This window comes from Odocoileus virginianus, unplaced genomic scaffold (assembly GCF_023699985.2).
Source record: "Odocoileus virginianus isolate 20LAN1187 ecotype Illinois unplaced genomic scaffold, Ovbor_1.2 Unplaced_Contig_14, whole genome shotgun sequence".
Lineage (NCBI taxonomy): Eukaryota > Metazoa > Chordata > Mammalia > Artiodactyla > Cervidae > Odocoileus > Odocoileus virginianus.
In genome coordinates this window covers 808958-881046 of record NW_027224331.1, presented here as the reverse complement: position 1 = coordinate 881046, position 72089 = coordinate 808958, and the positions used below count along the sequence as shown (strand labels likewise).

General features: G+C 41.8%; 1 long non-coding RNA gene across 1 annotated transcript; it reads left to right on the top strand.

The window, feature by feature from the left end:
* Positions 1-36696: 36696 nt before the first annotated feature.
* On the top strand, positions 36697-68066 carry LOC110137904 (uncharacterized). The gene is made up of 4 exons (XR_011486455.1): positions 36697-37115; positions 56847-56898; positions 67352-67565; positions 67665-68066. It is a non-coding gene; the product is annotated as an uncharacterized lncRNA (long non-coding RNA).
* Positions 68067-72089: the final 4023 nt, after the last annotated feature.

The window sequence follows — 72089 nt, the reverse complement described above, 5'->3', positions numbered from 1 at the left end:
CAATTTACCCCACTTGACAGACACCAGGTGTCCAGCCCAGGGGCGCATCTATCTCCTACCTCGTTTCTACTGTCCTTACTGCTGGTGACCTGTGGAAGACTTGCAGCCTCTTATTCATAGGAAAATTGGTTTCTTTTACTCTCTTTCTCCCAACTGTGGTCTATATTCCTTGAAATCCATAATATTTTCTATCATTTACCCTCTTGTTTTATATTTTTCCCATTATTTTCTTTCGCTGCTGTTACATATCTTGAGATGCCATTATTTTTTTATCCTCAGGAAATGTCTGGCTTCCTGACAATGATACCAGGAAGATAGTTCAATGGGAAACAACCCATGGCTTCTCCAAAATTTTCTGGGTTCTTGAAAATGTTGGTGAGGAAATGGAGAAATTAGAACATTTATGCACTATTGGTGGGAAATAAAATGTAAAATGGTATCAGTTCAGCTCAGTTCAGTTCAGTCGCTCAGTCTTGTCCGACTCTTTGTGACTCCATGAATCGCAGCATGCCAGGCCTCCCTGTCCATCACCAACTCCTGGAGTTTACTCAAACTCATGTCCATTGAGTCGGTGATGCCATCCAGCCATCTCATCCTCTGTCATCCCCTTCTCCTCCTGCCCCCAATCCCTCCCAGCATCAGGGTCTTTTCCAATGAGTCAACTCTTCCATGAGGTGGCCAAAATATTGGAGTTTCAGCTTGAGCATCAGTCCTTCCAATGAGCACCCAGGACTGATCTGCCTAAGGATGGACTGGTTGGATCTCCTTGCAGTCCAGCCACTGTGAAAAACAAGGCCTTGAACAGATATCTGTACAACCATGTCCACCGAAGAATTATTCAAAACACCCAAAAGGTGGAAACAACCTGTGTCCATCCACAGACGAATGGATAAACCAATGTAATGTACACATACAATGAAACACTGCATGTGTGTTCAGTCACTTAGTCCTGTCCAACTCTTTATGACTCCATGGGCTGCAGCATGCCAGGTTTCCCAGTCCTTCACCATCTTCTGGAGCTTACTCAGACTATGTCCATCGAGTCCGTGACGCCATCCAACCATCTCATCCTCTGTTGACCCTTCTCCTCCTGCCTTCAATCTTTCCCAGAATCAGGGTCTTTTCCAATGAGTCAGCTCTTTGAATCAGGTGGCCAAAGTATTGGAGCTTCAGCTTCAGCATCAGTCCTTCCAATGAGTATTCAGGACTGATTTCCTTTAGGATTGACTGGTTTGATCTCCTTGCAGTCCAAGGGACTCTCAAGAGTCTTCTCCAACACCACAGTTCAAAAGCATCAATTCTTCAACATTCAACCTTCTTTATAGTCCAACTCTCACATTCGTACATGACTACTAGACAAACCATAGCTTTGACTAGACCGACCTTTGTCAGCAAAGTACTGTCTCAGCTTTTTAATATTCTGTCTAGGTTGGTCATAACTTTTCTTCCAAGGAGCAAGAGTCTTTTAATTTCATGGCTGCAGTCACCATCTGCAGTGATTTTGGAGCCCAAGAAAATAAAGTCTGTCACTGTTTCCATTGTTTCCCCATCTATTTGCCATGAAGTGATGGGACCAGATGCCATGATCTTAGTTTTTTGAATGTTGAGTTTTAAGGCAACTTTTTCACTCTCCTCTTTCACCTTCATCAAGAGGCTCTTCAGTTCCTCTTCACTTTCTGCCATAAATGTGGTGTCATCTGCATATCTGAGGTTATTGATATTACTCTGGCAATCTTGATTCCAGCTTGTGCTTCATCCAATCTGGCATTTCTCATGATGTACTCTGCATATAAGTTAAATAAGCAGGTTGACAATATACAGCCTTGATGTACTCCTTTCCCGATTTGGAACTGGTCTGTTGTAATCCTAATGTACGTTACCATCAATCTATTCTTTACCACAATTCTATTATACATGGGTACTTTTTTTTTGGAGAAGAATCTGGCAGCAGGTAATAAGACCTTTAGAAAATGCTTAATTCCTCTGGCTTGGTTATTTCACTTTGGGGATTTTTTTCCATTCAGTGAATAGTCACTAACCACTCACCTTCCCTGTGTCAGACATTGTTCTGGGTGTTGTGAACACAATGGTGAAGTCTGCATAATCCCTGCACTCAGAGTTTATAGTCCTATAGGGAGAAGGAGACATATTAATGATTGTAGTGGACTCTATGCTCCTTCTTTCTGACAACAAGAGTCCAAATCTTCTTTAGGAAACATCTTCAATTCCACCATGTGAATAGATTGACCACTCACCCAGCCACCCCTAATTTAATTCTATCGCTGTATTTCACCAACCACTGCAATCCCCCAGTCACAGTAATTGGTTCAGAGATGGTATATAGCTCATTTGGAGCCAATGAGAACAATAAAGATGTTTGCTGGGGCTTGTGGGAAAGGTACATTTTCTTTTACTGTATTTTGTGAAGGTGTGAGCTTGGCGGCTGCTGTTGCCTTCCATGGAGTATATCAGCAGAGGATAAAATCAACTCCTGGAGAAGGCGGAACAAAGAGATTAGAAAAACGGCCAGCTGATATACTCTGAGCCTCTGCTTTGAAGCACTGTGGTCAGCCCTGCCCTTGCCAATAAGGTCTCTTCTGTGTATAAGCCAGCCTGAGTTGCATGCTATCACCTATACAGAAGGAAAACCAACTCATCACATTAGTCATACTGATGGCCTGTCACAGTAGAGTGACGGTCTATGTGAGGAAGGGACCTATGGAAGGGAGTCTTCAGGCATATGCCTAGGGACATAGCTAAGAAAAAATAGAGTGATATATCCCAGGATGTTTATAGCAACCTTACCCCTAAGGGGAAAACTGGAAATAACTCAAATGTTCAATGATAGGTACATTATTAAGCACATCATTGCATCTACAAAAAATGCAACACACACCAGTGTGATGAAATGCCATCAAAACTGACAAATATGTGGACTATTCAGGTACACAGTAATACTCAGTCTGGTTCTGTCAAACTCTCGAAACTTAGTGAGGTGTTAACAAGAAAAGTTTAATGCTTTCCCAATCACTGTACTCCACCAAGTCTGCCTTTCCTTACCATGGCAGCATTTTTGGCCAATTCCACAGTTTCCGTTCTCTTTCAGTTATTCAGACTCCAGATTAAGATGTAACTTCAGGCTAAGTTTGTCTGCTTCCCCAGTGCTGAACAGCCCAGAAGCCTCTCTTGGGAGGGAAGGAATGGGAGCTTCTCTGTCACTGCCTTCTCTGCAATGTTTAAAAGGAAGATGATTTTGAGCTTGTTATCATCTCAACTCCCACTGATTTTCAAGGTCTAATTCCCATGGTGTTGGGGATTGGAAGAGGAGGAGGGGCGGAGATCTTACGGGCCTGACTTGAGAGTGCCCTTCTTGACAGGTGGCTGCTGGGCCATCGTCTTGGCTTTGAGCTTTTGTCTCTTCCACACTTGGGGCTCTCTGCCTGTGGGGCTGCAGGGACTCTGCTTCTCCCTTCCAATTCTCTGAGCTGGGAGAGGGTGTTGAAAGTCCTTTCCATGAGGGTCACAGCACTTTCTTTTCCTTCTGCCTTCAGCTGCTCATATAGGCTTCTTGCCTCCAGAAATTTCCAGAGAGAGAAATGTCTTTATCAAGCTCACAGGTGGTATACAACTTCCAGGGATATGGATCAAGTTCTCCCAACGATTCTCATACTTCTCTCCACACATGATGATGGGCCTACTGGCCTACTGCTCACCAAGGATGCAACCAGTGGAGAGATGGTAGTCTCTCCTTCAGACAAGTCATCTCAGATTCTACACGGGATTTTAACCCTCGTAAAACTGTGCTGGGGAGGCTCTTTAATGTGAACCTTAGACTCCTTCCAAGGCCAGGCTTCCAACTTTAATTTTTCCTCCTAACAATTGTTTCCTGATATGGGCTAGTGGAGAGGCAGGTAGATGATAGTTGGAATGAAGGTAGGGAGTAGCAGTACGACTAATTTGTCTGTCTCTTAATAAGGGGGTGTTGGCTTCAATTTTTGGCAGCTTTCTTTAGAATACTGGATACTTAGAGTCTCTTGTTTTCAGCTATAGGCCTTAGTGCCAATTCCAGGACAGAAGTCTTACTGAACATCCTATTTTATGTATCCTTGAAGTCTTATACATCGCTGCCAATTTTCTGTCTACTTGTTGTATTATTACTCAGATAAGAATGAAAGATTCACCAGCTCTGTGGATTTGTCTATTTTTCCTTACAGTTCTATCAGTTTTGCTTTATGTTTTTTGAAGCTTTGTTTTTACTCCCAATGAAGTCACACCTCTATCAATATAAAATGTCTCTCTTTATTCCTGGTAGTATTTCTTGTTCTGAGATCTACTTTTCTGATATTAATATTGGTATTAGAGCTTTGGGGGGAATAGTGTTTGAATAGTTCATCTTTTTCATTTTTTACTTCTAACCTACTTGTGTATATTAAACGTGAATATCTTATAGTCTGTATATAATCCAGTTTTGATTTTTAAATCTAGACTGGCAATACATGCATTTTGATAGTAGTGTTTAGATTCTATAATAGTTATGGACATGATTGGGGTTAAGTCTAACATGTTGCTATTTTTCTTTTTATCCCTTATTATTGAATTGAAGTCACTCAGTCAGGTCTGACTCTTTGTGACCTCAAGGACTATAGCCTACCAGGCTCCTCCATCCATGGAATTTTCCAGGCAAGAGTACTAGTTCAGTTCAGTTCAGTCACTCAGTCATGTCCAACTCTTTGTGACCCCATGAACCACAGCACGCCAGGCCTCCCTGTCCATCACCAACTCCCAGAGTTTACTCAAACTCATGTCCATTGAGTCAGTGATGCTATCCAACCATCTCATCCTCTGTCATCCCCTTCTCCTCCTGCCTTCAATCTTTCCCAGCATCAGGGTCTTTTCCAGTGAGTCAGTTCTTCCCATCAGGTGGCCAAAGTACTGGAGTTTCAGCTTCAACATCAGTCCTTCCAATGAACACCCAGGACTGATCTCCTTTAGGATGGACTGGTTGGATCTCCCTGCAGTCCAAGGGACTCTCAAGAGTCTTCTCCAACACCACAGTTCAAAAGCATCAATTCTTTGGCACTCAGCTTTCTTTACAGTCCAACTCTCACATCCATACATGACTACTGGAAAAACCATAGCCTTGACTAGACAGACCTTTGTTGGCAAAGTAATGTCTCTGCTTTTTAATATGCTGTCTAAGTTGGTTATAACTTTCCTTCCAAGGAGTAAGCATCTTTTAATGTCATGCCTGCAGTCACCATGTGCAGTGATTATGGAGCCCCAAAGAATAAAGTCAGCCACTGTTTCCACTGTTTTCCCATCTATTTGCCATGAAGTGATGGGACCAGGTGCCATGATCTTAGTTTTCTGAATGTTGAGTTTTTTTCCCATTTATTTTTATTAGTTGGAGGCTAATTATTTTACAATATTGTAGTGGTTTTTGCCATACATTGACATGAATCAGCCATGGATTTACACATTGAATGTTGAGTTTTAAGCCAACCTGTTCACTCTCCCTTATCACTTTCATCAAGAAGCTCTTTAGTTCTTCTTCACTTTCTGTCTTAAGGATGGTGTCATCTGCATATCTGAGGTTATTGATATTTCTCCCAGCAATCTTGATTCCAGCCTGTACTTCCTCCAGCCCAGCTTTTCTCATGATATACTCTGCATATAAGTTAAACAAGCAAGGTGACAATATACAGCCTTGATGTATTCCTTTTCCTATTTGAACCAGTCTGTTGTTCCATGTCCAGTTCTAACTGTTGCTTCCTGACCTGCATACAGATTTCTCAGGAGGCAGGTCAGGTGGTCTGGTATTCCCATCTCTTTCAGAATTTTCCACAGTTTATTGTGATTCACACAGTCAAAGGCTTTGACATAGTCAATGAAGCCGAAATAGATAATTTCCTGGAACTCTCTTGCTTTTTTGATGATCCAGTGGATGTTGGCAATTTGACTTCTGGTTCCTCTGCCTTTTCTAAATCCAGCTTGAACATCTGGAAGTTCACGGTTCATGTACTATTGAAGCCTGGCTTGGAGAATTTTGAGCATTACTTTGCTAGTGTGTGAGATGAGTGCAATTGTGCAGTAGTTTGAACATTCTTTAACGCTGCCTTTCTTTGGGGTTGGATGAAAACTGACCTTTTCCAGTGCTGTGGCCACTGCTGAGTTTTCCAAATTTGCTGGCTTATTGAGTTGCAGCACTTTCACAGCATCATCTTTTAGGATTTGAAATAGCTCAACTGGAATTCCATGTCCTCCACTTGCTTTGTTCATGTGATACTTACTAAGGCCCACTTGAGTTCTCATTCCAGGATGTCTGGCTCTAGGTGAGTGATCACACCATTGTGATTATCTGAGTTGTAAAGATCTTTTTTGTATAGTTTTTCTGTGTATTCTTGCCACCTCATCTTAATATCTTCTGCTTCTGTTAGGTCCATACCATTTCTGTCCTTTATTGAGTCCATCTTTCCATGAAATGCTCCCTTGGTATCTCTGGTTTTCTTGAAGAGATCTCTAGTCTTTCCCATTCTGTTATTTTCCTCTACTCTAAGAGTACTAGAGTGGGTTGCCATTTCCTTCTCCAAGGGATCTTCCCAACCTGGGGATCAAACCTGGGTCTCCTGCATTGCAGGCAGACACTTTACCATCTGAGCCACCAGGGAAGTCCTTATTATTACTTTTCCATATTTACTGCTTTCTTTGGATTAACCATAGCTTTAGGATTCTATTTCATCTCCACTGTTGGCTTATTAACTAATTCTGTTTTCTTTTTACTAAATGTGCTGCCCAAGCAAGTTCTGTGTTCTTTTCTTTTTAATTGTTGCTCTAAGGCTTAAATATGCATTTTTAACTAATCACATTTTGCTTTCATATACTACTTCAAGCATAGTGTTAAGAAACTAACAGCAGTGTACTTCCATTTACCCTTTCTTAACTTTGATGTTATTGTTTTAATGGATTTTACTTTTATATATTGTCTCTCACATAATTCACATAATTGTTATTATTTTGCTTTATAGTCAATTATTTTTTAAAGAAATTTAAAGTGACAAAAATGTGTTACATTTACCTATATATCACCATGTCTGGAATTTTTTGTGTAGATAGAAGTTTTATCTGGTTTCCTGCTTCCTAAAGAATTTCATGAAGAGTTGCATTTCTTTCTCTTTTTAGATTGAAGTATAAATTGACCCTAAGGGATGGGAGGGGGAGGGAAGTGGGGAACACATGTACACCCATGGCTGATTCATGTCAATGTGTGGCAAAAACCACTACAATATTGTAAAGTAATTAGCCTCCAATTAAAATGAATAAATTAATTAAAAAATAAGTAAAATAAATTGAAGTATAATTGACCTGCAGAATATATCAGTTCTATGTACAAAACATAGTGGTTCAAAATTTTTATAGCCACTATAAGTCTAATTGCCATCTAGTACCATACAAAGATATTACAGTGTTGCTTTCTATGTGCCCCATGCCTTACATTTCACCCCCTGACTCACTTATTTTGTAACTGGAAGTTTGTACCGCTTACTCTCCCTCACCTGTTTCACTCATCCTCCCACCCCTCTCCTCTGGCAATTGTTTGTTTGTTCTCTATGTCTATGAGTCTCTTTCTATTTCATTATGTTTGTTTTGCTTTTTAGATTCTGCGGGTAAGTGAAATCATATGGCATTTTTCTTTCTCTATCTGATGTATTTCACTAAGCAGAATACCCTCTAGGTGGAATTATGGCAAATGTCAAGATTTCATTTCTTTTATGGCTGAGTAATATCCTAGTGTGTATGTGTGTGTGTACACAGACACATACACACATCTTATTTATCCATTCATCTATCAGTGGACACTTAGGTTGCTTCCATATCTTGGCTGTTGTAAATAATGCTACAATAAACATAGAACTGCATATATATATATATATATATATATTTTTTTTTTTTTTCAATTAGTGTTTTTCTTTTCTTTGGAAAAATACTCAGAAGTGGAATTGCCAGATCATATGGTGGTTGTATGTTTAATTTTTTGGGGAACTTCTATTCAGTTTTCCACAATGGCTGCACCAATTTACATTCCCACAACAATGCATGAGGGTTCCTTTCTCTTTACATCCTTCCCAGTGGCTGTTATTTGTTGTCTTTTTAAATAACAGCCATTCTAACAAGTGTGTGATGATATCTCATTGTGGTTTTGATTTGCATTTCCTTGATGGTTAGTGATGTTGAGCACCTTTCCATGTATCTGTTGACTGTCTGTATGTCTTCTTTGAAAAATGTCTATTCAGATTCTCCATCCTTTAAGTCAGTTTTTTTTTTCTTTTTCTGGATGTTGAGTTATGTGAGTTCTTTGTCTATTTTGGACATTAGCCCCTTATCAGTTACATTATTTGCAAGTATCTTCCCCCATTTAGGACTTTCCTGGTGGCTCACACTGTAAAGCATCTGCCTACAATGCGGGAGACCCGGGTTCAATCCCTGGGTCAGGAAGATCTCCTGGAGAAGGAAACGGCAACCCACTCCAGTGTTCTTGCCTAGAAAATCCCATGGATGGAGGAGCCTGGTAGGCTACAGCCCATGGGGTCGCAAAGAGTCGGACACGGACACGACTGAGGGACTTCACTTTCACTTTTCTCCCATTTAGTAGGCAGCCTTTTCGTTTTGTTGTGTACGAAAGCTTTTTAGTTTGATGTAGTCCGATTTGTTTATTTTTGTTTTTGTTTCCATTGCCTGAAGAGGCAGATCCAAAAAACAATTGCTAAGACTGACATCAAAGAACTTACCACCTGTATTTTCTGCTATCAAGTTTATGGTTTCAGGTCTTACATTTAAGTCTTTAATCCATTCAGTGTTTATTTTTCTATACAATGTGAGAAACTAGTATGGTTCTGATTGTTTTTAAAAAAATACAATAAAAACCTTAAGAGCACAGATCTTTTGTCCCCTTAGATAAATTTATTCCTATGTATTTTATTCTTTTTGATGAGATGGTAAATGGGATTGTTTCCTTAATTTTTCTTTCTGATCTTTCATTGTTAGTATATAGAAATGCAACAAACTTCTGTGCATTGATTTTGTAACCTGCAACTTTACCAAATTCACTGGTGAGCTCTAATAGTCTTCTGGTTATCATCTTTAGAATTTTCTTGTATAGTATCATGTCACCTGCAAACAGTGACAGTTTTACTTCTTCCTTTCCAATTTGGATTCCCTTTTTTTTTCTTCTTCTCTGATTGCCATGGCTAGGACTTCCAAAACTATGTTGAATAAAGTGGCAAGATTGGACATTCTTGCCTTATTTCTGACCTTAGCAGAAATGATTTCGGCTTTTCACCATTGAGTATGATATTAGCTGTAGGTTTGTCACATATGGTCTTTATTATGTTGAGGTATGTCCCTTCTATGTCCACTTTCTGAAGAATTTTTAAAAAATCATAAATGGGTATTAAATTTTGAATTTTTTCAACTTCTATTGAGATGATCATGTAGTTTTTATTCTTCAAATTGCTAAGTGATATATCACTGGTTGACTTGCAGATATTACAAAATCCTTGCATCCCTGGGATAAATTCCACTTGATCATGGTGTATGATTCTTTAATATATTATTGGATTCAGATTGCTAACATTTTATTGAGGATTTTTGTTTCTATGTCCATCAATGATATTGATCTGTAACTTTATCTTTTTTCTTGGTATCTTTGTCTAGTTTTGTTATCAGGGTGACCTCTTAGAATGAATTTGGGAGTTTATCTTCCTCTACAGTTTTTTGGAATAGTTTCAGAAGGATAGGTATTAACTCTTCTCTAAATGTTTGATAGAACTCACCTGTGAAGCCATCTGGTCCTGGACTTTTGTTGCTGAGGTTTTTAAAATCACAGTTTCCATTTTTGTACTTGTGATTGGTCTGTTCATATTGTCTGTTTCTTCCTAGTTCAGTCTTGGGAAATTGTAACTTTTTAAGAATTTTTTTATTTCTTCCAGGTTGTCCATTTTATTGGTACATCATTGCCCTTAGTAGTCTCTTATGATCCTTTGTGTATCTTTGGTGTCCATTGTAACTTTCTCATTTCTAATTTTGTTGAGTTTAGCCCTCTCACTTTTTTCTTGATGAGTCTGGCTAAAGGTTTATCAATTTAGTTTATCTTCTCAAAGAATCAGCTTTTAGTTTCATTGATCTTTTCTATTATTTCCTTCATTTCTATTTCATTTATTTCTGCTTCATCTTTATGATTTTTTACCTTTTTGGAAAACTCAGCAGTGGCCACAGGACTGGAAAAGGTCAGTTTTCATTTCAATCCCAAAGAAAGGCAATGCCAAAGAATGCTCAAACTACTGCACAATTGCACTCATCTCACATGTTAGCAAAGTAATGCTCAAAATTCTCCAAGCCAGGCTTCAACAGTACGTGAACTGTGAACTTCCAGGTGTTCAAGCTGGTTTTAGACAAGGCAGAAGAACCAGAGGTCAAATTGCCAACATCCATTAGATCATCAAAAAAGCAAAAGAGTTCTAGAAAAACATCTACTTCTTCTTTATTGATTATGACAAAGCCTTTGACTGTGTGAATCACAATAAACTGTGGAAAATACTGAAAGAGATGGGAATACCAGACTACCTGACCTGCCTCCTGCAAAAGCTGTATGTAGGTCAGGAAGCAACAGTTAGAACTGGACATGGAACAACGACTGGTTCCAAATCAGAAAGGAGTGCATCAAGGCTGTATATTGTCACCCTGCTTATTTAACTTCCACGCAGAGTGCATCACGAGAAACTCTGGGCTGGATGAAGCACAAGCTAGAGTCAAGATTGCTGGGAGAAATATCAATAACCTCAGATATGCAGATGACACCACCCTTATGGCAGAAAGTGAAGAAGAACTAAAGAACCTCTTGATGAAATTGATAGAGGAGTGAAAAGGTTGGCTTAAAACTCAATATTCAGAAAACTAAAATCATGGCATCTGGTTCCATCACTTCATGGCAAATAGATGGGGACTCAGTGACAGACTTTATTTTCTTGGGCTCCAAAATCACTGCAGATGGTGACCGAAGCCATGAAATTAAAAGATGTTTGCTCCTTGGAAGGAAAGTTATGACCAACCTAGACAGAACATTAAAAAGCAGAGACATTACTTTGCCAACAAATGTCCATCTAGTCAAACCTATGGTTTTACTGTAGTTGTGTACAGATGTGAGAGTTGGACCATAAAGAAGGTCAAGTGTTGAAGAATTGATGCTTTTGAACTGTGGTGTTGGAGAAGACTCTTGAGAGTCCCTTGGCCTGCAAGGAGATCCAACCAGTCCTTCCTAAAGGAAATCAGTCCTGAATGTTCATTGGAAAAACTGATGCTGATGCTGAAACTCCAATACTTTAGCCACCTGATGCGAAGAACCAACTGATTTGAAAAGACCCTGATACTGGGAAAGATTGAAGGCAGGAAGAGAAGGGGATGACAGAGGATGAGATGGTTGGATGGCATCACTGACTCAATGGACATGAAAGAAAGAAAGTGAAGTGGCTCAGTGTGTCTGACTCTCTGCGACCCCATGGACTGTAGCCTACCAGTCTCTCTGTCCATGGGATTTTCCAGGCAAGAGTACTAGAGTGGATTGCCATTTCCTTCTCCAGGGGATCTTCCTGACCCAGGGACCGAACCCAGGTCTCCCGCATTGTAGACAGATGCTTTACCATCTGAGCCACCAGGGAAGTCATCAATGGACATGAGTTTGAGTAACTCCAGGAGTTGGTGATGGACAGGGAGGCCTGGCGTGCTGCAGTCTATGGGGTCACAAAGAGTTGGACATACTGAGTGACTGAACTGAACTGAATCAACTTTGGGTTTTATATGTTCTTCTTTGTTTAGTTGCTTTAGGTATAAGATTAGGCTGCTTGTAATTTTTCTTGTTTCCTGAGGTAAGATTGTATCGCTAAAAACTTCCATATTAGAAATGCTTTTGCATTTTGGTTTGTTGTGCTTTCATTTTCATTTGTCCCAAGGTGTCTTTTTAATTTCCTCTTTGATTTCTTCAGCAATCTATTGGTTGTTGAGCAGCATGTTGCTTAGCATTAACATGTTTTTGTTTTTACACTTTTTTTTCTTCATAGTTGATTTCTAATCTCTAACCGTTGATATGATTTCAATTTTCTTAAATTTACAGAGGCTTGCCTTGTGGCCCACCATTTAACTACCTGGAGAATGTTCCACTGTGACCTTGAGAAGAATGTATATTCTGCTGTTTTTGTATAGAATGCTCTATCGATATCAATTAAGTTCACCTGATCTGATGTGTCTTTTAAGGCCTGTGTTTCTTTATTAATTTTCTGTCTTTATGATCTGTCCATTGATGAGAGTGGGGTGTTAAATTCCCCCACTATTATTGTGTTACTCTTGATATGTCTTTTTATGACTGTTAGTTTTTGCCATATATACTGGGGTGCTATTGTATATATGTGTGCATATATAATCACAATTATTATATCTTCTTCTTGACTGGTCCCTTGATCATTATATAGTGTCCTTCTTTGTCTCTTGTAACAGTCTTTATTTTAAAGTCTATTTTGTCTGATATGAGTATTGCTACTCCAGCTTTCTTTTGATTTCCATTTGCATGGTGTACCTTTTTCCATCCTCTCACTTTCAGTTTGTATGTGTCTCTAGGCCTGAAGTGGGTCTCTTATAGATGGCATATGTATCAGTCTTGATTTTGAATCTGTTTAGCCAGTCTGTGTTCTTTGGTTGGAGAATTTAATCTATTTACATCTGAGGAAATTGTCGATATACATTTTCCTATTGCTATTTTCTTAATTGTTTTGTCTTTGTTTCTGTAGGTTTTTTCCTTTCCTTTCTCTTTTGTATTCTTCTCTTGTGATTTGATGACTGACTTTAGCATTGTGTTTGGATTCCTTTTTCTTTTTCATGTGTGTATCTATTACAAACTTTTGGTTTGTGGTTATCATGAGGTTTTGATATAGCAGTCTGTATATAAACAAGACTGTTTTAAGTTGCTGGTCTTTTAATTTCAAATGCATTTCCAATATCCTCCCTTTGTACTTTCCTCAAAATTGCTGGTTTTGATATCACATTTGTCTGTGAATGTTGTCCTACATTTACTGTATGTTTGCCCTTGCCAATGAGCTTTTTCATTCATAATTTTCTTGTTTCTAGCAGCTTGCTAGAATTGCCTCTGCCAGTGTCTTTGTAACTGCAGTGAACCACAGCTACCCTCCACCACAACAGGAGACTCTCCAATACTAGCAGGTAAGTCTGGCCCAGTCTCCTGGGATGTCATTGCTTTTCTCCCTGCGTTCCGGTGTGCATGAGATCCTTTGTGTGCCCTCCAAGAATGGAGTTTCTGTTTTTCTCAGTTCTGTGGAATTCCTTCAGTCAAACCCCATTTGTCTTCAATGCTAGATTCTCTGAGGGCTCCCCCTCCCATTTCCAGGCCCCCAAACTGGGAAGCCTCCCATGGGGCTCAGAACTTTCGCTCTTGTGGGAGAACTTCTGTGTTATGATTCTTCTCCAGTTCGTGGGTCACCCACCTGGCGGGCATAGGACTTGAGTTTATTACTGTCCTCCTACTGTCTTGTTGTGGCTCCTTCTTTGTCATTGGATGCAGGATATTTTGGGTCAGTCAATTCAGTCACTCAGTCATGTTTGACCCTCGGCAAACCCATGGACTACAATATTCCAGCTTCCCTGTCCATCACCAACTCCCGGAGCTTGCTCAAATCATGTCCATTGAGTTGGTGATGCCATCCAACCATCTCATTTTCTGTCATCCCCTTCTCCTCCTGACTTCAATCTTTCCCAGCATCAGGGTCTTTTCCAATGAGTCAGTTCTTCACATCAGGTGGCCAAAGTATTGGAGTTTTGGCTTCAGCATCAGTCCTTCCAATGAATATTCAGAACTGATTTCCTTTAGGATTGACTGGTTTGATCTTGCAGTCCAAGGGACTCTCAAGAGTCTTCTCCAATACCACAGTTCAAAAGCATCAATTCTTCAGTGCTCAGCCTTCTTTATGGTTCAACTCTCACATCCACACATGACTACTGGAAAAACCATAGCTTTGGAAAAATCATAGCCAGACATGTTTTGGTAAATTAATGTCTCTGCTTTTAAATATGCTGGCTAGATTTGTCATAGCTTTTCTTCCACGGAGAAAGCATATTTTACTTTCATGGCTGCAGTCATCATCTGCAGTGATTTTTGAGCCCAAGAAAATTAAAAGTTTGTCACTGTTTCCAATGTTTCCCCATCCAGTTGCCATGAAGTGATGGTATTGGATGCCATGTTCTTAATTTTTTGAATGTTGAGTTTTAAGCCAACTTTTTCACTCTCCTCTTTCATCTTCATCAAGAGGCTCTTTAGTTCCTCTTCACTTTTTGGCATAGAGTGTCTGAAGAACTATGGACAGAGGTTCATAATATTGTACAGGAGGCAGTGATCAAAACCATCCCCAAGAAAAAGAAATGCAAAAAGGCAAAGTGGTTGTCTGAGGAGGCCTTACAAATAGCTGAGAAAAGAAGAGAAGTGAAAGGCAAAGAAGAAAAGGAAAGATATATCCATCTGAATACAGAGTTCCAAAGAATAGCAAGGAGAGATAAGAAAGCCTTCCTAAGTGATCAATGCAAAGAAATAGAGGAAAATAATAGAATGGGAAAGACTAGAGATCTCTTTAAGAAAATTACAGATACCAAGGGAACATTTCACAGAAAAGATGGACTCAATATAAGGACAGAAATTGTATGGACCTAACAGAAGCAGAAGATATTAAGAAGAGGTGGCAAGAATATACAGAAGAATATACAAAAAGGATCTTCATGACCTAGATAATCATGATGGTGTGATCACTCATCTAGAGCCAGACATCCTGGAGTGTGAAGTCAAGTGGGCCTTAGAAAGCATCACTGCAAACAAAGCTAGTGGAGGTGATGGAATTCCAGCTGAGCTATTTCAAATTCTAAAAGATGATGCTGTGAAAGTGCTGCACTCAATATGCCCACAAATTTGGAAAACTCAGCAGTGGACACAGGACTGGAAAAGGTCAGTTTTCATTCCAATCCCAAAGAAAGGTGATGCCAAAGAATGTTCAAACTACTGCACAATTGCACTCATCTCACACGTTAGCAAAGTAATGCTCAAAATTCTTCCAGCTAGGCTTCAACAGTATGCAAATCAAGAACTTCCAGATGTTTAAGCTGGATTAGAAAAGGCAGAGGAAGTATAGATCAAATTGTCAGCATTCGTTGGATCATAGAAAAAGCAAGAGAATTCCAGAAGAACATCAACTTCTGCTTCATTGAATACACAAAAGATTTTGACTGTGTGGATCACAACAAACTGGAAAAATTTTTTTGGTAGGTTCCGGTATGTTGTTTTTGTTGCTGTTACTGATGGCTGCTAAGCAGTTAGTTGTGATTTTGGTGTTTTTTTAAGAAGAAGTGAGCTCACATCCTTCTTCTTTGTTATCTTCAAACTCCCTTCTCCAGTTTGATTTTTTGCATGTAGCTCTCTAGTTTTCCCAACACCCTTTATTGAAGAGGTGGTCTTTTCCTTCTTGTCTATTCTTACCTTCTTTGTCATGGACAAATTGACCATAGAAGTGTGAGTTCTCACTGTGAGCATCCATTCTTTTGAGTACATTGAACATCTTTATGATTATTACCTTGAAGTTTTTATCAGGTAGGTTGTTTAACTCCACTTCACTTAGTTCTTTAGGAGTTTATCTTGTTCCTTCATTCGGGGTATATTCCTCTGTTGCCTCATGTTACCTAATCCTGTTTTGTTTCTATGTATTTGATAGGTCAGTTACTTTCCCAGTTTTGAAAAACTGCCCTTATGTAGGAGGTGTCCTGGCAGACCCAGCAGCACATTTGCTGTGGTCATCAGAACTGTGTATTCTAGGGGCACCCCCGCCATGTGGGCAGTCCGTGTCCTTCTGTTGTGGCTGAGCCAGCTACTGTGGGCATGCTGGCAGGGTCCCCATCCCGTTGGCTGCCAGGATTTCCTGGTATGGAGGTTTCTGGCTACTGGTGGGCAGGGTAGTCTACTGGTATAGCTAACACTGTTTCCTGGAGCCTTAAGGGCTGGTGCCAGCTCACTAGTGGGCAGGACTGGGACCTTGGTTTTCCTAGAGCTGGCTCCAGCCTGCTCATGGGTAAGGTCAGGTCCTGGGCCTGCTTATGGTTGGGACTGGGTCTTGGGGCTGCTGGTTGGGGGAGTTAGGGGAGTGGTCTATGGCCAGTGCTGACCAGCTGATAAGCAGTTAAACCCCAGGTGCTAGTAGGCGAGAGGGAGGACTCCAAATTGCCCTCATCAGCACCAGTGTCTTCACTGTTTTATGAGCTGTCAGTAATTGCTGCCCCCAGTGTCCCTATCCCCAAGGGGAAACCCCAGCTGCCTCCTGCCTCTCTATGCAGCTCTTTAAGTTCAGCAAGTGGGTGTTTTCCAGGCTGCTTAAAGATCACTGCCTCTGCTTGGGTCTTGGATCATGTGAAGTTTTGTATCTACCATTTATAAATAGAGTCTTTGTTTCCTATAGCCCTTGGCTTTCCTATGTACAAGCCCCACTGGCCTTAAAGCTACATGTTCTAGAGGCTCATCTCCCTGGTGCTGGGGTACCCAAGGTGGGGCTTGGACCCCTTCCTTCTTGGGGAGAAGTCTACTATTGTGACTATACTCCTGCTTGTGGGTAGCCCATCTGGGGGTGTGGCTCTTGACCTCATCATGCCCCCTTACCCGCTTGTTGTGGATCTTTCTTTATACCTTCAGTTGTGGATTCCCCTTGATGGTGGCTCCACGATAGTTGTAGTTCTGGTTTTGGTGACAGGAGGTGAGCCAGGATCTTCCTATTCTGCCATCTGGCTACCTCTCAAAATTATATTTCTTATAGGATGTGTCTGCTGCTGGGAAATTATTTCAGCTTTTTCCCATCTGAAAGTTTTTACTTTGCTTTTAGTTTTACACTGGGTATAAAATTCTAGTGATTTTTCCCCTTCTTAGAACTCCATTGTCTTCAGGCTTCTGTAATCTCAATCAACAAGTTCATAGTAATTCGTATCTTTCTTCCTTTGTCTATAACATGCTTTTTTCTCTGGATACTTTTAAGCTTTTTCTCTTTATTACAAATTTTCACCAGTTTGATCATAATGTTCTTTTGTATAGTTTTCCTTGTTGATTATTGTGCTAGTTGGGATTTGTTACGTTTCTTGGATCTTTTCTTTTTTTCTTTAATTTTAATTAAAAAATTTTTTGGCTGCACTGTGTGGCTTATAGGATCTTGGGTCCTTGACCAGTGATTGAACCCACAGAGTCCAAACCACTGGGCCACCCATCCAGAGAATTTCTGGATCTTTGGGTTTAGAGTTTTCATCAATTTTGGAAAATTTTCAGGCATCATTTATGCAAGTATTTTTTTCTATTTTCCTTATCTTTCTAATTGTATTTATCCTAGATTATTTGATAATGTCCCAAAGACCACTGAGATTCCTTTTTTTCTTCTATGACTTTTTCTTTTGTGTTTCATTTTGAATTCAAGTTCATTGTTCTTTTATTCTGGGATATCTCATCTGTAAATTCTACACTGTAAAAATTGTAGAAATGCAATTTTTATGTTGTATTTCTCATTTGCTTCTTTTTTAACTTGTTCACTTTTCTCCCATTATATTTGTATTTTTCTTTGAATCTTTGAGCATACCACACATTTATTTTTGAGCATATCACATTTATTTGAATGTTTTTCTGATAATTCAGTTTCTCTATTATTTCTGGGTCCATGTAATTTTTGAGGAATATTTATGTCTATTTTTATTGCACATAAGCAATAAACTAGATTTTATCCTGACATTTTTGCTTTATTTACTTTATTTAAAAAATTTTTATTGAAGTGTAGTTGATTTATAATGTTATACTAGTTTCAGATGTGCAGCCAAGTGACTCAGTTGTAATACTTACATGTATGTTTATATATCTATCCCTTTTCAGATAACTTTTCTTTGTAGATTTTTACAAGATATTGAATATAATTCCCTTGCTGTGCAGTAGGTCCTTGTTGTTTACATAGCTTATATATAGAGGTGTGTATCTGTTGGTCCCACACTCCTAATTTGCCCCACTCCCCAACTCTTTCCCCTTTGGTAACCATGAGTTTGTCATGTACATCTGTGAGTCTCTTTCTGTTTGGGAGTTTTATTGCATCATTTTTTTAGATTCCACATATAATTGATATCATATGATATTTGTCTTTGTCTGACTTACTTCACTTAGTATGATAATCTCTAGGTCCATTCATGTTGCTGCAAATGGCATTATTTCATTCTTTTTTATGGCTGAGTAATATTCCATTGTATATATACCACATCTTATTCATCTATTCATCTGTCAATCGACATTTAGGTTGCTTTGATGTCTTGGTTATTGTAAATAGTGCTGCAGTGAACATTGTGGTATATATATATTTTCAAATTATAAGTTCTTCTGGGTATATGCCTAGGAATGGGAATATGACCAGGAATATGACCCAGGAATGCTGGGTCATATGGTAACTGATTTTTTAGATTTTTGAGGAAACTGTTCTCCATAGTGACTGCACTGATTTACATTTTTCTGGGTCCTTTTTAATCAACTGATTTTTCTACTAGTTATGTGACACACTTTTCCTGCTTCTTGGAAGTCTACTAATTTTTTGGATATAGGACATTGCATTTTTTTTTCATTGTTGGGTGCTAGGTATTATCTTATTCCTTTATGGTGTGTTTGAGTTTGACATGCAATTAAATTACTTGTGGATTAGTTTGACTCTTTCAAAGCTTGTTTTTAAAGCTCATATAAACTAGTCCAGAGTAGCCTTTACTTTAAGGGTAGTTTAGTCCCATTTCTAAGATGTGACTCTTTGGAGTTTATGCTAAATGTATTCAGTGGTGTTCCCTTCACTCTGGCAGGTCGATACTCATATGATTCCAAGCTGTGTGTGAGCTCTGGGAATTACTTAGCTTGAAACACCTTGTAATGCTCTTTTCTTGGAAGTTCTCTTTGCCTCCTTGTGGAGCTTTATCCTAAGCATGTGCAGATAGTTTTTTCAGTCAGAGACGGAAGGGGACATCATTCAGATTTCTGGAGCTCTTTCTCTGTGTATCTCCTCCTATCTGTACTCTCCCCTAAATTCTAGCTGCCTTGGCCTCTCTGAACTCTTATCTCTGTGGTCTAAATTTGATAAGACTGCTGGGATCTGAGTTCTCCCTCAGCCTGAATAGCATTTCAGAAATTGCCTCCAGGCAGGTGGACCAGAGGGCTACATAACTCATCACTTGTCCCTTTTTCTCAGTGATCACAGTCCTGCACTGCCTGCTGTCCATTGTCTGAAAGCAGTTTGCTCTGTTTTCTGCTTTTTTTAAATGGTAGAAGTGATGCAGGAAAGAGACTGAGGCATGAGAGGATGGTCACATTGCAAGTCACATTTGAGTCTCTGGGATGGCCTCCAAGCGTAGGATATTGGCTTCATGCAGGAAAGAATTCAAGAGTGAGCCATAGTAAAGTGAAAGGAGGTTTATTCAGGGAGCAAAAAACACTCCCTAGACAGAGTATGGGCCATCTCAGAAGGCCAGAGAGGCAAGAGTAGAACCAGGATATGGGGTTGTCAGTTTTTATAAGGGATGGGTAATTTCATAGGTTAATGAGTGGGAGGAGTATTCCAGTTATTTTGGGGGAGGGGTGGGGATTTCCAGGCTTCCCTCATAGCTCAGTTGATAAAGAATCTGCCTGCAATGCAGAAGACCCTGGTTTGATTCCTGGGTCAGGAAGATCCACTGGAGAAGGGATAGGCTACCCACTCCAGTATTCTTGGGCTTCCCTTGTGGCTCAGCTGGTAAAGAATCTGCCTGCAATGTGGGAGACCTGGGTTCCATCCCTGGGTTGGGAAGATCCCCTGGAGAAGGGAAAGGCTACCCACTCCAGTATTCTGGCCTGGAGAATTCCATGGACTATAAATATGGGCGAAGTCATTCTTTTAAAGGTTGTGCCCTGACCCCTTTGTGTCTCAGGAGGTAATTTTAGACTCTCTCACTTTTTTACTTCTTTCTTTTGACTAGAACTAAAAAAGACCATAGACATACAAGGCACTAAGTTCATGGGACTTTTACAGTGAGGTGTAAAATGAAATGAAAACAATGTGTTTAACAGTATAAGCCTATGGGTGTGAGGCAGGTGGGTCTTCTCTGCAAATAGATAGAAAGAGCCAGACCTACAAGGTCTGGGTCAGTGGTTCTTGAACTAATAACAAAGAGAAGCATTTGGGTGGTAAAAGGGCAGGTTTCCTACGAAAGATCCTGTTCACAAGGTCTAGGGTGGGACCTCATACTTTCTGTTTTTAACAGGCACTCTAAGATGATTCTGATGCAGGTGGTCTGTGGACATTTGTTGGAAAAACCTCAGCTGAGGATCCCAGTTGGAGTATCTTGGTGCTACTATAGAATTCCATCTCAGGCACATGAGTGCGCCTCCACATGGGTAAGAGACTAGCAGGGAAGCAAGAACAGGGTAACAAAGGGCCAGTAAGAAAGAGCTAGGCTTCCCAGCCAGATAGAAGGTCGAGAGATGGGAGAGTGTGAGCAGGAGCTAAGAAGGCATGCAGATCCAGAATTGCTTTCCCTCCACAGGCTGCATAGACTGTGTATGGAAGGTGCTCCTCAGGATAAAGAGGCTGAAGCCATCCCACACAGGAAGGTTCAAACACAAGAGCAGCCCAGAAGGAAGACAGCTAAAGTCAAAGCAGCAAGAAAACCTTGCTTTGCTGGCAACTACAAACATTGATTTATATGAACTTTTGCCTCTGCAGTGGTGTGGCCTATTTCACGAGATGCTCCTCTCCATTTCCATGAGCTCTATAGGACACAATTTTAGCTTTGTAGTGATTCATGCTAGGTTGTTATGCAGGTCAAATTGCCTTAGTGCTTTATCGGAGAGCTGAGTACAAACAGAGGAAGTGGGGTTGATCTCATCATCAAGGTTCCTAAAAGACCTGTCTCAGTAGGAGTTAAAAAAGTCAGGTACACTGAGTGCAGCTCAGAATCCTTTATTAACTTTCTATTGATGTATCACCTGTGAGGAGTCAAATCTTCCTATCTTCCATTAAAATCCACTAACCACCACTGGTGCTTGGAGCAAAAAGAGAAGTCTTTCAACTACAGATAAAGGAACCACACAGAAGGAGTCTTCGGGGACAAACAATGCACATTCCAACAAACAAGCCCACTATGTAGCTTCTTTAGAGCAGGATGTGCACTTGGACCTGTGAGCAGGGAGAGGACATTGGACTTTCACGTTAATGATGCCAGGAAGCTGAGAGTGGAGGGAAAACATCAGGAAAATGTCTTTGTGACTTATTTTATGATCTTCGGTGATTGCAGACAGCTCATAAGGCCAGAAAGTGATCCTGTCCAGAGGGGACTGGCATTAACCTGTTGTGTGAGGAGTCAAGAGACTGCAATGTTGTAGGACTTTGCAACCACATCGCAGACTGTCAATCACAGTTCCATGGTGGGTGTTCTCAGAAGAATAGTCACAGAAATCTTATTCTAGGAAAGGACTGACAAATTTAGAAAGAGACTTGACTAAATAAAGAACAGAAAGACCTCTTCATTTTGTGGAGAAAAAAAACTGTTTCAGCTTGTGTATCCTAATTAAGAATCCACAGATTATTTTTCTTCTATGAATTGTAGCAGCATTTTCCAAATGTGTTTTGCCCAATATTCACCTATTGGGGTGCCTCATAGAAAAAGAGTTTCATGGTCAAATTTTGGGAAAACACTGCCTACTATAACATTCTTGTGGAATGTACAGAAGGTTATTCAATTAAAAAAAAAAAGGAGAAATAAAAAATATATACATGTTTGCTTATAATTTTTAAAAAATGGAAGGATAAAGCATTAAAAATGGTATGTAGGTCAAGAAGCAACAGAACTGGACATGGAACAATGGACCAGTTCAAAACTGGGAAAGGAGTACATCAAGGCTGTATATTGTCACGCTGCTTATTTAACTTCTATGCAGAGTGTACATCATGCGAAATGCCAGACTGGATGAATCACAAGCTGGAATCAAGATTGCTGGGAGAAATATCAACAACCTCAGATATGCAGATGATACCACTCTAATGGCAGAAAGTGAAGAGGAACTAAAGAGCCTCTTGATGAGGTGAAAGAGGAGAGTGAAAAAGCTGGCTTAAAACTCAACATTCAAAAAACTAAGATCATGGCATCCAGTCCCATCACTTCATGGCAAATAGATGGGGAAAAAATGGAAACAGTGACAGATTTTATTTTCTTGGGCTCCAAAATCACTGTGGACAGTGACTGCAGCCATGAAATTAAGATGCTTGCTCCTTGGAAGAAAACCTATGACAAACCTAGACAGCATATTGAAAAGCAGAGACATTACTTTGCTGACAAAGGTCCATATAGTCAAAACATGGTTTTTCCAGTAGTCATGTACAGATGTGAGAGTTGAACCATAAAGAAGGCTGAATACTGAATTGATGCTTTCAAACTGTGGTGCTGGAGAAGACTCTTGCACATCCCTTGGACCACAAGGAGATCAAACCAGTCAATCATAAAGGAAATCAACCCTGAACATTCATTGGAAGGACTGATGCTGAAGCTGAAGCTCCTATACTTTGGCCACCTGATATGAAGAGCCGAATCACTGGAAAAGACCCTGGTGCTGGAAAAGATTGAAGACAGGAGAAGAAGGAGATGACAGAGGATGAGATGGTTGGATGGTATCATTGACTCAAGGGACATGAGTTTGAGCAACTTCTGGGAGATGGTAAAGGACAGGGAAGGACAGAATACGAGTATTCTGCAGTCCATGGGGTCACAAAGAATTGAACATGACTTAGCAGCTGAACAACATCAATAGGAGAGGGAGGCAGTAAGGTAGAGGGAGCGTAGATAGAAATTAGACTTACCTAAATATACATCCTTTTGTATATTTAATCTCAGACTCATGTAAATATTATGGAGAATTTTAAAACAAAGCTAAACAAATTTTAAAAAGAAACCACTGAAAATTGAAAGTAAAATAAAGCAAATGAACTTGTTCCTAGGTAGGACATAGTTCTAAAAGGGAATTATTCTGATTGGCTTTATTAAAGAAATAGTTATTTGTTTGGCTCACTTGGGTTTTAGGTGTGGCACATGGACTTTCATTGATTGATGTGGGTCGTTGCCATGCACTGGCTCTCTGGTTGTCGGACACAAGCTTAGTGGTAGTGGTGCATGGGCTCAGATGCTCCTCGGCATGTGGGATGTTAGCTCCCTAACCAGGGATTGAACTCATATCCCTCCACTGCAAGGTCGATTGTTAACCACTGGGCCACCAGGGAAATCCCTTTAATTGACTTTAAAACAGAATCATGTAACTGTATGTCCCATGTGGGGGTATATCCTTAGCATGTAAACCAAAACAAACCAAACCACCCAACAAAATGAGAAAACCCCAAAGTTATGAAACTGTTTTTAGTAATCATATTGCTGATAATAGTTTTGATGTTGTTATTTGGAGACTTTTGTGTGTGTTATTATAGGAAAAGTAATTATGTTTGTGGTGTTAAGAATTGAGATTTTTGTCATGGTTGAAAAGAAATACAATGTAAAATTGATGAGGTTATGTTAAAAGTTCATAGAACTGAAATTGAATTGGAAATATTAATATGAACTCATGATGTATTTTATCTTCAACAAAGCAACAGTTATTTTTTAGTCCCATCCACCAAAAATGCCTAGAAACAATGACCAACCCAGTAGCAATAAGCACTCCCACAACCTAGACTATGTTTTCTATATGTCACTTGCCACTAAAGGAACCAGGACTCTTTGGAGAAATGGTTGCTTCCAGGTTTGGGACACCAAAAAACCTGAAAACTTTGTCATGACAGAAAGAAAAGGAGCCATTAAATACTACCAGAATGATGTCAAAAGACTGAACAGTTATCTGAATAAGTTCTCCTTGACCAAAGATGGATGCTTTCAGCATCACTAAGGATAATCAATGCAATGTTTACATGCAAAGGTTCACAGTAAAACAAAAAATGAAAACCTCCATTGGATATCCTTAGGGCATTTCAAAAAACCATCTCATTAAAAAAAAAAAAAGAGTTAATTAAAGAAAAGAATCAGAAGTTTATTTTGGCTTTTTGTACCTCAGGGTAACCAAAAATAGATAAAGAAAAATTTCTCTTTAAAGTAAGTTAACTGTTAAATGAAGAAGTAGCAAACTTAAGATATCATCAGTTCAGTTCAGTTACTCAGTTGTGTCCGACTCTTTGCAACCCCATGAACCACAGCATGCCAGGCCTCCCTGTCCATCACCAACTCCTGGAGTCCACCCAAACCCATGTCCATTGAGTCAGTGATGCCATCCAACCATCTCATTCTCTGTCATCCCCTTCTCCTCCTGCCCTCAATCTTTCACAGCATCAGGGTCTTTTCCAATGAGTCAACTCTTCGCATCAGGTGGCCAAAGTATTAGAGTTTCAGCTTCAACATCAGTCCTTCCAATGAACACCCAGGACTGATCTGCCTTAGGATGGACTGGTTGGATCTCCTTGCAATCCAAGGGACTCTCAAGAGTCTTCTCCAACACCACAGTTCAAAAGCATCAATTCTTTGGTGCTCAGCTTTCTTTATAGTCCAACTCTCACATCCATACATGACTACTGGAAAAACCATAGCCTTGACTAGACAGACCTTTGCTTTTTAATATGCCGTCTAGGTTGGCTATAACTTTCCTTCCAAGGAGTAGCGTCTTACTTACTCCTTGTAAGTAAGATATCATCAGGCAAATGACGATTAGTGATTGATGGCATTGCAGAGAGAGATTATCAGACATTAGGTGCCTCCTAAAGTAGTAATCCTGTCAAGAAATAAAAAAATTAACCTAAATCTGGTCAAGACTCTAGATCCTATAACTGATTTACACAACCACCAGGGACAGAGGAACATACTGAATGACAGACAGAGACATAATCAACAAATCTCAGACTGTAAAACTTTATAAATGAGATCCTGTTTCTTCAAAAAATATTTTAAGTGTGAAGGAAGAGATGGAGAAAAATATGTGGGATAAAAGAGACTTAGAAGATTGGAGCAATTCCAATTCCAAGCAATTATTATTCTTATTTTGATTCTGATTTAAATAAACTATAAACAAGATTGTAATAAGGTCAGGAAAAGAAACTGAGCATATTGGCTATTAAGAAATTGTTAACATTTTTAGATCTAATGACATTAAAGAAAGATCTTTACTAACTTTAAAAATAGTATTAAAGAGAACTATCATGAGTTGAAGGAAAAAGTTCTTCTCTTTCAGAGCAGAGGTGGGCACACTAAGCCCTGTGGCCACTCTGGCCACTGCTTGTTGTGTAAGGAAAGCTTATTGGAACTCAGTCAGCCCCGTCTGTCTGTGGCTGCTTGTGCACCACAGCAGCAGAGCTGAGTAATTACTACAGAGACCTCATCTGACCTTTCCCAGCCGACCCCTGTCTTAGAGATACCTACTGATGAAAAGAGATACCGATTGAAGAGAGGTGATGCCTGGGATTTGCTTTAAAATATTCCAGGGATGGGAGAATGGGTGATGATATAGATGAGTCAAAACGGACCATGTTGAATTTTAATTCATTATACTGTTCTCTCCACTTTCACTTGATTTTGAAACTCTTCATAATGAAATATTTTAAAAATAAGGTAAAGCTATATTTGATGACATAAAAAATATTTTCATGATACGTTGTTAAATGAACGAAGTAAGTTTCAAATGGTATGTCATAATTCCATTTGAATGAAAAACAGTCTATATGCACACACATATATATATGTGTATATGCATACAAATGTGTATAATAGAAAAGACAAAACTCTTAGGAGTGGGAATGGCAATGGTGCAATAGGAAATAGGTAGTTTTCTTTTTCACTTCTTTGATAATTCTGTTCTGTTTGATATTTTTTTAGCAATGTATTTTTATAGAAATTTTTTTAAGGTTATAGGCTGCATCACAATTTCTCTATCTTCCCAATTGCATTCCGAAGAAAATGGATGACCACCTCTTGATGAAAGATATTTCAAAGACATTTTCATGCTCATTTGTCTGATTTATTTATTGGTCAACATCTCTTATATATCTCTTCTATTTCAAGGAAAATTCCATAGTCCCACTTTTCCAAAATAAAAGTCAAGACTCAACTTCCCAGCCTCCTTTGTAGCTGGTGAGTGGGTGTGAAACCCAGGCCCTGGGGAGGTGAGGGTTGGAGATGGGAGTGGCAGGAGAGAGGGGCATGTGGGCTCCACCATCACGTGGCCAGTGGGCCAGGGGAGGCTCCTTTTCTGGAGTAGCTCCTGGCATTTGACCCAAGCTCCATCAGCATGAGTGGGCCCTGGAACCCACTGTGCTGCTGCCAGGAAAAGAGGTGGGGCTTTGCTGGAGCTGCCCTTGGGTGGGGGGTCTTGTTTCCAGAGGCAGTGTCTGTAAGCCTCTCACATACTCTAGTAAATCCTTTTCTTTTAAACCAGACTCAGCAGATACATTTATTTGCAACTAGATACTACTGTACATTATCTTTAGGTGATTATAATAGCTACTGTCTTTCTTTTCCTTATCTTTTTTTTCCATTTAAAACATGATTCTGGATTGATTCAAGGTGGCAGAGTAGGACATGCACTCAGCTCCTTCCATAAGAGCAATAAAATCACAACTAGCTACTGAACAACCATCGACAGGAGGATGATGAAAACCACCACCACCAAAAAAAAAAGAAGATACCCCACATCTAAAGACAAGGAAGGAGCTCCAATGAGATAGTAGGAGGGTCACAATGAAGATAAAATCAAATCCCATACTGGCCAGGTGGACTATCTATAAACTGGAGAACAGTAATATCAAAGAAGTTCTCCCACTGTTGTGAAGGTTCTGAGCCCCATGTCAGGCTTCCCAGCCTGGGGATCTGGCAAAGGGACTAGGAATCCCCAGGGAATCTGACTTTGATTGATGGCCAGGAGGATTTGATTATAGGACTGGGGGAAACAGAGTCTCCACTCTTGGAGGGCACAAACAAAAGCTTGTTCACACCAGGGCCCAAGAGAAAGGAATGGTGATCCCATAGGTGACAGAACCAGACCCACCTGCTAGTGTTGGAGGGGCTCCTGTGGTGGTGTAGGTCGGCAGTGGCTCACTGTGGGGATGGGGGGCTGGCAGCAGCAGTCCTGAAAAGAGCTCCTTGGCATAAATCCTCTTGAAGGTCACCATTAACCCTGCCATAGATCCTGTAGACCCCAGGGCTGGGTTGCCTCAGGTCAAACAACTTGCAGGGAGGGAGCACAAGCCCATCCATCAGCAGACAATTAGTTTAAAGTTTCACTGAGAACAGCTCTGCCTACCAGAGGAAGACCCAGTTTTTCCTACCACCAGTCCCTCCCATCAGGAAGCTTACACAAGCCTCTTAGCTTCATCCACCAGAGATAGGCAGAAGAAGCAAGAACTACACTCCCACAGCAGCCAGAATGAAAACCACATCACAGAAAGTTAATCAGAATGAAAAAGCAGAGAGTTATGTCCCAGATGAAGGGACAAGATAAAACTCCAGAAAAACAACTAAATGAAGTAGAGATAGGCAACCTTCCAGAAAAAGAATTCAGAATAATGATAGTGAAGATGATCCAGGATCTCAGGGAAAAAAAAAAAATGGAGAAGATGCAAGAAATGTTTACTCCACCAGCAAGATTCTTGTTCAGATTTGATGGAGAAATCAAAATCTTCCTAGACAAGCAAAAGTTAAGAGAATTCAGCACCACCAAACCAACTTTTAACAAACACTAAAGGAACTTCTCTATGCAGGAAACACAAGAAAAGGAACAGACCTACACAAGATAAACCCAGAACAGTTAAGAAAATGGTAATAGGATCATCCATATCAATGATTATCTTAAATGTAAATGGATTAAATGCACCAACCAAAAGACATAGACTGGCTGGACTGATGAAAACATGTGCATATGCATATGCACTTCCACTTACCACATCACTCTACTTAACCCACTAAAACTGTATGTAATTATTTTATTATTTTATAATGTTAGGCTAATCATGTTTTCATTATGGCTTGCAATTATAATTATCTTTTAATTATTGTCTGGCTATTTACTGTGAAAACTGATAAAGCTATTTTATTATTGTGATTATGCAGCTATTTTTCACTCAATACCATTGTATCATGATTGGTCAACAGAAAGTAATAGAATTCTATGTCACTAAAACTACCATTTAATAGACAAACCTGTAATCACTTTTTAAAATCCAAATACATATTAGAATTATCTTGAAAATTTTTGAAAAATACAAATGTACAGGTATTGTCTTTTCCTCCAAAATATCTTTGATATTAATTTCTCATTTTGGTATTAATTTCTCATTTAAATACTTTCTTCTCTGCAATCGCCCTCTTGTGTTTTTCAATCTTTTAACTTCATTGAGGCTGTCAGTGGCTAAGTCAAAATTTCTCTTGGTAATTGTCACATTGCTCTTGAAAATACCTGGTTTATTTTCAAATATCTCTTGATATTGATTTCTAACATAATTTCACAGTGGTAAGAGAATAGACTATGATTTCAATGCCCTTCTGCCTATTCATTCTATTAATTTTTGAAAGTATGATATTAAAACTCCAGCAAAAAATATTTATCTACTTAAATAATTATAATATACAATAGAACTATATGTATCTTTTTTCCATATTTTTAAAGTCTCCTGTAAATATGTTATTATACTTCATAATTAAAAAAATCCCAGATCAAAAAAACCCCCATAATGATGCTTAACAAATATTTGTTGAGTGGATGAGTTAATGGTTAAGCTGTTTATGGGGCCCAATATAAGCGCAGATTTTAAATTTATGTACATGGAACATTAAAAACTCCCAGAACTGATCCCAGAATTGCAGAATGAACTCTCTTTGACCCAGGACTTGGGAAGCCTGCCGTGGGTATAGCTGGGACTAGCACCTGGAACTCCTTCTTAATAAGCTGGTGTTCTCATTCCTGTTCTCTGTGTACTGTCGTCAGATAATTCTCCCAGACTTAAATTCAAGGCCAGGAATAGGTTAGAGAGGCACAAGACTGGGGATGAGGTGGGGAGAACTACAAAATATAGGGGTCTGGGGAGCTCATTTCCTACTCTTTTCAAGCCCTGGAATTTTATCTAAAACTTTCTTCTCTACCAAAGACCTTTAAAGGCAATGGCAAATAGACTTGTGGTTGCCAAGGGGGAGGGGTTTGTATTAGCACATGTCAACTATTGTACATAGGATGGATAAACAACACAGGGAATTGTACTACTATCCTAAGACAAACCATGATGGAAAAGAATATTAAAAAGGATGTATATAAATATATCTTCAGATATAACTGAATCACTTTGCTATACAGCAGAAATTAACACAACATTGTAAATCAACTATACTTCAATAAAAAATTGATTGAAAAAGGAAGTGACTCTGATACACCTGGAAAATAAAGGAGAATATTAAAATACCTTCTTCCCTTTTAAAAAAAAGGCAGTGGTAACATTATCATTTTTGTGTCCCAGTTAACACCTATAAACATTTAAAAACATATAAAAATTTTCGAGATCTTTGAAAGGGTGTTAGATTGCTTGAGAATAACACTTCCCATGAGCTCAGTAATTCAGACAACTTCCATCGAAGAAGGAAGAGTTATGCTCCGATAACCCATTTCCCCATCTTTAACCTTCTGCTTTCAGTCCTTCTGACCCGGAAATGATAGATCTTCTTTAAGATGGGGTGAAGAACCTTCTTGAGTATAGCATACCCAGTCCCTGTGGTCATGTCTCCCAAGCAGGACAAGAAAACTTGAGGAGTCCAATCAAGCCTGGCGAGAGACCTCCCTCTGCCTCCCACTGCCTCGCTCTCCAGGCTTCTAGGCACAAGCTTGCCCTTGTTGAGGGGAGCCTGATTCACTCAGGGAAAACTATTTCGCTTGGCAGGGTTTTTTAGATCCTTGTTTAACACTTTGTTGGTGATGTTTTAAAATCTAAAGTACCTGGAATAATCTAGAAGTCTGAAGTATCTAGATATATACTTTAAGACCTCATGGTGAAGAGGTCTGACAGAAGTGTTTGTATTGACAAGCTTATCTCTAAGTTTTCAGATTTCATCTGTGCTCATTGAGAAGTTCATTCAACTGCCTATGCCCAGCTACTTGGAGGCAAATGCTTGGTTTCTTGAAATATTCTTCTACAAATTCCTTCATGATTTCAGGCAGAACACGACGGGGAGCCTCCCCCTCTTCTTCTCTGGAAAAGACCCTGGTCACATATGACAGATGGAAGCACATTGATTAAATCTAAAGCTACTGAATAATAAAACTCATGAAAAATAAATGTGCTCATAGAAATAAGCCTTTCTATAGTAGCCCATTCTGTCATATTTTCCTGACAGCCTATCTAATTTATGATGGCAATTCCATGGCAATTCCTCTTAATTTCCTATTATGGGTAGTTTATTTTTTCCACTTCTGAATGCGTAGTATAAAAGTTTTTATTGCACACATAAGGGAAAAGGAGACAGCTTCCAGCACAGAACTGATGCCAACATGACATCTTGAATTGCCCCTTGGATATAAGCTTCTGTAAAAGCTAATCAGTTGAAAGTCTGCATAGCAAGAACAGTTTTGATTGGAGCCTCCATTTAACCCCTGGATGCAAGGAAAGGTGGGAAAAGGTGGAGCAGCAGGGCTGCAGTGTGCCCAGTGGACAAAGACACTGGTTCACACAAGTTGACAAGTAAAGCTTTGCCCACTCTTTGACCAATAAATGTGGATTCCATAAATCTAACTATCCTGCCAAAGACGGCTGAAACTGTCCCATCACAAACAGAATGAAGAGCAAGTATCTAAATTTCTAATGGCTATGAAACTGGTGGGCTTCCCTGGTGGCTCAGTCGGTAAAGAATCTGCCTATAATGTGAGAGACCCAAATTCAATCCCTGGGTAGGGAAGATCCCCTGGAAAAGGAACGGCAACACACTCCAGTATTCTTGCCTGGAGAATCCCATGGACAGAGGAGCCTGGAGGGTTACAGTCCATGGGGTTGAAAGAGTGGGAGGGTGAGAGCCCTGCTGGCTTGTTCTCTGTTGTGTCCCCAGAGCCTGGCACCTGGTGAGTCCTTCTCAAATAGCTATTGAATAAATGAGAGTATTTCTTGAGGAAATAGTGTAATGCCACATGATCACAAATTCAGTTTTTTTAGGACTTGCATTTTATAATCACAATAGCATATAGATTTATCTGGAATATTGTTGGATAAACATGTATAGGCTAGTTCCAGAAGCCACCCTACTTACAAAAGGTTGGGTTTCAAAGGCTGTCTGTAGGTCTCTTTGTCCAAAATGGGATGACACACGACACAGTGATGGTGGAGATGATGCGTTTTTGCTGATATTAACATGTAACAAATTTGGTGTTCTTACCACATGCCAGCATTCATGCTGGTGCTTTATATGTGTTACGTCCTTTAACCCAACAACTGTCTGAAGGTGCTGTAATAACACCCATCTTACAGCCAAGAAAACTGAAACTCAGGGAGGTGAGTGGTACAGCTGCTTAGCTGCTGGCAAGCCACAGGGTCGGGATTGGAATGGCAGCAGCTAGTTTGGGGACTTTATCACTACACACTGCTTTTGTTTATGATATGAGTTTCTGAACTAAAAAGTTGTGAGTGGAATGTTTTCCATTTTGATTTTGTTTATTGGTCATGCTTGGTGCTCAGATGGGGCCCTGTGTGTAGGTACAGGTTTGTTCTAGCTTAACTCCCAAAACACAGTCTCTGTGGCTGTTTATTCATTTTCAATCCAACATGTGAATCAAACTTATCTACAAGTCCATTAGGATGGAACTTCCCCCAACCTGGGCTTCAGGGCAGCATTTAGGGTCAAGTTTCCTAATTGGAGTTCCTCTTCCAAATTTCTCTGCTCAAACTAGAGCTCAGAATGTAAGCTCCCACACCTGGGGCCTAGGGCACCCTCATTAGTGTCTTAGCCTCCTCCCTGTGGGTCTATATAGAACCCCCATAACAAATAGTTTCCAAATGCACAGCAAATCAAGCACATTGGAAGTTTATTTCACCTTCAAATAGTTAAGCCCAGTGGTGGTTTTGGTTGTTAGGGGGTTCTGCTCCTGTAGTTATTCAGGGATTCTGACCCCTTTAAGTCTGTGGTTCCACCAACATCTAGGATATGATCACTGTCTATACTCAGAAGAAGAGGACCAAGAAAAGGGAGGAGTCACTGCCGTATCCTGAAAGCCACTCAGATTCCCATGGACTAGAATTTGTTACCCATGGCCATCTCTAATTGCAAAGGAGGTGGAAAATGGAGTTTGGCTATGTGCTCAAATAGATAAGGAAAGCTTGGGTTCTGACAAACAGATAGAATTCTGGACCACTGGGATTGAATTAGTTAGGATTAGCCTAGGCCACTGTGAAAGAGCTAACTGTCCTTTGGACAGGTAAGAGGATTTCTCTCATACACGAGTCAGGAGTTCAGCTGCCCAGGTCTAGTAAAGTGGTTCCACAGACCCCAGGTCCCCACACTCCTTCTGCCTTGCTGTTCCTCCGACCTAGCATGTGTCCTCATGGTGCAAAATGGCTGCTTGAGAATCGGACACCACACTCTCCCCAGCCCTTCTGCTCACATGTCACTGTCCAGAGCTTCAGTCATATATCCATACTTCCTCATTAGAAAGCTGACAAAAGAGATCTTTTATTGTGGGTCTGGTATGCTAAGCCAACACTGAGATTTTATTGCTAAGAAAGTAGAGGAGGTTGGAGGGCTAATTGCATGCCTACAGGCCTTTCTTTATTTGCAGTATGCTTGGGTCTGATAAAGAATCTGTTTGCACTGCAGGAGACCCTGGTTCGATTCCTGGGTCGGGAAGATCTGCTGGCGAAGGAGTAAAGGAAAGCGAGCTACAGTGCAGTGTCAGCCATACAGAGAACAATACTCCATGTTATTCCTGAAGTGGCTCTGAGGGTAAAGAATCTGCCCGGAATGTGGGATACCCAGCTTTGATCCCTGGATCAGGAAGATCCCCTAGAGAAGAAAATGGCAACCCACTCCAGTATTCTTGCCTGGAGAATCCCATAGACAGAGCAACCTTGTGGGCTACAGGCCCTGGGGTCTCAAAGAGTTGGACACGACTGAGCAACCTTCACTTTTGGGTCTCTGGGAGGTACGCAGCCCCACACACCCACCAACTCCTTCCCCTGGGACACTGATTGCTGGGCAGTTTGTTCTGTCAGCTCAAAATGTTGCCACAAACTAACAGGCAAATGTCTGCCTTTGTCAAACCAGCAATGGTGGAGAAGCAACAGGAAAACATAAATGTGTATTCAGAAAAGGGGGGCACGTGGGGGATGCACCACAGGCCAGCAGATATTTTGCATCTGCAGTTGGTTGTTGTTACAAAGCCCTGCTGGGCAGTGAACCAGGTTTCCTGCCTCAGCCTCCCAGGCAGCTGTGCTTCTGCTTTCTGGACCTCACTTTGACCTCTGGGATTCTTTGTCATCTCTTTTCTTTTGTGGCCCAGTGCTCTGCTTTTGGGTTTCAACCTGCAGACTGTTACCAGCAAGGTTGGGATTTCTTTAGAATGACATTTTCCTGAAAAACTTGGTAGCTTTTAAGTTCATCTTCTTTCATCTGGTTCTATGTGTAAGTAATCAACTAAGGATCATCATACTAAGTGAAATAAGTCAAAGAAAGACAAATATCATATGATATCCTTATATGTGGAATCTAAAAAATGACACAAATGAACTTATTTACAAAACAGAAACAGACTCATAGACTTAGAAAACAAATTTGCAGTTACCAAAGGAGAAAGTTGGGGTGAGGGATAAGTTAGGAGGTTGGGATTAACATATATTCACTACTATGTACAAAATAGGTAATCAACAAGGACCTACTGTATAGCACAGGGAAACTTATTCAATATTCTGTCAATAACTATATGGGAAAAGAATCTGGAAAGGAATAGATATATGAATATGCATAATTAAATCACTTTGCTGTACACTTGAAACTAACATAACACTGTAAATCAACTATACTCCAATATAAAATAAAAAATTTAAAAAATCAATTAAAGATCTTGGCTGTACATGGTTTTAAAGCCTGAAGATTCTTGTCTTTTTCTGTCCTCAGCTTGGTGCCTCTGTTTGAGGCCATCTAAACAACGGGCTTTGTCGTGAAGGTTAATCTCCTTGCCAGCAGTCTCACTGCCTCTATGCGGAGATCACCATCTCATTTCCTCTAAAGGGCTGCTTTCTAGCTCTGCCAGGATGCAAAAGCAGGGGCGGTGGGCAGACAGTCCCTCCCTCAGCTCTGCAGTCTCCTTACCTTCTCTGCCTGGGGCCTTAATCACTGTGCTGAGCTCGAGCTTGCCCCCTCTCTCTCTGTCACAAACATACATGCACGCAAAACTTTGTGAACAGAGATGTTAAATCACTATGCAGGACTGGCTACTTAAATTGCTGGACCCAATGCAAAGTGACAATGCAGAGTCCCTTGTGAAAGGGACTCCTTTTTCTTTTCTTTCCTTTCCCATTTGCCCATTCCTGTCCCCTCTAACCTTAAAAGAAACTACTTGTAGGAATGAGATCACTAGGCAATTTAACCTAACTCCTGACTTACGTGCTCCTGAATGCACACCATGCCTTGTCTACCTTAATTCTTTTCCTAGATGAAAAGAAGGACGAATAAAGAATTAAATAGTTAAAGAATGTTCAGCTCTATAACTGCAACAGCTTCCTTAGCAATCCTGCAGGCAGATCATTTCTGAGGAGAGAGTCAGCCAGTTCACACTCAATGGAGAAGGATGCAGAACCCAACTTCCTGCCTTGATGGTTCAGATTCTTCCCCCCACCCCATTTTCCTCTTTAAAAACTGTCCTAAGTGAGCAGAATCTTCAGAGTTGGTCTCTGAACATGAGTCCTTCTTCTCCCCAGATTGCTGGCTTTCTGATTAAAACACTTTAAAAGTCCTTTCTACTGATACACATGCCTCTTAGGCTATTGGCTTCTGAGTGGCAAACAGCTGAACCTGGGTTCAGTAATACTTGTTCCAGACTTGTTCCAAAGTTCTGAATGTCAAGAAGGTGACAGCACACCGTTCACTGAAGGCAGGGTGCTTAGAGGTGGGATCCTGCGTGGATTGCACACCTGTGCAACCAGGAGCACACATCTGTAGGAGGCTGCAGGGAACCGGGCAGAGACAGGCCAACTGCAGCTTCCCACCAAAAAGGTGAGCCAGCAGGTCAGTGATGCTGGGGGACGTGAGGGGAACCACACAAAGCCTGCTGCTCCCCCGGCCTCCAGGTCTCAAAGGAGGTTCTCATGTGGCCTACCCCATGGGTGCCTGCAGGAAAGGGCCTCCTGGAAGGTAGTCTGGCCTGAGCAAGTCGACTGTTAATGCGTTGTTGCAGCTCCCACCTGCTAACATCCTGAACTCTCCCCACCCAGTCTCCCTGCCCAAATTTCAGTTTCTGAACCTCAGGTTCAGTTTCTCATCCGAGGGTCAGTAGGTGACCATTTTACCAAATGCATGATCGCTATGTAACACTCTGACCCACTGCTCAGCTTAGAGTTTGAGCCCTCGTCACCTGCCAGCCGATATTACATTAACCACACTTATATTTCAGGCTCTACCTCTTGCACCATGCCACTCCATGTACCACTTTTTTGCCATGTTGTGTCAAACTAAATGTGATCTCAAATTCAAAATAACAGTGGCTTAATAAAACAAAATCTTATGTTTCTCTCACAGAAAGAATCTAGAAATACAGTCCCAGCTAATATGATGGCTCTAAAGTCACCAGCAACCCAGATACCTTTCTAGCCTGGCTTTCATGACATACGACAGCTACTGAGCATTTGACACTGTCCCCTGATGAAAGAACTTCCCCAGGCATCCCAGATAGCACTTCTGCTTATATCTCATTTCCTGGACTTTGCAGCCACATGTGGCTGCAAGGGGGCTGGGAAGTGGTCTCACCCCAAGTGATATGTGCTGAGATGCAATAACAGGATTCTGCTGTGGAAGAAGAGGATACATATGGACAGACAACCAACTCTCAGTCTCAGGAGTGAGACCAGCCCCATCCAACTTTGCTTTTGTTGTTGTTCAGTTGCTAAGTTATTCCTGACTCTTTGTGACCCCATGGACTACAGCACACCAGGCTCCTCTGTCCTCCACTATCTCCTGTAGCTTGCTCAAATTTGTGTCCATTGAGTTACCGTTGCTATCTAACCATCTCATCTGCCTCCTCCCCCTTCTCCTTTTGCCTTCAATCTTTCTAAGCCTCAGGCAGGGTCTTTTCCAATGAGTTGGCTCTTCATATTATGTGGTCAAAGTATTGGAGTTCAGCTTCAGCATCAGTCCTTCCAATGAATATTCAGGGTTGATTTCCTTTAGGATTGATTGGGTTGATCTTTTTGCAGTCCAACAGATTCTCAAGAGTCTTCTCCAGCACCACAATTTGAAAGCATCAATTCTTTGGTGCTCAGCCTTTTTATGGTCCAACTCTCACATCCATACATGACTACTGGAAAAACCATAGCTTTGACTATATGGACCTTTGTCAGCAAAGTGATGTCTCTGCTTTTTAATATGCTGTCTAGATTTGTCATAGCTTTCCTTCCAAGGAGCAACTTAGCAGCCCCCTAATCCTGGGCTGGGCCATCCTCTCAGTAGAGGATCCATGCTGGGCATGCCTGAAGTGGACCTGGGTGTGCATCAGCGTGGCCCCAGGGAAATCCCTTTCCCTGCTCTTTGGCTGCAGGAGTGGATCACCTTGATATAAATTTTTCCTTGAAGTCACATGGTCTGCTAAGTGTCACAGAAGCAGTTGCTTGTGCATTAATGGGTGCTTTGCTGTGGACAAACTGGGGCTGTGGGTGAGATGGAAGCAGATGGTTTGCAAGTGTTCTTCAGCAATGGGAACATTTTTTCAACTGCATTCTGAACCCACAGCCCCATGGGAAGAGGGATCAGAGGTGAGATGCTTCTATTAAAGATGGGGGTCTGCTGCCTCCCACCTTCCGTGCAGGTTTCCTGGCCACTGCATCGAACCCCGTGGGCCCTCTGGTGCCTTGTCCAGATCAGCTATTCTAATCCATGTCTCTTATTTTGCTGATGAGAATATGGAGTCCCAAGGAAGTTGTGGCCTGGACCAAGCTGGAGGCAGGCTTGCTTTGTCCTGGTTGGTGTGTGTGGTGCTGGGGCTCACAGGCCTCACTGGCAGAGGTCTGAGACCAGTGAGGCCCTAATGGTGTGTTGACATGTTCACATGTGACTGAGACCTTCCTGTGGATCACAACAGGTGTCATTCTTTTTTTTTTTTTTCAGGCGTCATTCTTTATCCAAAGGGTCTGTGAGCACTGGGATCAGACTAAATTGACCCTTGTTGTTGAATTTGTTCCCATTGGTGGTGGGCAGAGATTTCTGCTCCCTTTGATTGACTCAGAGGCAGAGTGTAGGCCGTGCTTTAGTTTGCAGCAGAGTAAGAGAGAGGTGAGTGAACACCTGGCACCAGATTGCCCTTAGTAGAGAACCACCTCTGCTTAGGAAGATGTGCCGAGAAACCAGCAGCGCTGGAAGGAGGGCCCAGGGCTCTGGGCTGGTGGTGAGGCTGTTTGAGAGGCCCTGGGTCTCCAGGGTCGGGGCACCCTCTTGTATCCCCGCTCCTCTCAGCCCATTTGCTCCACTCTACCCCTCCTCCCCCTGCTTCCTCAGCTCTGCCTGACTTTTCTTTCCTGGTAACTTTGGCTTGCTCATGGCCAACAATGGCTGCCCCAGCTCTTTAATCATCTTGACCTTTTAGCTTTTATTTCTCTTGTAATTTCTTCTTCCTTAAGCACTTTTAATTCAGATTCCCGAGATAAGTTATGGGTTGGAATCAGCTCCTCTTTCAATCAGGTTGCAGGTTGAAGGTCATCGGCCTGAAAAATGGCTGTCATGGATGGTGCCCACCTGGACCTCTTAGCTGTGACCCCCAGAGTGGGAGGGGCCACAAAGGGAAGTGGGAATATGGAGGGGCTGCTGCTTTCGCACTGGTTACAGGTTGCGTTAGCACTACTTCCAGGGAGTGACTAGTCTCCAGCACAGCTATTTTTAGTATCTGATCAAGCTGAAACAGCGTTCTAGTCTCCTGGATTCAGTTGTTTAGGGAAATTGCTAGTCTTCTTTTGCAGCCATATACTCAAACCCTCCACGGCACCTTTTTCTGATCCCTGACTTCACCAGAAATTGCTTTCTAAGCATCTGATTGTATGTGGTGCTAGGAGAGCTGTTTTGCAGAAAGAATGAGTTGCTGTGTTTGAATGAAGACTGTCACAGACGATGCTGACCAGAGAAGATACCCATCTCCTTGCTGACTCTAATTAATTCTTTATGACTCCACAGACTATAGCCTGCCAGGCTCCTCTGTCCATGGAATTCTCCAGGCAAGAATACTGGAGTGGGTAGCCTATCCCTTCTCCAGGGGATCTTCCTGACCCAGGAATCGAACTGGGGTCTCCTGCATTGCAGGCAGATTCTTTAGCAGCTGAGCTACTAGGGAAGATCTTTCTAAAGCAAAGAGCCCAAAACTCAGAAATATTTGACAGGTGTTACAGCAAAAGAATTTCCCCCATGTGCCTTCCATTTCCTGGTCAAGACAAGTTTGAGTCATAATCAGTTAGCACTCGAGCTCTCCTGCAGCCCTTTGTTAGGAGTTACAAACACCGGACCATGGAGACCCTTCCTGTGGGAAGATAGGTCTCGAGTTGGGGCCAGGTTTCAGCTCTGAGATCCTGATAGAGCTTCAAACCCAGGTCCTCTCCTTTGTAGCTGAGACAGTTGTGCTTGATGACACCATAGTGACCCCTATTCTGACTCCAAACTTCCTGTTCCCCTTCCTGAAGTAGGTGGATACATCCTTGTTTGGCCCTAAAAATGTGAGCGGCAGTGAGGATGTGAAGATGTGGGCAACTTCAGGGCAGGGGCTTTCAGAGTTGGTGTAGCTTGTGAAGTCCCCACTGTCTTGCCATGGTAACTGGAAAAGTATGTGTGACGACTCTCTCAGCCACCATGTCTGACTAACTTCCATTAACAAAACCTATTTTATTGTTTAAGCCACTGACATTTTTGTGTTTCTGTTACTGCAGCATAACCTAGCCTATCCACTCAGGCACTATTCATGACAACTCTTTTCTCACTGGTAGGCTGAGGTATCCAAATGGTTTTTCAGAGTAGCTGTACCATTTTACATTTTCACCAGCAATGATGCATGACACAGTTTCTCCACATCCTCACCAGCACTTGGTGTTATAACTATTTTTTTTTACAAAGTCACTCTGATAGGTAGTGTTACTGATCAGGATTCTTTGCCTCTTTAATCAATAGAAATTGACTAGAGGACAGACAAGAAATTCTGGCAAGGCAAGAAATTCTGAGGCCCATGAAGCAGTTGGGTGCAGGGGAGAAGTGAGAACAAGCAACCAATTCCCTTGCTTGCTTATTCCCCAAGTGGGGACAAGCATGTTCTTTACATGGGGTGAGGGTAGGGGTCAGGCTGGATGGGCGGCTCAGGTGGTTTGTCATGTGCTTATTTACCATTTGCTTATCTTCTTTCTATTCAATTAATTGATTTCTTTATTGAAGGATAATTGCTTCACAGAATTTTGTTGTTTTCTGTCAAACCTCAACATGAATCAGCCATAGGTATATATATATATATCCCCTCTCTCCTGAACACCCCTCCCATCTTCCTCCCCATCCCATCCGTCCCAATTGACATAGAGTTTCCTCACAGTGTTAGAGTTTCCTGAGGCATACAACAAATTCCTGTTGGCTATGTATTTTACATATGGTAATGTAAATTTCCATGTTACTCTTTCCATACATCTCACCCTCTCCTCCCCTCTCCCCATGTCCATAAGTCTATTCTCTGTGTCTGTTTCTCCATTGCTGCCCTGTAAATAAGTTCTTCAGTACCATTTTTCTAGATTCCGTATATATGTGTTAGAATATGATATTTACCTTTCTCTTTCTGACTTATTTCACTCTGTATAATAGGCTCTAGGTTCATTCACCTCATTAGAACTGACTCAAATGCATTCCTTTTTATGGCTGAGTAATATTCCATTGTGTGTATGTACCACAGCTTCTTTATCCATTCATCTGTCAATGGACATCTAGGTTGCTTCCATGTTCTAGCTATTGTAAATAGTGCTGCAATGAACAATGGGATACATGTGTCTTTTTCAATTTTGGTTTCCTCAGGGTATATGCCTAGGAGTAGGATTGCTGGGTCATATGGTGGTTTTATTCCTAGTTTTTTAAGGAATCTCCATACCATCTTCCATAGTGGCTGTATCAATTTAACATTCCCATCAACAGTGCAAGAGTGTTCCCTTTTCTCTACACCCTCTTCCAGCATTTATTGTTTGTAGACTTTTTGATGATGGCCATTCTGACTGGTATGAGGTGATATCTCATTGTAGTTTTGATTCACATTTCTCTAATAATGAGCAATGTTGAGCATCTTTTCATGTGTTTGTTAGCCATCTGTATATCTTCTTTGGAGAAATGTCTGTTTAGATCTTTTGCCCACTTTTTGATTGGGTTGTTTGTTTTTCTGCTATTGAGTTGTATGAGCTGCTTGTATATTTTGCAAATTAATTCTCTATCAGTTGTTTCATTTGTGATTGCTTTCTCCCATTCTGAGAGTTGTCTTTTCATCTTGCTTATGGTTTTCTTTGCTGTGCAAAAGCTTTTAAGTTTAACCAGGTCCCACTTGCTTACTTTTGTTTTTATTACCATTACTCTAGGAGGTGGGGCATAGAGGATCTTGCTTAGATTTATGCCGAGTGTTCTGCCTGTGTTATTCCTCTAAGACTTTTATAGTTTCTGGTCTTACATTTAGGTCTTTAATCCATTTTGAGTTTATCTTTGTGTATAGTGTTAGGAAGTGTTCTAATTTCATTCTTTTACATGTAGCTGTCCAGTTTTCCCAGCACCATTTATTGAAGAGGCTGTCTTTGCCCCATTGTATATTTTTGCCTCCTTTGTCAAAAATAAGGTACCCATAGGTGCATGGGTTTATTTCTGGGCTTTCTATCTTGTTCCATTGGTCTATATTTCTGTTTTTGTGCCAGTACCATACTGTCTTGATGACTGTAGCTTTGTAGTATAATCTGAAGTCAGGAAGGTTGATTCCTCCAGCTCCATTCTTCTTTCTCAAGACTGCTTTGGCTATTCGGGGTCTTTTGTGTTTCCATGTGAATTGTGAAATTTTTTGTTCTAGTTCTGTGAAAAATGTCATTGATAATTTGATAGGGATCACATTGAATCTGTAGATTGCATTTGGTAGTATGGTCATTTTCACAATATTGATTCTTCCTACCCAGGAACATGGAATATCTTTCCATCTGTTTATGTCATCTTTGATTTCTTTCATTAATGTCTTATAATTTTCTGTGTATGGTTCTTTTGTCTCCTTAGGTAAGTTTATTCCTAGATATTTAATTCTTTTTGTTGCAATGGTGAATGGGATTGATTCCTTAATTTCTCTTTCTGAATTTTCATTGTTAGTATATAGAAATGAAAGTGATTTCTGCATATTGATTTTGTATCCTGCAACTTTGCTAAATTCACTGATTAGCTCTAGTAATTTTCTGATACTATCTTTAGGTTTTCTATGTACAGTATCATGTCATCTGCAAACATGAGAGCTTTATTTCTTCTTTTCTGATCTGGATTCCTTTTATTTCTTTTTCTTCTCTGATTTCTGTAGCTAGGACTTCCAGAACTATGTTGAATAATAGTGGTGAAAGTGGACACCCTTGTCTTGTTCCTGATCTTAGGAGAATCCTTTCAGGTTTTCACAATTGAGAATAATGTTTGCTGTAGGTTCATCATATATGGCCTTTACTATGTTGAGGTAGGTTCCTTCTATGACCATTTTTTGAAGAGTTTTAATCATAAATGGGTGCTGAATGTTGTCAAGGCCTTTTCTGCATCTATTGAGATTATCATATGGTTTTTATTTTTCAGTTTGTTAATATGGTGTATCACATTGATTGATTTGCATATATTGAAGAATCCTTGCATCCCTGGAATAAACCCAACTTGATCATGGTGTATGAGCTTTTTGATGTGTTGTTGAATTCTGTTTGCTAAAATTTTGTTGAGGATTTTTGCATCTATGTTCATCAGTGATATTGGCCTGTAGTTTTCTTTTTTTGTGTTGTCTTTGTCTGGTTTTGATATCAGGGTGATGGTGGCCTCATAGAATGAGTTTGGATGTCTTCCTTCCTCTGCAATTTTTTGAAAGTTTTAGAAGGATAGGCATTAGCTCTTTTCTAAATGCTTGATAGAATTCTCCCTGTGAAGCCATCTGGTCCTGGGCTTTTGTTTTTGGGAGATTTTTGATCACAGCTTCAATTTCAGTGCTTGTAATTGGGTTGTTCATAATTTCTATTTCTTCCTGGTTCAGTCTTAGAAGATTGAACTTTTCTAAGAATCTGTCCATTTCTTCCAGGTTATCCATTTTATTGCCATATAGTTGTTCATAATAGTCTCTTATAATCCTTTGTATTTCTGCATTGTCTGTTGTAAGCTCTCCTTTTTCATTTCTAATTTTGTTGATTTGATTCTTCTCTCTTTTCTTGATGAGTCTGGCTAAAGGTTTGTCAATTTTGTTTATCTTCTCAAAGAACTAGATTTTAGTTTTATTAATCTTTACTATTGTTTCTTTAATTTCTTTTTCATTTATTTCTGCTCAGATCTTTATGATTTCTTTCCTTCTACTAACTTTGGGGTTTTTTGTTCTTCTTTTTCCAGTTGTTTTAGGTGTAAAGTTAGGTTGTCTATTCGATGTTTTTCTTGGTTTCTTGAGGTAGAATTGTATTGCTATAAATTTCCCTCCTAGAACTGCTTTTGCTGCATCCCATAGGTTTTGAGTCACGGTGTTTTCATTGTTATTTGTTTCTAGATATTTTTTGATTTCCCTTTTGATTTCTTCAGTAACCTGTTGGTTATTTAGAAATGTGTTGTTTAATCTCCATGTGTTTGTGTTTCTTACAGTTTTTTTTTCTTGTAATTGATATCTAGTCTCATAGTGTTGTGGTCAGAGAAGATGCTTGATATGATTTCAATTTTATTAAATTTACTGAGGCTTGATTTGTGACCCAAGAGGTGGTTTATCCTGGAGAATGTTCCACATGCACTTGAGAAGAAGGTGTATTCTTCTGCATTTGGATGGAATGTCCTGAAGATATCAATGAGATCCATCTCATCTAATGTATCATTTAAGACTTGTGTTTCCTTATTAATTTTCTGTTTTGATGATCTGTCCATTGGTGTGAGTGGGGTGTTAAAGTCTCCTACTATTATTGTGTTACTGTCATTTCTCCTTTTATGTCTGTTAGTGTTTGTCTTGTGTATTGAGGTGCTCCTGTGTGGGGTGCATAGATATTTGAGGTTGTCAGGTCCTCCTCTTGGACTGACCCCTTGGTCATCATGCAGTGTCCTTCCTCATCTCTGTGACCTTCTCTGCTTTAGGGTCTGTTCTGTCTGATATGAGGGTTGCTACTCCAGCTTTCTTTTGCTTCCCATTTGCAGGGAGTATATTTTTCCATCCTCTCACTTTCAGTCTATATGTGTCTTGACGTCTAAAGTGGATTTCTCATAGACAGCATATATATATGTCTTGTTTTTATATTCATTCAGCCAGCCTGTGTCTTTTGGTTGGAGCATTTAATCTGTTTACATTTAAAGTAATTATTGATATATATGTTCCTGTTGCTATTTTCTTAATTGTTTGGGGTTGATTTTGTTGATCTTTTTCTTCTCTTCTGTTTGTTGACTATGTAAGTCCCTTTAAGACTTTTTGTAAAGCTGATTTGGTGGTACTGAATTCTCTTAACTTTTGCTTGTCTGAAAAGCTTTTTTTTTTTCTCCATTAATTTTCAATGAGATCCATGCCAGTTACAGTAATCTTGGCTGTAGATTTTTCCCTTTCAATACTTTAAATATATCCTGCCATTCCCTTCTGTCCTGCAGAGTTTCTGCTGATAGATCAGCTGTTAAGCATATGGAGTTTCCCTTGTATGTTACTTATTGCTCCTCCCTTGCTGCTTTTAAAGTTCTTTCTTTGCATTTAGTCTTTGTTAGTTTGATTAGTATGTGTCTTGGCATGTTTCTCCTTGGATTTATATTTTATGGGACTCTTTGTGCCTCTTGGACTTGATTGACTATTTCTTTTTCCATGTTGGGGAAATTTTAAACTATAATCTCTTCAAAAATTTTCTCACATCCTTTTTTTTCTCTTCTTCTTCTCAGACCCCTATAATTTGAATGTTGGTGCATTTGATATTGTCCCAGAGGTCTCTGAGACTGTCCTCAGTTCTTTTCATTCTTTTTCCTTTATTCTGCTCTTCAGAAGTTATTTCCACCACTTTATCTTCCAGCTCACTGATTCGTTCCTCTGCTTCAGATATTCTGATATTGATTCCTTCCAGAGAATTTTGTTGTTGATTTTTTTTTTAACTTTACAATATTGTATTGGTTTTGCCATACATTGATATGAATCTGCCATGGGTGTACATGCATTCCCCATCCTGAGCCCCCCCCCCCCCACCTCCCTCCCTATCCCATCCCTCTGGGTCATCCCAGTGCACCAGCCCCAAGCACCCTGTATCATGCATTGAACCTGGACTGGTGATTCGTTTCACATATGATAATTTACATGTTTCAATGTCATTCTCCCATATCATCCCGCCCTCGCCCTCTCCCACAGAGTCCAAAAGACTGTTCTATACATCTGTGTCTCTTTTGCTGTCTCGCATACAGGGTTATCGTTACCATCTTTCTAAATTCCATATATATGTGGTTAGTATACTGTATTGGTGTTTTTCTTTCTGGCTTACTTCACTCTGTATAATAGGCTCCAGTTTCATCCACCTCATTAAAACTGATTCAAATGTATTCTTTTTAATGGCTGAGTAATATTCCATTGTGTATATGTACCACAGCTTTCTTATCCATTCATCTGCTGATGGACATCTAGGTTGCTTCCATGTCCTAGCTATTATAAACAGTGCTGCGATGAACATTGGGATACACGTGTCTCTTTCAGATTTGGTTTCCTCGGTGTGTATGCCCAGGAGTGGGATTGCTGGGTCATATGGCAGTTCTATTTCCAGTTTTTTAAGAAATCTCCACAGTGTTCTCCATACTGGCTGTACTAGTTTGCATTCCCACAAACAGCCACTCAGGTTCAGGTTCTCGGGTACTCCACAAAGGCGCAGACTTGGTTGGGCCTGCGTTTTGTGCCCGTCCCAGGTCCGAGCAGCTCAGGTGACCAGGTGCTTGGCAAGCACAGTCGCCCCCAGTTGAAGGCTGTGACTTATCGCCTCCCCCGTCCCAGCCGCTCGGTTTTCTGGGTGTACAATGGGCGTGCCTTCTCAGGTGTGCCATGTGTCTCTTCTGGGGAGCTGATCTCTGGCTGCGACCCTCCCGGCAGGTGTCGACCTTCCAGAATCCCAAGAAGTCTTGGTTAGCAACGAAGCCTGCTTGCAGTTTGGTAGAAGATGCCTCTCTGGGGCCGCGATTGCCCCCTTCTGGCTCTGGCTGCCCTCGCCTGCCTGTCTCCGGTGGGGGATGGGCCGGTCCGCAGCCGGCTAGCTCTGCTCAGTCCTTTGTTCTGTGAGCGGGCCTGGAGGTGTCTTAGGTTAGGGCTTTTCGCGGGATAGCTATCCCACAGTCTGGGTTGCTATCTCAAGCTAGTTCCCTCAGATTGCCCTCAGGGCATTCAGGCCCGGTCCTTACCCTAAGCAATGCAGCCTGCGCCTCCCTGTCCAGCCCCCACTTGCTAGTGGGGGATGGGAGCGTCTGGGCTGCTGCTCTGCTGGGAGTTGCTGTTAGGCACAAGTAATCTGTGGGTTTTAGTTATTTATTTATTTTTCCTCCCAGTTATTTTGACTTCTGAGATTCCAAGGCTCACCACAGACCCACCGGAGAGAGTGTTTCCTGGTGTTTGGAAACTTCTCTCTTTTTTAAGACTCCCTTCCTGGGACGGATTTCCATTCCCACCTCTTTTGTCTCTGTTTTTATCTTTTATATTTTGTCCTACCTCCTTTCGAAGACAATGGGCTGCCTTTCTGGGTGCCTGATGTCCTCTGCCAGCATTCAGAAGTTGTTTTGTGGAATTTGCTTGGTGTTCAAATGTTCTTTCCATGAATTTGTGGGGGAGAAAGTAGTCTCCCTGTCCTACTCATCCGCCGTCTTAGGACCACCCCCAGAGTATTTTTAATTTCAGTAATTGTGTTGTTTGTCTGTATGTTTATTCTTTAATTCTTCTAGGTCTTTGTTAATTGATTCTTGCATTTTCTCCATTTTGTTTTCAAGGTTTTTGATCATCTTTACTATCATTATTCTGAATTCTTTTTCAGGTAGTTTGCCTATTTCCTCTTCATTTATTTGGACTTCTGTGTTTCTAGTTTGTTCCTTCATTTGTGTAGTATTTCTCTGTCTTTTCATTATTTTTTTTTAACTTATTGTGTTTGAGGTCTCCTTTTCCCAGGCTTCAAGGTGAATTCTTTCTTCCTTTTGGTTTCTGCTCTCCTAAGGTTGGTCCAGTGGTTTGTGTAAGCTTCCTATGAAAGGAAAGTGAAAGTGAAGTCGCTCAGTCATGTCCGATTCTTTGCGACCCCATGGACTGCAGTCCACCAGGCTCCTCTGTCCATGGGATTTTCCAGGCAAGAGTACTGGAGTGGGCTGCCATTTCCTTCTCCAGGGGATCTTCCTGACTCAGGGATCGAACCCGGGTCTCCCGCATTGTAGGCAGACGCTTTTACCGTCTGAGCCACCAGGGCTTCATTTTGTTGTTGTTGTTGTTACTGTTGCTGTTTATTTGTTTGTTTTTCTCTGTTGGGAAAGGCTGAGTGAGGTGGTAATCCTGTCTGCTGATGATTGGGTTTGTATTTTTGTTTTGTTTATTGTTTAGATGAGGCATCCTGCACAGGGTGCTACTGGTGGTTGGGTGATGCCGGGTCTTGTATTCAAGTGGTTTCCTTTGTGTGAGTTCTCACTATTTGATATTCCCTAGCAATATGTGAACCGAGAACTTCCAGATGTTCAAGCTGATTTTAGAAAAAGCAGAGGAACCAGAGGTCAAATTGCCAATATCCACTGGATCATTGAAAAAGCAAGAGAGTTCCAGAAAAACATCTATTTCTGCTTTATTGACTATGTATGTCAAAGCCTTCGACTGTGTGGGTCACAATAAACTGTGGAAAATTCTGAAGGAGATGGGAATATCAGACCACCTGACCTGCCTCTTGAGAAACCTGTATGCAGGTCAGGAAGCAATAGTTAGAATTGGACATGGAACAACAGACTGGTTCCAAATAGGAAAAGGAGTATGTCAAGGCTGTATATTGTCACCCTGTTTATTTAACTTATATGCAGAGTACATCATGAGAAACGCTGGGCTGGAAGAAGCACAAGCTGGAATCAAGATTGCTGGGAGAAATATCAATAACTTCAGATATGCAGGTGACACCACCCTCATGGCAGAAAGTGAAGAGGAACTAAAAAGCCTCTTGATGAAAGTGAAAGAGGAGAGTGAAAAAGTTGGCTTAAAGCTCAACATTCAGAAAACTAAGATCATGGCATCTGGTCCCATCACTTCATGGCAAATAGATGGGGAGACAGTGGAAACAGTGTCAGACTTTATTTTTCTGGGCTCCAAAATCACTGCAGATGGTGATTGCAGCCATGAAATTAAAAGACGCTTACTCCTTGGAAGGAAAGTTATGACCAACCTAGATAGCATATTAAAAAGCAGAGACATTACTTTGCCAACAAAGGTCCATCTGGTCAAGGCTATGGTTTTTCCAGTGATCATGTATGGATGTGAGAGTTGGACTGTGAAGAAAGCTGAGCACTGAAAAATGATGCTTTTGAACTGTGGTGTTGGAGAAGACTCTTGAGAGTCCCTTGGACTGCAAGGAGATCCAGCCAGTCCATCCTGAAGGAGATCAGTCCTGGGTGTTCATTGGAAGGACTGATGCTGAAGCTGAAACTCCAATACTTTGGCCACCTCATGGGAAGAGTTGACTCATTGGAAAAGACCCTGATGCTGGGAGGGATTGGGGGCAGGAGGAGAAGGGGACAACAGAGGATGAGATGGCTGGATGGCATCACCGACTCAATGGGCATGAGTTTGAGTAAACTCCGGGAGTTTGTGATGGACAGGGAGGCCTGGCATGCTGCAATTCATGGGGTCACAAAGAGTCGGACATGACTGAGAGACTGAACTGAACTGAACTGAACTGAGGGTTAGTTCTCTGGTAGTCTAGGGTCTTGGAGTCAGTGCTCCCACTGCCAAAGGCTCAGGGCTTGATCTCAATAAGGGTATTGTGACAAATCACCACTGTCGTGCCTTTTCTAATGCTGTTGCCAGGTCTATGATGTAAATTACCCCAGGTCACAGCTTAGGGACCAGGACTTTTCATTTAGGTATATCCATGGCCTTAGAGTTAGGTTACTGTGACTTTCTTATCCCAGTTGTAATTCACTCCTTTGTGCTGGAAGAGGGTCCTGCCTTCTTGAAGACAGGAATTTCCTCTCAGTTCCTGAACAAACTCAAGATTTCAGCTTACAGAGTAGAAACTCAGGAGTTTAAATCCTCCACAGAAACCAGTGGTGAGGTATGGAAACTTTATCTGTTATTGACAAATCACTGGAGGCCACTTGTGGGCAAGTCGGATTAGTTTAAAATACCAGAGGGACCCACTAATATTTTTGTGGGTTTTACCTCCATAAGTTCATCAGTTCCCCACAGTAAATACTGGAGAAAAATCCCTTCGTGCTCTGACAGGAGTTGGAGGAAGGGAACCACTTAAAAATACACCAGAGCATCTGTTCATCATCTGTTTATCTTCTTTGGTGAAATAGTAATTGATTCAATTCTTTTGCCCATCTTTCAATCAGCACAGCCTCCTGGGTTTTCACTGCCTCCTCCTTCATGTTTCCAGTGGACAGGCTCCAAGAGTTCCCACCAAATGATGCCATCACTTCCAAAGTGATTCTCCCTCCTAGACTTGACTTTTTGGAACTTTCCTTCCAGCTGGATATTAGGACAAGAGATGGGACTGAACCATTTGACACTAAGCAGTAGACTGTTGAGTGTCCACTTGTGTTAGAAGAAACATCTTATCTGCCTAGTAAGAATTTCCTTAACAGATGGGCTTTCAGACAACATGCCACATCTTGGGCAGTGTGGAAGTTCCCTGGTTATTTTCCAGGAAGGTTTGGCTTTGGTGTTCTCAGAAAAGCATATTCCCAGGAATATTCCCTTAGGTGCATCTCCTGCAGATTCCTAAAGTTAGAACTTGCCTTGTTTTTGTTTTGTTCTTTGATCTATTTGTGGCTTGAGATAACAGAGAAATCTTTCCAGGGTTCATCTTTCTCCACATTTGCTCCCCATACCTCAGGCCCAACCTGGGGAAAGCTTTCTTTAGCTTTGGCCCCAGATTCACCTGCATGAATCCCATAGGAGCTAGAGAGGGGAAGGGGCAGGCCCTTGAATGAAAAACTGGGACTCCAGCCAGAGGACAGACCTTGCTATCCAGTCTTGACTGACCCTCCTTTTCACTTTTAACTAAACTCCATGCATCTTTAGAATTTCTTGCCTAACTTGGCCATCTGTTTACAACTTTAAAAGCTGAAGAAACCATTTATTATTATTAGCAGATGTAAATACTAATGTCAGTCACTATTAAACAGCTATTTGGTCCAGACACAATGCTGGGCACCTGATTTCTCTTTAATATTTACATGATAAGTTGCAGTTGAGTTATTATCCCTATTTGAATAATGAGAAAACAGGCTTATTCATGGTCAAATTTCTTGCCTAAGGTCATAGTGCTAAAGATAGATAAGAATCATGTATGAGGGACTCCAGATTCATACTCATCCTCTTTAAATGTCCATCTTGTGTCTTCTGCTCTGATTTAAACTTAAGGAGCAGGGAGTAAGAAATTTGGCTGGGAGAATCCTGCCCTGAGTAATTGCTTTGACCTGGAACTCTCAGTAAGTTCATAATAATACCTATTTGAGTGTTATGAAAATATGACTTTTAAAATCTGATCTTTCTAGAAGGTTATGAAGTTAACTACACAAGTATATTTCAAAACCTTTCCCTCTTACGGAAATCAGTACTTTTTGTTAAACTCCATAGCATTGTTGAAATGATGAATTAAATTGTGCATTGCTAAGAGCTTTGAATTTTTCAGTAGGGAAAGCCCTTTACAAATGCAAGCCATGGTTATCCTTCCCTCCTTTCTTCCTTGCTTTCTGACCTTGGGCAAGTTAAGCCACATCTATTTGCCTCCAGGTCTCCACCTGTAAAGAAAAGATAACAGAGGCTGCTTATCCAGGTTAGGACCTTAACAGGAGAGGTAATAAGTGAGTACACACCTCAGAAAACCCATACTGTTATTTGATTCCATCAAGATTAATATCATTTACACACAATAATAAGTTCCCTGAATACAGATCATGATCACTATATCTTGGACAGTTCTGGATGCACTGTTGGTACTGTACTCAGAAATATTGATAAGGTTAAAAAAGAAAAATATATAGCTAAGACACTGAATGCAGAAAGCAAAAACAATATATTTAAAGGGTTCAGGTTCGTTGTGTGAACTTTTGTGCAAGCAAATATGAACAACAGATCCTTGTATCTTTTATGACTACAGCCTGCGTGAAACATTGTTACCATGCTCATTTTATAGAAGAAAAATGGAGCCCCAGCTACAGGTGTCTTCCTGAGACCATGCAACCCCTTTGGAAATAACTGCCATTGGTGTTGCCCCGTGGCAGCCTGTGCCAAGCATCAGGAAGAGCAGGAAAAGAGAAAACACAATCTTGGTGCTCAGGAAGTTCACAGTCTGGTAAGGAGATGGACAATAGTTACAAACACTCAAGTAAAAGCAGAATTACAACTGTATGTGTGTGCTCAGTCACTCAGTTCTGTCTGTCCGACTCTTTGTGACCCTGTGGACTGCCAAGTTCCTCTGTCCATGGGATTTTCCAGCAAGAATACTGGAGTGGGTTGCCGTTTCCTTCTCCAGGGGATCCTCCTGACCCAGGGATCAAACCCACGTCTCCTGTGTCTCTTGCACTGGCAGATGGATTCTTTACCACAAGCCACCTGGGAATCCCAATTACAACTGTAATTGGTATCAAAGGAAGTACAAGTAGCTGGGACAACATGTGTGCATGCTAAGTGGCTTCAGTCATATCTGAGTCTTTGTGACCCTCTGGACTGTAGCCTGCCAGTCTCCTTTGTCCATGGGATTCTCCAGCAAGAGTAAGGGAGCGGGTTGCCCTGCCCTCCTCCAGAGGATCTTCCCAACCCAGGGACTGAACCTGCATCTCCTGTGACCCCTGCATTGCAGGAGGATTCTTTACCATTGAGCCACCAGGTAAGTCCATTCAGTTCAGTTCAGTTCAGTCGCTCAGTCGTGTCCGAGTCTTTGTGACCCCATGAAGCACAGCATGCCAGGCCTCCCTGTCCATCACCAACTCCTGAAGTTCACCCAAACCCAAGTCCATCAAGACGGGGATGCCATCCAACCATCTCATCCTCTGTCGTCCCCTTCTCCTCCTGCCCTCAATCTTTCCCAGCATCAGGGTCTTTTCAAATGAGTCAGCTCTTTGTATCAGGTGGCCAAAGTATTGGAGTTTCAGCTTCAACATCAGTCCTTCCAATGAACACCCAGGACTGAGCTCCTTTAGGATGGACTGGTTGGATCTCCTTGCAGTCCAAGGGACTCTCAAGAGTCTTCTCCAACACCACAGTTCAAAAGCATCAATCTCTTTTGGTGCTCAGCTTTCTTTATAGTCCAACTCTCACATCCATACATGATCACTGGAAAAACCATAGCCTTGACTAGACAGACCTTTGTTGACAAAGTAATGTCTCTGCTTTTTAATATGCTGTCTAGGTTGGTCATAACTTTCCTTCCAAGGAGTAAGCATCTTTTAATTTCATGGCTGCATTCACCATCTGCAGTGATTTTGGAGCCCAGAAAAATAAAGTCAGCCACTGTTTCCACTGTTTCCCCATCTATTTGCCATGAAGTGATGGGACCAGATGTCATGATCCTAGTTTTCTGAATGTTGAGCTTTAAGCCAACTTTTTCACTCTCCTCTTTCACTTTCATCAAGAGGCTTTTTAGTTCTTCTTCACTTTCTGCCATAAGGGTGGTGTCATCTGCATATCTGAGGTTATTGGTATTTCTCCCGGCAATCTTGATTTCAGCTTGTGCTTCATCCAGCCCAGCATTTCTCATGATGTACTCTGCGTATAAGTTAAATAAACAGGGTGACAATATACAGCCTTGATGTACTTCTTTTCCTATTTGGAACCAGTCTGTTGTTCCATGTCAGGTTCTAACTGTTGTTTCCTGACCTGCATACAGGTTTCTTAAGAGGCAGGTCAGGTGGTCTGATATTCCCATCTCCTTCAGAATTTCCCACAGTTTATTGTGATCCACAAAGGTTTTGGCATAGTCAATAAAGCAGAAATAGATGTTTTTCTGGAACTCTCTTGCTTTTTTGATGATCCAGCGGATGTTGGCAATTTGATCTCTGGTTCCTCTGCCTTTTCTAAAACCAGCTTGAACATCTGGAAGTTCACAGTTCACATATTGCTGAAGCCTGGCTTGGAGAATTTTAAGCATTACTTTACTAGCATGTGAGATGAGTGCAATTGTGTGGTAGTTTGAGCATTCTTTGGGATTGCCTTTCTTTGGGATTGGAATGAAAACTGACCTTTTCCAGTCCTGTGACCACTGCTGAGTTTTCCAAATTTGTCGACATATTGAGTGCAGCACTTTCACAGCATCATCTTTCAGGATTTGAAATAGCTCAACTGGAATTCCATCACCTCCACTAGCTTTGTTCATAGTGATGCTTCCTAAGGCCCACTTGACTTCACATTCCAGGATGTCTGGCTCTAGGTGAGTGATCACACCATCGTGATTATCTGGGTCGTGAAGATCTTTTTTGTACAGTTCTTCTGTGTATTTTTGCCACCTCTTCTTAATATCTTCTGCTTCTGTTAGGTCCATACCATTTCTGTCCTTTATTGAGCCCATCTTTGCATGAAATATTCCCTTGGTATCTAATTTTCTTGAAGAGATCTCTAGTCTTTCCCATTCTATTGTTTTCCTCTATTTCTTTGCATTGATCACTAAGGAAGGCTTTCTTATCTCTCCTGCTATTCTTTGGAACTCTGCATTCAAATGGGTATATCTTTCCTTTTCTCCTTTGCTTTTCACTTCCCTTCTTTTCACAGCTATTTGTAAGGCCTCCTCAGACAACCATTTTGCCTTTTTGCATTTCTTTTTCTTGGGGATGGTCTTGATTCCTGTCTCCTGTACAATGTCATGAACCTCCATCCATAGTTCATCAGGCATTCTGTCTATCAGATTTAGTACCTTAAATGTATTTCTCACTTCCACTGTACAGTCATAAAGGATTTGATTTACATCTTATCTGAATGGTCTAGTGGTTTTTTTCCACTTTCTTCAATTTAAGTCTGAATTTGGCAATAAGGAGTTCATGACCCAAGCCACAGTCAGCTCCCGGTCTTGTTTTTGCTGACTGTATAGAGCTTCTCCATCTTTGGCTGCAAAGAAGATAATCAATCTGATTTCGGTGTTGACCATCTGGTGATGTCCATGTGTAGAGTCTTCTCTTGTGTTGTTGGAAGAGGGTGTTTGCTATGACCAGTGCGTTCTCTTGGCAAAACTCTATTAGCCTTTGCCCTGCTTCATTCTGTACTCCAAGGCCAAATTTGCCTGTTACTCCAGGTATTTCTTGACTTCCTACTTTTGCATTCCAGTCTCCTATAATGAAAAGGACATCTTTTTTGGGTATTAGTTCTAGAAGGTCTTTTAGGTCTTCATAAAATTGTTCACTTTCAGCTTCTTCAGCGTTGGTGGTCAGGGGATAGACTTGGATTATGTGATATTGAATGATTTGCCATGGAAACGAACAGAGATCATTCTGTCATTTTTGAGATTGCATCCAAGTATTCCATTTTGGACTCTTTTGTTGACTCCATTTCTTCTAAGGGATTCCTGCCCACAGTAGTAGATATAATGGTCATCTGAGTTAAATTCACCCGTTCCAGGCCATCTTAGTTAGCTGATTCCTAGGATGTTGATGTTCACTCTTGCCATCTCCTGTTTGACCACTTCCAATTTGCCTTGATTCATGGACCTAGCATTCCAGGTTCCTGTGCAATATTGCTCTTTACAGCATCAAACCGTGCTTCCATCACCAGTCACATACACAACTGGGTGTTGTTTTTGCTTTGGCTCCATCCCTTCATTCTTTCTGGAGTCATTTCTCCATTGATCTCCACTGACAAAATGTGGTCCACTGGAGAAGGGAATGGCAAACCACTTCAGTATTCTTGCCTTGAGAACCCCATGAACAGTATGAGAAGGGAAAAAGACAGGACACTGAAAGAGGAACTCCCCAGGTCGGGAGGTGCCACATATGCTACTGGAGATCAGTGAAGAAAGAACTCCAGAGAGAATGAAGGTAAGCCCATGGAAGAGTATAAAACGGAGTAATTGATCTCATCTAGGAGATGGGGAGGGCTTCCTCAGGGATCCAGGAGGGAAGGGCAGCTTCAGTTAAGGATATGAAGGTGGGGAGAATCCTGTGTAGGTGGGAGAAGAAACAGGTGCGAACACAATGAGTTGGGAAAGGACACACCTGGTTGGAGGAGCTGAAAGGAGCCCACTGGGCGCACAGTGACCAGGTTAGGGGCATGGTGAGAAAGAAACCCCGAGGAAGGGTCTGTGCTTCCAGGGACTGGACTCTTCAGGTCCTGTTAGGAATTTTTCTGATAATCAGAACCTATTGCTATTAGAATAAAGATGGATCTTAAAATGAAACCTTGCCATTTGTATCAACATGGATAGACCTCAGGAGTATTATGCTAAGTGAAATAAGTCAGACAGAGAAAGAAATACCATGTGATCTCATTTATATGTGCAACAAAAACAACAACAAAACAGACAAAAACCGAGTTTCAGATACAGAGAAAGGTTGGTGGTTGCCAGAGCTGTAAGTAGGGGTAAGGGAGGAAGCTGGTGAAATAGGTGGAGTCAAAAGATACACCAAAAGATGGTTATAAAATAAGCCCTGGGGACGTGATGCACAGCACAGTGACTAAGTTGATGATACTGTATTGTACATTCAAAAGTTGCTAAGAGAGTAAATCTTGAAAGTTCTCACCACAAAAAAGTTTTTTGTAACTGTGAATGATGACTGGATATTAACTACACTTACTGTGCTGACCATTTCACAATATATACAAATATCGAATCATCATATTGTACATCTGAAACTACTTTAATATGTCAATTGCATGTCAATTTTTTTAAAAAAAGGAGCCTTTCTGTATGTGTGTTTGTGTGTAAAGTATAATCAGTTTATGTCCTGATCAGCTCATTGTGGCTACATTGTTCACTGTGGAAGGAGGGAAGCCCAATGGGTGCAGGAAGATGAGACAAGGAAGTTTTCTGATAGTCCTGGTGAGAAATGATTGCCACTGGGTGACTGTCCATAGGTCAGTCCATCTGGGGTGCATCTCCTCAAACCCCCTTGTAGGAAACAACACCTTTTTGTGGTTAACAGGTGAGGGATGAGAGCCAGTTCTACATGCATATGTGTTTAGGAGACTCAGGGCCTGATGCAGTTAAATAAGTCTGCTTCCTCTAGAAGGTACCCACTGAGAATCTGCCTGGGGAGGGGCATAGACACTGCATCTCCTCACTGAGCACCTCACAACCCACCCCAGCATTCACTTACCATCTCCAGAATATTCTGTGTAACAGTGTAAAAGAATGTTTATCCATTGACACCTCTCTTCAAAATCCATGGTTTTCTATCATCACCAGTACAGAAAATGGGTGTTTGAAAACTTTAGCCTTGGGTAAAGGGGAAGAAGTTTTGATGTAGACACGTCTAGTGAGGAATGTAGGTGGGAGGAGCACAGTCTCTCTTCTTACAGGATATGTGGATAAAGAGGTGGGAACTAAAGAGGCCTCTGCAGAGGCCGCTGCTGCAGGCTGGCTTGTTTGACCCTTGGCTTGACGACCTGTGAGCATGTCTGTTTCTTGGGCATTGCCCATGGAGCTTGGGAAGAAACAGACCCCAGGAGCCCCCTGATCCTCCTACATTATCAGGTGACCAGGCCAATGATTATTTCCAATATTCACTCAAGGACTCCCCAGCCAATAGCACATTAGCCAAAGCGACTGTGATTAGGAGGCAGAGCTCCAAGTTCTTGGGTGCAGAGGACAGCTGTGCTCTGTCGGCACATGTCCAGCAGGTCTAACTGGCCTGTCTTTCAAGAAAGTGCAAACTCAGGCTTCAGTAAGACTGGACACTGTCCTAGCCATCTGTACTGGTCAGTCCTCACAGCATGTCCTTCTGCTGTGGAAGCTAGAAGTTCAGTGCTCAGCACTGAATTTAAGAGTTTCTCAAATTGAGGAACACACGCCCTGAGGAGTGGGTGTGGGGAAGGACACAGGACAAACATGTAGATATTTTACTCGTAGATTTAGAAAAGCTATTTTTACATGAAACAAAACATATTATGACTTTCCATGAAAAACAGGAGTTTTTTTTTTTTTTTTAAGATTAAATATGAGACTTCAATGAGATCTTGTGGGCCTCTGAAATGGAAATAAGGTAAGGAGTTGACTATCATCTGCTATTAGGGGCTCTTAATATTAAAAAGTTTGGAATTATTGTATCTAGTCCAATACTCATTTTATGACTGAAGAAACTGAGGCCAGAAAGATTAAAGACCTTGTCTTGATCCCCTGGCTTGGAGGACAGTGTTGACTCTCAACCAACACTCATTTCCATCCCTCTACCCCCCACCCCCTCCTTTTTTTTTTTTTTTTTTTTGCTACATAACCTGGACTATGCTCAGGGAAATGATGTGCTCAGCTGAAAATGCTTGTCTTCGCAGACTCCCTTGTATTTAGGAACAGCCACTCAATACAGTTCTGCCCGGTGGCCCAGCCCAGAGCCCCTCACTCCCTGTGGGGCTTGCAGGAGGTTACACTTAGAGAAACACTGAGAGATGCTACACTCTCTCCTGAAATCCCCTTTTTATTTTCTCTTTTATTTGAGCTATGGATATGTTTAGCCCTATAAATATGGGAAGCTCCTCTTTTTTCTTTTTTGTAAATTAATTAATTTTATTTTGTTCATTCTTTATGTTTGAATTCTGTTGCAACTTAATTTTTTAAATTTATTTATTTAATTGGAGGCTAACTAATTTACAACATTGTAGTGATTTTTGCCATTATTCACATGAATCAGTCACGGGTGTACATGTGTCCCCCGTCCTGACCCCCTCCCACCTCCCTCCCCATAGCATCCCTCAGGGTCATCCCAGTGCACCAGCCCTGAGCACCCTGTCTCATGCATTGAACCTGGACTGGTGATTTGTTTCACATATAATAATATACATGTTTCAATGCTATTCTCTCAAATTGTCCCACCCTTGCCTTCTCCCACAGAGTCCAAAAGTCTGTTCTTTACATCTGTGTCTCTTTTGCTGTCTTGCATATAGTCATCATTCAGTTCAGTTCACTTTAGTTCAGTCGCTCAGTCATGTCCGACTCTTTGTGGCCCCATGAACCACAGCCCACCAGGCCTCCCTGTCCATCACCAGCTCCCAGAGTTTACTCAAACTCATGCCCATCGAGTTGGGGATGCCATCCAGCCATCTCATCCTCTGTCGTCCCCTTCTCCTTCTGCCCCCAATCCCTCCCAGCATCAGTTACCACCTTTCTAAATTCCATATAGATGCATTAATATACTGTATTGGTGTTTTTCTTTCTGGCTTACTTCACTCTATATAATAGGCTCCAGTTTCATCCACCTCATTAGAACTGATTCAAATGCATTCTTTTTAATAGCTGAGTAATATTCCATTGTGTATATGTACCACAGCTTTCTTATCCATTCATCTGCCAATGGACATCTAGGTTGCTTCCATGTCCTGGCTATTGTAAACAGTGCTGTGATGAACATTGGGGTACACGTGTCTCTTTCAATTCTGGTTTCCTCAGTGTGTATGCCCAGCAGTGGGATTGCTGGGTCATATGGCAGTTTTATTTCCAGTTTTTTAAGGAATCTCCACAGTGTTCTCCATAGTGGCTGTACTAGTTTGCATTCCCACCAACAGTGTAACAGGGTTCCATTTTCTCTGCACACTCTCCAGCATTTATTGTCTGTAGACTTTTTGATAGCAGCCATTCTGACCAGCGTGAGATGTAGGTTACCTCATTGTGGTTTTGATTTGCATTTCTCTGATAATGAGTGATGTTGAGCATCTTTTCATGAGTTTGTTAGCCATCTGTATGTCTTCTTTGGAGAAATGTCTGTTTAGTTCTTTGGCCCATTTTTTGATTGGGTCATTTATTTTTCTGGAATTGAACTGCAGAAGCTGCTTGTGTATTTTTGAGACTAATTCTTTGTCAGTTGCTTTGCTTGCTATTATTTTCTCCCATTCTGAAGGCTGTCTTTTCACCTTGCTTATAGTTTCCTTCGTTATGCAAAAGCTTTTAAGTTTCATTAGGTCCCATTTGTTTATTTTTGCTTTTATTTCCAATATTCTGGGAGGTGGCTCATAGAGGATCCTGCTGTGATTTACACCAGAGAGTGTTTTGCCTATGTTTTCCTCTGGGAGTTTTATAGTTTCTGGTCTTACATTTAGATCTTTAATCCATTTTGAGTTTATTTTTGTATATGGTGTCAGAAAGCGTTCTAGTTTCATTCTTTTACAAGTGGTTGACCAGTTTCCCCAGCACCACTTGTTAAAGAGATTGTCTTTCCTCCGCTGTATATTCTTGCCTCCTTTGTCAAAGATAAGATGTCCATAGGTGTGTGGATTTATCTCTGGGCTTTCTGTTTTTTTCCATTGATCTTTGTGCCAGTACCATACTGTCTTGATGACTATAACTTTGTAGTATAATCTGAAGCCAGGCAGGTTGATTCCTGCAGTTCCATTCTTCTTTCTCAAGATTGCTTTGGCTATTCGAGGTCTTTTGTATTTCCATACAAGTTGTGAAAGCATTTGTTCTAGTTCTCTGAAAAATATCATTGGTAGCTTGATAGGGATTGCATTGAATCTATAGATTGCTTTGAGTAGTACACTCATTTTCACTCTATTGATTCTTCCGATCCATGAATATGGTATATATCTCCATCTATTTCTGTTCTTTGATTTCTTTCATCAGTGTTTTATAGTTTTATATATATATAGGGCTTTTGTTTCTTTAGGTAGACATTTTTCTAAGTACTTTATTCTTTTCATTGCAATGGTGAATGGAATTTTTCCTTAATTTCTCTTTCTGTTTTCTCATTGTTAGTGTATAGGAATGCAAGGGATTTCTGCATGTTAATTTTATATCCTGCAACTTTACTATAGTCATTGATTAGCTCTAGTAATTTTCTGGTGGAGTCTTTAGGGTTTTCTATGTAGAGGATCATGTCATCTGCAAACAGTGAGAGTTTTACTTCTTCTTTTCCAATCTGGATTCCTTTTATTTCTTTTCTGCTTTGATTGCTGTGGCCAAAACTTCCAAAACTATGTTGAATAGTAGTGGTGTGAGTGGGCACCCTTGTCTTGTTCCTGACTTTAGGGGAAATGCTTCCAATTTTTCACCATTGAGGATAATGTTTGCTGTGGGTTTATCACATATGGCTTTTTGTTATGTTGAGGTCCTTCCATGCCTGTTCTGGTGGGTTTTTATCATAAATGAATGTTGAATTTTGTCAATGGCTTTCTCTGCATCTATTGAGATAATCATATGGTTTTATCTTTCAATTTGTTAATGTGGTATATCACATTGATTGATTTGTGAATATTGAAGAATCCTTGCATCCCTGGGATAAAGCCCACTTGGTCATGATGTATGATCTTTTTAATATGTTGTTGGATTCTGTTTGCTAGAATTTTGTTGAGGATTTTTGCATCTATGTTCATCATTGATATTGGCCTGTATTTTCTTTTTTTGTGGCATCTTTGTCTGGTTTTGGTATTAGGGTGATGGTGGCCTCATATAATAGCTTTGGAAGTTTACCTCCCTCTGCAATTTTCTGAAAGAGTTTGAGTAGGATAGGTGTTAGCTATTCTTTAAATTTTTGGTATTATTCATCCTTGAAGCCATCTGGTCCTGGGCTTTTGTTTGTTGGAAGATTTTTGATTACAGTTTTGATTTCCATGCTTGTGATGGGTCTGTTAAGATTTTCTATTTCTTCTGGTTCAGTTTTGGAAGGTTATACTTTTCTAAGAATTTGTCCATTTCTTCCACATTGTCCATTTTATTGGCATATAGTTGCTGATAGTAGTCTCTTATAATCCTTTTGTATTTCTGGGTTGTCTGTTTTGATTTCTCCGTTTTTCACTTCTGATTTTGTTGATTTGATTCTTCTCCCTTTTTTTCTTGATGAGTCTGGCTAATGGTTTGTCTATTTTATTTACCTTCTCAAAGAACCAGCTTTTAGTTTTGTTGATTTTTGCTATAGTCTCCTTTGTTTCTCTTTCATTTATTTCCACCTAATTTTTAGGATTTCCTTCCTTCTACTAACTGTGGGGTTCTTCATTTGTCTTTTTTCTAGTTGCTTTAGGTGTAGAGTTAGGTTATTTATTTGATGTTTCTCTTGTTTCTTGAGGTAAGCTTGTATTGCTATGAACCTTCCCCTTAGCACTGCTTTTACTGAATCCCATAGGTTTTGGGTTGTTGTGTTTTCATTTTCATTCATTTCTATGCATATTTTGATTTATTTTTTATTTCTTCTGTGATTTTTTGGTTATTCAGAAGTATGTTGTTAGCCTCCATATGTTTACACTTTTAATAGCTTTTTTCCCCTGTAGTTGACATCTAATCTTACTGCATTCTGATCAGAAAAGATGCTTGAAATGATTTCAGTTTTTTGAATTTACCATGGCTAGGTTTATGGCCTAGGATGTGATCTATCCTGGAGAATGTTCTGTGTGCACTTGAGAAAAAGGTGAAATTCATTGTTTTGGGGTGAAATGTCCTATAGATATCAATTAGGTCTAACTGATCCATTGTATCATTTAAAGTTTGTGTTTCCTTGCTAATTTTCTGTTTAGTTGATATATCCATAGGTGTATTACAGATACATATTATTGTGTTACTGTTAATTTTCCCTTTCATACTTGTTAGCATTTGCCTTACATATTGTGGTGCTCTTATGTTGGGTGCATATATATTTATAATTGTTATATCTTCTTCTTGGATTGACCCCTTGATCATGATGTAGTGCCCTTCTTTGTCTCTTTTTGTGGCCTTTATTTCAAAGTCTATTTTATCTGATATGAGTATTGCTACCCCTGCTTTCTTTTGGTCTCCATTTCCATGAAATATCTTTTTCCAGACCTTCACTTTCAGTCTGTATGTGTCCCTTGTTTTGAGGTAGGTCTCTTGTAAAAGCATATATAGGGGTCTTGTTTTTGTATTCATTCAATCAGTCTTTGTCTTTTGGTTGGGGCATTCAACCCATTTACATTTAAGGTAATTATTGATAAGTATGATCCCATTGCCATTTACTTTGTTGTTTTGGGTTCGAGTTTATTAACCTTTGCTCTGTTTCCTGTCTAGAAAAGATCCTTAAGCATTTGTTGAAGAGCTGGTTTGGTGGTGCTGAATTCTCTCAGCTTTTGCTTGTCTGTAAAGCTTTTGATTTCTCCTTCATATTTGAATGAGATCCTTGTTGGGCATAGCAATCTGGGTCATAGGTTTTTCTCTGTCATCACTTTAAGTATGTCTTCCATTCCCTTCTGGCCTGAAGAGTTTCTATTGAAAGATCAGCTGTTATCCTTATGGGAATTCCCTTGTATGTTATTTGTTGTTTTTCCCTTGCTGCTTTTAATATTTGTTCTTTGTGTTAGATCTTTGTTAATTTGATTAATATGTGTGTTGGGGTGTTTCACCATGGGTTTATCCTATTTAGGACACTCTGGGTTTCTTGGACTTGGGTGGCTATTTCCTTCCCCATTTTAGGGAAGTTTTCAATTATTATCTCCTCAAGTATTTTCTCATGCCCTTTCTTTTTGTCTTCTTCTTCTGGGACACCTATGATTCAAATGTTGGGGCATTTAACATTGTCCCAGAGGTCTCTGAGGTTGTCCTCATTTCTTTTAATTCTTTTTTTCTTTTTTCCTCTCTGCTTCATTTATTTCCACCATTCTATCTTCCACCTCACTTATCCTATCTTCTGCCTCAGTTACTCTAGTCTTCGTTTCCTCCAGAGTGTTTTCCATCTCAGTTATTGCATTATTCATTATTGATTGACTCTTTTTTATTTCTTCTAGGTCCTTGTTAAACATTTCTTGCATCTTCTCAATCCTTGTCTCCAGTCTATTTATCTGTAACTCCATTTTGTTTTCAAGATTTTGGATCATCTTTACTATCATTATTCTGAATTCTTTTTCAGTAGACTCCCTATCTCCTCTTCTTTTGTTTGGTTTGGTGGGCATTTATTTTGTACATTTACCTGCTGAATATTTCTCTGCCTTTTCATTTTGTTTAGATTGCTGTGTTTGGCATGGCCTTTCTGTATGCTGGAAGCTAGTGGTTACTCTTTATTGTGGAGGTTCCTCCCTGTGGGTGGGGTTGGACGAGTGGTTTGTCAAGGTTTCTTGGTTAGGGAAGCTTGCGTTGGTGTTCTGGTGGGTGGAGCTGGATCTCTTCTCTCTGGTGTGCAATGAAGTGTCCAGTATTGAATTTTGAGGTGTCTGTGGGATTGGTGTGACTTTGGGCAGCCTGCATTTTAATGCTCAGGGCTATGTTCCTGAGTTGGTGGAGAATTAGCATGATATGTCTTGCTTTGGAATTTTTTGGCTCTTGGGTGGAGCTTGGCTTCAGTGTAGGTATGGAGGATTTTGATTGAGTGCTTGTCAATTAATGTTCCCTGGAGTCAGGAGTTTTCTGGTGTTCTCAAGTTTTGGATTTAAGCCTCCTGCCTCTGGCTTTCAGTCTTATTCTTACAGTAGCCTCAAGACTTCTCCATCCATACAGCACTGATGATAAAACATCTAGGTTAATGGTGAAAAGATTCTCCACAGTGAGGGACACCCAGAGAGATTCACAGAGTTACATGGAGAAGAGAAGAAGCAGGAGGGAGACAGAGGTGACCAAGAGGAGAAGGGGGGGAATCAAAAGGGGAGAGAGCAGTCGAGACAATAATCAATTCCCTGTTTGCTTTGCACAGTCTGGAAAACCCAGAGAGATTCACAGAGTTATGTAGAGAAGAGAAGGGGGAGGAGGGAAACAGAGATGACCTGGGGGAGAAAAGGGAGAGTCAAAAGGGGAGAGAGCAATCAAGCTGGTAATCACACCCCTAAGTAAAAATGGGTACTGAAGATTAGATTCTTAAAGGTACAAAATTGGTAACAAATACCAAAAAGCAAAGATTAAAAATCTAGAGTAGAGGTAAGACTGAAAAATACAATACAAAAAAAAAAAAATCAAAACAAAATCAATCACAAAAATTATAAAAAATATATATATGAAATTTGCTTTAAAAATAGGGTCTTTTTTTTTGCAAGGTAATAGTAGGCTATAAAAATGAAAATTAAAGGAGTAATAAAGAACTTAAAAATAAAAAAAAATTTTTAAAAGTTAAAAAATGATAATAGTAAAACATATCTAGGAATTTCTCTGGAGCTGTTGAGGGCAGTGTGGGGTCAGTTCAGTTTCAGATAGTTCCTTGTTCCAGCTTATATTTCTTCTCAAGGTCTATAGGCCCCTTCCAATGCTTAGTCAATGCTAACTACCGGGTTTTAATCTGCTGCACCTGTCACTGCCAGAGCGGTTCCCTCTTTTTTCTTTCTTCTTCTTCTTCTTCTTCTTTTTTTTTTTTTTTTTGGCTTCTTCTGTTTGCAGGTCTCTTCAGTGTCTAATTTCCGCCCTGACACAAGGGGGCAAAGGTGGTCACTTATTTAGGCTCACTCAGTCGTGCTGTGGGGAGGGAGGAACACTGCAAACAAATATCACTGGCGTGTGTAGGGAGTGCTCGCAGTGTATGGGCCAAACTGGGTTTGCCCCTGCTCAGGGCATGTGTGTTTTTCCTGTCTACACTGCTCAGGCTCCAGATCCAAAGCAGGCCCTGGGTTTCGTGCACTTCCCAGGTCCAAGCTGCTCAGGTTCAGGTTCTCAGGTACTCCACAGTGGCACAGACTCAGTTGGGTGTGCATTTTGTGCCCAGGTCTGAGCAGCTCAGGCGACCAGGTGCTTGGCGAGTGCACTGTCCCAGGTGGGCCATGCATCTTAATCACCTCCTCTGTCCCAGCCCCTCGGTTTCCCGGGTGTGCTGTGGGAGCACCGTCTCAGGTGTGCCGTGTGTCTCCTCTGGGGAGCTGACCTCTGGCTGCGACCCTCCTGGCGGATGTCAACCATCCAGGATCCCAGGAAGACTTGGTTAGCAACTGGGAGCCTGCTCAGTTTGGTAGAGGATGCTGTCTCTGGGGCCGAGTTTGCCCCTTGCCTTCTGGCTCTGGCTGTTTCCAGCCTGCCTCTCTGCCTCTGGCAGGGGATGGGCCAGTCCACAGCCGGCTAGCTCTCCTCTGGTATTCGCTCAGTCCTTTGTTCTGTGAGCGAGCCGGCAGTGCCTTAGGTTAGGGCTTTTCACAGGAAAGTTTTCTCTCTCTTTTCTTTTCTTTTTCTCTCTCTCTCTGGCTATCCCACAGTTTGGGTTGCTATCTCACATTAGCTCCCTCAGATTGTCCTCAGGGCATTTCAGGCCCAGTCCTTACCCTAAGCATGCAGCCCGCGCCTCCCTGTCCAGCCCCTGCTCACTGGTGGCCAACGCGAGCATCTGGGCTACTTCTCCACTGGGAGTTGCAGTTAGGTGCATATTCTGTGGGTTTTTTTTTTCCCCTCCCCATTATGTTGCCCTCTGAGATTCCAAAACTCCCCACAGACCTGCCTGTGAGAGGGTTTCCTGCTGTTTGGAAACTTCTCCTTCATGACTCCCTCCCCAGGATGGGTCTCCATCCCTAACTCTTTTGTCTCTCTTTTTGTCTTTTATATTTTGTCCTACCTCCTTTCAAAGAGAATGGGCTGCCTTTCTGGGTGCCTGGTGTCCTCCACCAGCATTCAGAAGTTGTTTTGTGGAAGTTGCTCAGCATTCAAATGATCTTTTGATGAATTTGTGGGGGAGAAAGTGGTCTCCCTGTCCTATTCCTCTGCCATCTTAGGACTGCCTCCTCCTCTTTTTGATTCTTCTATTTCATCAGTTTTCAGTCCCCATCTCTTTAGGATGAGTCTCCATGGGTGGTTTCCAGACTTGAGCTCCAATGGACCAAATAAAAATGTTTCTTTTATTAAAAAAAAGAAGCAACCTTTTTGAGGGTTTCTGGAAATGTTTGTTTTCCTGACTTGGATGTTTCCCCTTCATTTTTTCTTCTTCTTTCATGTTTCTGTCCAAAACATGACTGTGAGATCTGTAGGTGCTGCAGCCACCTTGTACTAAGAGGGGACAGCTTAAGGATTAATGCCAACATGCAGGGAATGGTGAGACAGGGAGGGAGAGTGAGGCTTGGCCTCCAGTAGTTGAACAGCTTCTCCAGCCCTGGACTGCCCAGACTCAGATACTGTGATATGTGAGAACCATAAACACTTGTTTTTAAAGTCCCTTTAATTAGGTTTCCATTTCAGGCAAGTGAATTTCTTACTGATATGTCCAGAGAGCTTGGGGTTGGTATGGAAAGTTTTTACCCTGTCTCACACACACACACACACACACACACACGTGTATGTGTGTGTGTATGCACTCATTCGTGTCTGACTCTTTGTGACCCAAGGACTGAGGTCCTCCAGGCTCCTCTGTCCATGGAATTTTCCAGGCAAGAATACTGAAGCAGGTTGCTATTTCCTACTCCAGGGGATCTGTCCTGACCCAGGGATCAAACCTACATCTCTTGCGTCTCCTGCATTGGCAGACAGATTTTTTTTTTTTTTAATCACTGCTCCACCTACACAATCTTCCTGAATTAGGGGCTCTCACAGAGAATAAGATGGACAGGAAGGCAGGAGGCTGTGATTTTTCTCCCCTGCCTGTAGCAGAAGAGGAGACCTGGTTCCATACAGTGGTCTTCAGAGCAGGCTGTCTGGAGGGGCAAGGCCAGGGCTGTGTGGTGCCCTGCTTGGTTTTGAAAGGCGTATTCCCTCTTTGGAGGTCAGAGGCGCTTGAACCGGAGCTGGGAGAGAAGGGAACTGGGCTTCCCACGGCTGCAGGGCCCTCTGGCTGCTTGTTCAAGGCAGCGTCTCTGCTGTCCCAGCCCCAGCCCTGCGTTGCCATGGTAACAGTCTTGACCTCCTGGCATTCTCAGTGCCTTTTCTTGAAAGGGCCTCTGTGCTTTATTTATCAATCTCACCCCTTGTCACGGCCTCCTTACTGAGCTCAGGGACACCTTGGTCCCAGCTCTGACCTCAGCACCTGCAGGAGGGGCCGGTAATCCCACCTGCTGAGGACAAAACAGACAAACACAAAGGCCGGGCTCTGCTCCAGGGTGGCGTCTGCCGCCTGCGAGAAGGGGATGGAGGTGGCTCCGGCCCCAGCCCCCATGGTGCCCTTCGGCTGCCCCTGAAAATTGCTCCAGGTCACAGAAGACATGGGCCAGCACGCCTCTCCACAACTGGGACTGTTGCCCGGGGTGGCTCTGCAGTTAGGGTTACACTGTCAATGTTCAAAAGAAGACCCAGATGCGCTGTGAACAAATTGCAAGAGGCACACCGAAACATATAAATTACCATTTGTAAAATAGACAGCCAGTGGGAATTTGCTGTGTGACACAGGGAGCTCAATCCCAGTGCTCTGTGACAACCTAGAGGGGTGGGATGGGGAGGGAGACTGGAGGGAGAGGACACATATATACCTGTGGCTGATTGATATATGGCAGAAACTAGCACAGTATTGTAAAGCGATCATCCTCCAATTAGAAATAAAAATTAAAAAATAGTCTTCTCAAAGTGGAAAGAAGTTTGTTTTCTTATCCTAGAAGTGTAGGGTGGACGCAGCGGGGCTGGAGGGGCTGGTCAGCAATACCAGCCTCCCCAGCCCTGCCAGCTCATCATGGGCTTCCGTTCTTCAGGTCACATCACGATTCAGAGGGCCTCTGGACCTTCAGCATCCCATGCGCATTCCAGGGAGAGGAAAGGGCAAAGCAGCCTCCCTGTCCATCTGCCTGTCCCATACAGAGCCTCAGAAAGCCTCTCAGCGCACTCAAGTCTCACTCCTCGATCTGAGTCTCACAGCCCTACCACACCCCAGGCACTCATGGGATGAGCCTTGTGGGTCCTGATGAGGTAGGGGTTTGCCAGTTTCTGGGTATTGAGTAATGACTGTCTCTCTCTCAGATGGCAAAGGGGTATGTGGGAAAGACTCCATAGACCTTCTCCCAACAGGACCGAGTGCCTTTTGTGTGTGCACATCCATTGCTGAGCCTTACCTGTCAGGCTTACCTGTTTCCACCTGGAAAGTGAGAGGCAGTGGAAGCCGCAAGTGCAGACTGTGAGGTATGAACTTACCCTGAATGGCAGATGGGGCATCAGAGATGGTCCCCTCTGTAAAGGACCTAAATGCCACTACTCTCCAGCAGCTAAATGTCCATGCTCAGCATCAGGGGCTGAGACATGCTCAGTGACCTGAATGAAGAATCAACAGAGCCCACTCACCAGACCAACACCAACATCCAAAACTGTTGGTTCACTCTGTCTGTTACCAAGCTGACAATAAATTAAAGGGTACAGTCTGTACTAGAATTCTGTGTCCCCCAGGAAGCAGACACAGAGAGCCTTGAAGGACAAGGCAACCCCACTGTCGAGGATGGCCAGGAATGGAAAACAGTTTTCTAGGTTGGCAGCCTCTGCCTGGGCCTGCCTCTCAGCCAAAGAGACTGCCTCTGGCATAGGATGTTTAGGCTGGAGGGGACTTAAAGATGCTATGGCCCACTCCCTTCACCTGAAGGCAAGAAGCTTAGGCCTGCTTAGGCCACATGAGTGGCTAAGGCTTCTGGACCAGAGGTGGCAGGGCAAGAACTGCATCCTTGGCAGGCCTGTGTGTCTCTGGGGCTGATCTCTGGCTGGGTTTCGGTCTCAAGGCCAGACAAGAGTGTGACCCATGCCACTAGCAAGGTAACAATCATTTCTCTGAGAAGCAATTCCTGGAAGAAGCAGGAAAAGCGAAGACTACTGATGAGGCCTGCCAGACAGTGGTACCTAAATGCTAAGTGTGCATGGTTAATTTTACTCCCTTGCTGGCAGGTTGTGCACTCTACGAGGTGCCCGAGTCATCGCTTCCAAAGGAGCTCAGAGCAGGGCTGGAATCCTCGGGGCTCCCAGGACTTGTGTGCCTGAGTGTTGCTTTGGGACCCATCCTCCAGGAGAGGATTGGCATGTGGAGGGCACAGCCCAGCAAGCACTCCTGGGGCCACACCTGAGTGGTCACAGGCTACTAGATGGCTGCACCTGCAAGAGGTTTAATTACTCCACCAGGACCTTGACTGGGCTGCCGGTAGGAGCAGTCAGCTGTGGATTGCCCCAGCTTTTTCTTGCTACATAGGATTTTACAAATTGATGAGAAAAGAAATGCCCCCATGTATATAGTGACCCAGGGCTTCCCAGCTGGCTCAGTGGTAAGGAATCCTCCTACCAATGTTGGAGCTGCAGGAGATGCAGGTTCGATCCCTGGCTCAGGAAGATCCCCTGGAGGAGGAAATGGGAACCCATTCCACAGTATTCTTGCCTGGGAAATCCCATGGACAGAGGAGCCTGGTGGGCTACAGTACAGGATCACAAAGAGTGGGACACGACTGAGTGGCTGAGCATGCACACACACATAGTGACCCAGCATTAAAGAAAAAGACGTCAGAAACTCTGCTCCTGTATGCATTTTTGTGGCTGATTCACTACAGGTGCATGGCCCTGTCTTGCTCTAAATTTCCTTATAAAATGGAGTGGCTGATACAGTGATGTGTACTCTGGGAAGAAACATTTCAGAGTGACTCTTGCTGGGAAAATCCTCCAAGCGTCTTTATATATTTATTGGGTGCCTAAGTCCAGGCCAAGAATCTCTGCCTTCTTGGGGCTGATGATCCAAAGAGGTGGAGATCCAAAAATACTTAAAACTATAAGACCCACAGGGTGTGGCTGCTACTTGGAGAGAGAAGGGGAGTGACCACACAAATGTGGAACTGGGGTGCTCCACAGAAAAACCCTTGAAGTATGGATCAGATTTTGACCAACAGGAATGGTAGAAGAGAGTCTTGGGTAAAGAAGGAACGGGAGAGTATATTAGGGTTTTCCAGAGAATGAGAGTCAATAGGATGCATGTGAATATGTGAAGAGAGAAACTAACTTTAAGGAGCTGGCTCACATGATGGTGGGGTCTGACAAGTCCACAGTCAGCAGAGCAGGCCGACAGGCTGGAGACCCAGGAAGAGTTGAAGTTCAAGTCCAAAGGCATCTGCCGGTGGAATTCTCTCTTCAGTGGGAGAGCCATCATTTTAAGATTCAACTGATTAGAGAGGGCCTGCCCACACTACGGAAGGCAATCTGCTTTACTCAAAGTCCACCAACTGAAATGTAAACCTTACCCCCCAAAAAATTATTTAACAGAAATATCCAGAATAATGTTCGACCAAACAACTGGGCACTGTGGCCCAGTCACATTGACATGTAAACTCAGTCACCACAGAAAGCAGATTTGCAAGGCAGGACAGTGTGGGCATGTGTGGGGAGAGAGAGTGGTCTATGCATGGGGTGAGGGGACCAGGCCTGCAAGGGAGGAGAGGGTGGCGGGTGTGCCTCTTGAGGCAAGGTTTAGGAAGTGTGTGCCTTTTGAAGCAAGGCTTAGGAAGCAGGGCAACAGGAGAGGATGATTGGTGCTGGTGCAGGATAGGCTAGGGGGAGGGTAGGGGAGGGGTTTGAGGAAGAAAGTCATGAGAGGTGGAGGTGGTGGTAAAGAGACAACTTGCAGGGAGACTACCAGTGCACTAGCTTTTACCGAACAGTGCTCTGGTGTTAGGCAGTTCTCCTTCCCTGAGGGGCGTCAGAAGCAGCCTTGAGATTTTTCCATGTCTTCCCACAGCATCACAAGCTCTCAGTCTGAAACTTCACGTGCACATAGTTTCTTGTCTTGGTGCCAGGCACGGCCATGCTTCTCTTGAACAAGCCTTGGGTCATCGTGACTAGTGACACTGAGTAGTGCTTCCTCTTTAAGTCAGTTTGTTGAGCTTGAAACCATACTTGGAAACAGAGTCTATTGCAGGGTATCACGGCACACATTTTGTGTTGTATTTTGGTTTTATCTTAACCCTCTTGTCCTCATTTTCTTTCCCTCCTTAACTCATTTACTTAAATCTTATTTTGATGAAGCCTGGCATGCTGCAGTCTGTGAAGTTACAAAGAGTCAGACATGACTGAGCGACTGAACAGCAACTTCTTCAAGTTACTGCAAATCCTCTTTGGAATGACGTGAAGCACTGATAGATTAGCCATAGATTAAGAACCAATTGGACTGGAAAATGGATGGGACCCACTCTGGGGTCCAGAATGATTCTAAGCCTTCACTAGAGAAAGGAAAACTGGTCTCTGGCCCTTGTGGAAATGACTCTGAAAATGAGTCATTAAGAGAGAGTGAGCTCTGCCAGATCCTGCCAATCCCAGCTGCCCAAATAATGCCTGCTTCTGGGCTCTGGGCTTTGGAACAATGAGAATCAACCGTGGGTTGATGTCCACTTGAAGCAACTCGTCTGCAGTGAGTTGTGCCAAGAACTGATCTGCCCCTGCACACTATGATCCTGGTGCCAGGTCCTAATGTGAATGCAAACCTTCATCTCTATGTAGCACCTAGGACTCTTCTGCCCTGGATCTCCATGGAGCCCTAGCCCTCTGGAGGGGTTCCTGTCACCGCCATTTCCCCTGAACTGGGCTTTGCTTCTGGAGTTTTTCACTTCATCCCAGATAATTCTCCCTGGTTTAGGATCTGAATGGACTGAATGTTGATCAGTTAGATCACAGACCTTCCTGGTTAGGAATCCAGGTCTGAATTAGACCTGAGTCTTCTGTGTTGGCATTAATCTCTTTTGAGAGTGCCCACTCTCTTTGAGGAAGACCCCTGTTTCAGCTGACCCATCTTCCAAGCCCTCAAGCCATGCTTGCCCCGAAAGGGCCCTTTTTCATCCAAAGGTGAGCTTACCGAATGTGTTGTAATCAGGTCCATGCTGGCAGTCACCAGTGTGAGCCCCACAGGGGTTGTAATCAGGTCCACACTGGGAGTCACCAGTGTGAGCCCCACAGGGCCTGTAATCAGGTCCACACTGGGAGTCACCAGTGTGAGCCCCACAGGGGTTGCAGTCAGGTCCACACTGGGAGTCACCAGTGTGAGCCCCACAGGGGGCTGTAATCAGGTCCACTCTGGGTGTCACCAGTGTGAGCCCCACAGGGCCTGTAATCAGGTCCACTCTGGGTGTCACCAGTGTGAGCCCCGCAGGGGTGGTAATCAGGTGCACTCTGGGTATCACCAGTGTGAGCCCCACGGGTGCTGTAATCAGGTCCACACTGGGTGTCACCAGTGTGAGCACCACAGGGCCTGTAATCAGGTCCACTCTGGGTGTCACCAGTGTGAGCCCCGCAGGGGTGGTAATCAGGTCCACACTGGGTGTCACTAGTGTGAGCCCCACAGGGGGCTGTAATCAGGTCCACTCTGGGTGTCACCAGTGTGAGCCCCACAGGGGTGGTAATCAGGTCCACACTGGGTGTCACCAGTGTGAGCACCACAGGGCCTGTAATCAGGTCCACTCTGGGTGTCACCAGTGTGAGCCCCACAGG